The 71,791-nt window shown below is 36.4% G+C and overlaps 6 protein-coding genes and 1 non-coding gene across 7 annotated transcripts; 4 read left to right on the top strand and 3 right to left on the bottom strand.

Annotated features, from left to right (window-relative positions):
• Window positions 1–3,145: 3,145 nt before the first annotated feature.
• LOC144999649 (uncharacterized) lies at window positions 3,146–3,863 on the top strand. The gene is made up of 3 exons (XM_078958773.1): window positions 3,146–3,281; window positions 3,371–3,638; window positions 3,762–3,863. Exons 1-3 carry the CDS (start codon window positions 3,261–3,263, stop codon window positions 3,857–3,859), a joined length of 387 nt encoding a protein of 128 aa, XP_078814899.1. The 5' UTR covers window positions 3,146–3,260; the 3' UTR covers window positions 3,860–3,863.
• Window positions 3,864–4,041: 178 nt separating this feature from the next.
• LOC145002961 (uncharacterized) lies at window positions 4,042–13,614 on the top strand. Its single transcript, XM_078962139.1, has 17 exons — window positions 4,042–4,083; window positions 4,156–4,184; window positions 4,336–4,471; window positions 4,553–4,749; window positions 4,840–4,960; window positions 5,034–5,213; window positions 5,299–5,367; window positions 5,445–5,526; window positions 8,755–8,916; window positions 9,006–9,263; window positions 9,360–9,741; window positions 9,923–10,201; window positions 10,290–10,852; window positions 10,969–11,366; window positions 11,639–12,188; window positions 12,427–12,804; window positions 13,178–13,614. The coding sequence occupies exons 1-17, from the start codon at window positions 4,042–4,044 to the stop codon at window positions 13,612–13,614; spliced, it is 4,263 nt and encodes a 1,420-aa protein (XP_078818265.1).
• A 22,728-nt stretch (window positions 13,615–36,342) lies between these two features.
• LOC145000933 (AT-hook motif nuclear-localized protein 5-like) lies at window positions 36,343–38,781 on the top strand. The gene is made up of 6 exons (XM_078960235.1): window positions 36,343–36,471; window positions 36,705–37,330; window positions 37,646–37,713; window positions 37,848–37,979; window positions 38,276–38,437; window positions 38,498–38,781. Exons 2-6 carry the CDS (start codon window positions 36,793–36,795, stop codon window positions 38,606–38,608), a joined length of 1,011 nt encoding a protein of 336 aa, XP_078816361.1. The 5' UTR covers window positions 36,343–36,471; window positions 36,705–36,792; the 3' UTR covers window positions 38,609–38,781.
• A 1,323-nt stretch (window positions 38,782–40,104) lies between these two features.
• LOC145000780 (glutathione peroxidase 1) lies at window positions 40,105–41,915 on the bottom strand. Its single transcript, XM_078960057.1, has 6 exons — window positions 41,727–41,915; window positions 41,103–41,179; window positions 40,891–40,952; window positions 40,664–40,782; window positions 40,376–40,543; window positions 40,105–40,280 (listed from the first exon to the last, which is right to left on the bottom strand). Exons 1-6 carry the CDS (start codon window positions 41,778–41,780, stop codon window positions 40,248–40,250), a joined length of 513 nt encoding a protein of 170 aa, XP_078816183.1. The 5' UTR covers window positions 41,781–41,915; the 3' UTR covers window positions 40,105–40,247.
• Window positions 41,916–50,200: 8,285 nt separating this feature from the next.
• On the bottom strand, window positions 50,201–52,085 carry LOC145000557 (putative phospholipid hydroperoxide glutathione peroxidase). The gene is made up of 6 exons (XM_078959794.1): window positions 51,812–52,085; window positions 51,298–51,374; window positions 51,154–51,215; window positions 50,952–51,070; window positions 50,503–50,670; window positions 50,201–50,405 (listed from the first exon to the last, which is right to left on the bottom strand). Exons 1-6 carry the CDS (start codon window positions 51,854–51,856, stop codon window positions 50,373–50,375), a joined length of 504 nt encoding a protein of 167 aa, XP_078815920.1. The 5' UTR covers window positions 51,857–52,085; the 3' UTR covers window positions 50,201–50,372.
• A 7,549-nt stretch (window positions 52,086–59,634) lies between these two features.
• LOC145003597 (small nucleolar RNA R71) lies at window positions 59,635–59,741 on the bottom strand. The gene has a single exon (XR_013662051.1). It is a non-coding gene; the product is annotated as a small nucleolar RNA R71 (small nucleolar RNA).
• Window positions 59,742–60,929: 1,188 nt separating this feature from the next.
• LOC145002962 (uncharacterized) lies at window positions 60,930–61,388 on the top strand. The gene has a single exon (XM_078962140.1). It carries the CDS (start codon window positions 60,930–60,932, stop codon window positions 61,386–61,388), a length of 459 nt encoding a protein of 152 aa, XP_078818266.1.
• Window positions 61,389–71,791: the final 10,403 nt, after the last annotated feature.

Consider the following 71,791-nt stretch of genomic DNA (forward strand, 5'->3'; position numbering starts at 1 on the left):
TCATTCATTATTTTTTGGAAATTTGTTATGGTGCTCAACAATCTTAACATATTTTTATTAATTAGTAATGGTTAATTGGTTAACCGGATAACCGAACCGAAAAAACCGATTAACCTGGTTTTTCGGTTTAGGTTTAGGTCCAAGAAATAAACGAACTGATAGTCTCGATTAATCTTCCGAAATATGTTTTCAGTTCGGTTAACAATCCATGAACAACCTTATTTTTTTTAGTAGTTGTTTATAAATTTTAATTCATAACTAAACATGTTTTTAGTTTCTTTTTTAGAGTTGGCTAACAGTGTGATATGATGTTCTAAAAATGTGTATGATATTAATGTTGAAGAATGATGCAATAGACGGTTTATTAATCAAACAAGCAAATGAAGCAAAAAATATCAATTTTTATTTTTTTAATCCGCAAAATCATGAATCCAATTAGAACAAGCTTAGATCAACAATATTACAAACAAATCTCTAAGGAAAAGCAACTGAAACTGACCATTGCCTACTTTTGGGTTGTCGTCTTCAAAAATATCACAAAGCAAAGCTCTCCCCGGTTAATGAGAAAAAATATGCTTCTTTTAGATTGATTAATTGTAGAGAGAAATTAGATATTTAGATAGTAATTTTACTCGACTTAATTAAGGTAATAATCTCATTATGGAGCGTTCTTGATTTGTACTCCTAGTTTTATCGCTAGATATTGTAATATAAAAATTGTCTTTTCTTTCCTAAAAAGAAGAAAGAAAAGGAACCAATCGTTTGAGAATTGAGATAACTAAAAAACCCATTGAAAACTCTTTTAGGGGTTTCCAATGCATCATTGATGTTATTTAGTTTCAGCTCCCTTTATATTGGACTTATATCACATTTCAAGAAATCTTTTATCAACTGTTTGTTATGCTTCTTTATGTAAACTCTGGACCCATTTTGTTGTTTGCTTGCTAAAGCTTTCATAAAGTTGGAAGCTTTCTCATTGGCTGTTGACCATTTGTGGTGCCATTTGTGGCTCATTTCATCTCATGTCTCATTTCAACTTCATAGATGTAATCATGTAAGGAACATATATCTTTTTATAATTTATTTATTTTTATACTAATTTATACATAATCAATCAAATAATATATTTTTTTTTAATGGAATCTAAACTACTTCTTAATTACTCATAATTCTACAGACTTCAACAATCGACCTCAAAAATTAAGGAAAACATTTGATGATGTTTGGCTAAAAACCTTTGGATCAATCAAAATATATTTTATCCGGACTTCAAACTTAAAATGGCTTGACAAAAAAATAAAAATATTTTACCCCCAAAATTAAATAAAAATACATACATTTATAAGGATTAAGGAATATAAACATCATTTCATACTTACATAAAAATTAGTTTCTTGGTTTTCTTTTTTCGTAGTGGGTCCAGTTGGTGAACTGCTTGACCTACAAATGCATTTAGGGGTCTCTGAAATCTGCATCATATAATTCCAACCCCCATCACATGCACACAAACAACTTTTGTGTACCAAACTCGAAAAAAGATAGGCAAACTATTGGGGTATGTGGTCCCTTTAGAAGGACCAAAAATAGCTTCTTTAGTTTTGTTTGTTTAAATCAATGTGACTTTAAATTCGAATTCCATAGTTGTATTTGGTAAATAATTAGAATATGATTCGGTGACTTAATTGCGATTTTGTGACATGAAATAATTAGAATATGAAAAAGTGCATAATATAATGTTTGAATCATTTTTGTTATTGGAGATGTGTAATTAGTCATCCAGTTTGATAAATTCTTATCCTAATTCTAATAAATAAGTAGAACTCTGCCACGTGTCAATCTATAAGACCTTCAAAATAGAGTTTTCCCGCTCATTTTATTCATCTATATTTACGTAAATGCCATACAATCCAAAATCAATAATTCCGGAAAAATCTGCAAACAAATATGTTAATCAATCTTCAGATTCGAAAAACACGCATTAATTTTGAAAGTTTGTTTATTTTGATTGCAAATTAAATCCCTAAAAATCTGCAATATTTATCTTTTTCAAACGTAATCTTCTTAATTCTTATTCTTATTTATTCAAACGTAAATAGCATTCATACGGTTATTTTCTTTTTACCATTCTGCTCCATAGTAATATTTGCAAACGTATTTTTCTTCATTCTTCTTGATTCTGCAACGCTTCAAAAATTATAATATCAGGTTAGTGTATTAAAATATCAGCATTACTAATATTTCTAACCTCTTAATTGTCTGATTTACCAGTTTCTATCATTTTTCATTTTATTAGTGATGTTCTTCTTCTTCCTTTTGCTAATTCTTCTTAATCATGTTCTTCTTCTACCTTTTCAGTTTAAAAGACGTAAATGTTAATGAAAATGATTACAAAATACGAAATTAGTAATAAAAATGAGAACTTTATTTTCTTTAAAAAAAACTGTTCTTCAAAGCTTTAACTATTACAATATGTTTTTTTTTGTTTTGCTGTTTCATTTACTTTGATTTGCTGTTAATTTAAAAGGTTGCTAATTTTCGCCCCAATTCCAAAATCAAATAACAGATCCTTCGTATGATTCATTTAATAACCAAGGCTTCTTTTATTTCAAAATGACCATATTGCCCCTAACTTGATAAGTATTTCATATATCGCAATTAACAATTAAGACAAATCAATCAATCAATCAATTTGTATAATAAAAATGCGAAATTCTTAGCTTTCTTCCCCAATTCGCATTCTACTGTAAAATTCACATTCTTCATTCACCCTCTTTCTTCGCATGTTCCAGTCATTTTTTTTTTTTAGTTCATTCGCATTTGAGTTGTTTGTCTCACCAAATACGAAATGAATATTAACCATAATCACCTTCGCATCTTTAACCCCAATCCATACAACCTCATATGCGAAACCCAATTTTGATTTGTATTACCAAATGCGAACATTTTTGCTTTTACACGTGAACTGCATTTGACTCCAATATGCGAACATCTTTAACCCCAATCCATACAACCTCAAAGCTTTAACTATTACAATATGTTTTTTTTGTTTTGCTGTTTCATTTACTTTGATCTGCTGTTAATTTAAAAGGTTGCTAATTTTCCTTACAATTCTATAATGATTAAATTTATTGCAGAAAATGGAAATAGGAAATAAGGTTTACCTAAATAACATTGACCAGATAGATGAAAAATCGCATATCAAGGTTCGGGTGCTTAAAATTTGGAACTTTGTCAGAAATAATAAAGTTTGTTCCATTGAAATGATCATCATGGATGAGGAGGTTTGTTGTATTTGATATATTTTTTATTCTTCATTCAATATTAGACATGTTTCATGAACATAATAATTTTTATTTTATTTTTTAAACAGGGTACACAATACCAAGCTCGTGTCTTCAATCAGAATTTCTCCAGATTTCGTCATCTTTTAAAGGAAGATGAAAGTTATATAGTTATAAAACCCAATATGGCTGCTGTTACTAATGGTTTTAGTTATACAGGTCATAAACAGACCTTAACTTTGGATTGGAAAAGCATCCTAAAAAAATGTGATGATTTCTCGGGTCCGGTCAATGGATTTATGTTTGTTGACTTTAATTCTATCATAGAACAAACATGCCCAAAAGACACATTCTTTGGTTAGTCATAAAATATTAATAAAATCATTTTTTATCATTTGTTTTTTTGGTTATACATTTTATTATTTAAATATTACGAATTTAATCCTAAACTTTTATTTTTTTGTGGTATCTGTTGTGTAGATGTTATTGGACATATCGTGTCATTTAGGCCTCTTGAAACTTCAAATCCAGTACCATCCAAGCATTATATAAAAGTCACTCTTAGCAACCTAGAGTGAGATTATATTGTATTATTTATTTATTATTTATTATCTTTAATTAATCACAAATTAATATTAATATACTATTTTATGGTTTATTTAGTTCTGTACATCTGAAGGTTACTATTTTTGGAAGTCAAGCATATCAAATTTCAGAATACCTAAAAAATAACTCGACTGTTAATTTTGTTGTTATCGTGATGCAGTTTTTGAAGCTAAACATTTGGAATGGTTTGTATTCAGTCTTTATATATAGATGTTTATAATTACTGTTTTTATATAAATTTTAATAATTGGATATACATTTTTTACAGGTCTTGGTGAAGCTAAAAGTCATTTTGAAGTAACGAAATTGTTCATAAATTCTGACATTTATGAAATAAATGAGTTTAAAAATAAGTTAGTTTCCAATTGTTTTTTATTTTTTTATAATGTATTTTAACTTAAAAAAAACACAAAACCTAATATTCATGAATCTAAATTAAACATTACAGGTTGAAATGTCATGACAATTTCGGTATAACTGAAAAAAGCATAACTACACTTCAAAGCTACTCTTCTTCATATACAGATGACTTTAAGGGCAATTTTCCATTAAAAACAATCTGTGAGATCACCGAACCAATTAAGGTATATTGCATTATTTTATATGTTTTACATTTTATTTTTGCATAATTTATTTTAATAATTTTTACATTTTATATGATACAGGAAATGAAGTTTTTATTAGTTGCTTCCATTGTTAATATAAGGCAGAATCTACCATGGTATTATGAAACATGCAAAAAATGTGGAAAAAAAGTTATCCCTGTTCCCAAAACCAATCATTCGTATACCAACCCTGAGGGAATTTCTGAAACTATGGTTGTCGAGTGTACAAATGCACAATGCAAAAAATCTGAATTTCAGTCAGTTATAAAGTATAGACATATTTATTTCTATTAATTTTGTCAATCTTAAAACAACACTAACAATGACATAATTATTTTTTGTTTTAGGTATATAATTCCAATTAACGTACAAGATTGTACTGGAACCATTGGATTGACTCTTTTTGATAGGGAAGCAATGAGGTTGTTAAATATAAGTGCCTACGAGTTGAAAAAGATACATGATGCGGTATATTATTCATACCTTTAAAATCAGAAAACATTTACTTAATTTTTTTAATTTATTAAAATATATCTTACAGGCCGGAGACAGTGATGCCCTATTTCCAATGCAACTTAATGTGTTGAAAAACCGCAAGTTTGGTTTTGTTGTAGATATTACAGAATACAATGTCAACAACTATAATAACATCTACACAGTTCTCAGAGTTACAGAAGATATGTCCATTGTTTGTGAATTGGAAAGTAAAATAGAACTTATGGTATGTAATTTTTTATTGTTGAAAATTTACAATTCTTTAATGTTAAAGTACATAACGATTAACATATTTCCATTTTATTTTTTAGAGTAATCAATCTGTCGCCTTAAATCAAGTTGCTTTGGAATCCGATGATGTTGTACAGCCTGTTCAAAAGGTTTTTCATTTTATTTTATAAACTTTTAATTATATTAGTTATTTTTTTTAGGAATCAAACATTTTTTTTTAAATTAGGATGTGATCTCACAAACAGACGAAAGTTTTACACCCTCAACAGTTGATAAGTCAACCGCAACAAGTCCTTGCAAAATATCAGGTGATTTGAAGCGCAACCTCCAAGAAATTTATGATGTTGATTCTGGATATGATTTAAGTTCAACTAAGGCTAAAAGAAAGTCAACCGCAGAGGAAACTCCACTCTTGATTCCAAAAATTGAAAAGTGAGTGTCTATCGGTTATAAGACACATTTAACATATTTTGATCATTTGTTTTGGTTATAAAGATATTTTAATTGCTTGGTATGATTTTTATTTTGGGGTATTTAGGATGTCAAATATTATTGGTTTGAATATTTTTGGATACTTTTATTGTTTTAAATTGGACAAGTTAGTTGATTTTGGTTATAACTCAAATAAAATATATTGTCCCTAACTTGATAAGTATTTCATATATCGCAATTAACAATTAAGACAAATCAATCAATCAATCAATTTGTATAATAAAAATGCGAAATTCTTAGCTTTCTTCCCCAATTCGCATTCTACTGTAAAATTCACATTCTTCATTCACCCTCTTTCTTCGCATGTTCCAGTAATTTTTTTTTTTAGTTCATTTGCATTTGAGTTGTTTGTCTCACCAAATGCGAAATTAATATTAACCATAATCACCTTCGCATCTTTAACCCCAATCCATACAACCTCATATGCGAAACCCAATTTTGATTTCTATTACCAAATGCGAACATTTTTGCTTTTACACGTGAACTGCATTTGACTCCAATATTGAACAAATCACATTTCACAGTCCTTCTTGACTTCGCATTTTTCTTCACGAATCGTCCCTCAATCAATAACCCAATTAACCCAATTGCTAATCGAAAATCAAAACTTATCTGTTTTCATATGCGAACCCAACTGATTGGCTTTTCAAAATCAAATTCGCAACTCCAAATCGTTCGATTATTCGCCCCAATTCCAAAATCAAATAACAGATCCTTCGTATGATTCATTTAATAACCAAGGCTTCTTTTACTTCAAAATGACCATATTGCCCCTAACTTGATAAGTATTTCATATATCGCAATTAACAATTAAAACAAATCAATCAATCAATCAATTTGTATAATAAAAATGCGAAATTCTTAGCTTTCTTCCCCAATTCACATTCTACTGTAAAATTCACATTCTTCATTCACCCTCTTTCTTCGCATGTTCCAGTCATTTTTTTTTTAGTTCATTCGCATTTGAGTTGTTTGTCTCACCAAATACGAAATGAATATTAACCATAATCACCTTCGTATCTTTAACCCCAATCCATACAACCTCATATGCGAAACCCAATTTTGATTTGTATTACGAAATGCGAACATTTTTGCTTTTACACGTGAACTGCATTTGACTCCAATATTGAACAAATCACATTTCACAGTCCTTCTTGACTTCGCATTTTTCTTCACGAATCGTCCCTCAATCAATAAACCAATTAACCCAATTGCTAATCCAAAATCAAAACTTATCTGTTTTATATGCGAACCCAACTAATTGGCTTTTCAAAATCAAATTCGCAACTCCAAATGGTTCGATTATTCGCCCCAATTCCAAAATCAAATAACAGATCCTTCGTATGATTCATTTAATAACCAATGCTTCTTTTACTTCAAAATGACCATATTTCCCCTAACTTGATAAGTATTTCATATGTCGCAATTAACAATTAAGACAAATCAATCAATCAATCAATTTGTATAATAAAAATGCGAAATTCTTAGCTTTCTTCCCCAATTCGCATTCTACTGTAAAATTCACATTCTTCATTCACCCACTTTCTTCGCATGTTCCAGTCATTTTTTTTTTTAGTTCATTCGCATTTGAGTTGTTTGTCTCACCAAATACGAAATGAATATTAACCATAATCACCTTCGCATCTTTAACCCCAATCCATACAACCTCATATGCGAAACCTAATTTTGACTTGTATTACCAAATGCGAACATTTTTGCTTTTACACGTGAACTGCATTTGACTCCAATAATGAATATTAACCATAATCACCTTCGCATCTTTATGTTGATTATTTTAAACATGGAACATTTATGTCTATTATTTAGAATAACTATTATTTTTGTCATGATAAATATGTTATTTTTAATAAATAATCAATAACCAATTGTAAACAAAATTTATATCTTTGATTCTCTAAAATTAATTCATACATTTTTGTAATGGTTGCAGCATATTTACTTATCTTCTGTAAATAACCTATATTCAACCAACTATTTCCTAATATTCTATACTCCTTTTTTAGATGAAATTTGAATATTAAACTAATTTTTAGTTGTAATCTTTTAAATTCCAAAAAATCAGGAAGAAAATTATATCTAATAAAGATCCAACAACAATAAAATCATATAATCGTAATCTTTTTCCAATATTCAAGCATATAACTTTAACTCAAAACGTGAAATCCAAAATTTTGAAACACCTCATTCGTCTTCTTAATGTTCAATTGTTTCTGCGATTTTTTTTTTCATGAAGCTTACATCAAACTGCTCGTTAAAGTTGTAATCCTCATTCCAGTTCTACCTGCAAGATTTCCATATCCATATGTCAGGTTAGTATTATCAGTTTAGATCACTTTGTTTTCTCTATGAATTTATGGTTGAAATTTACAACAATAATCAATATGCTGTAATAGATGCTTTTCTAATTGTAAAAATATAATCTTGAATAGATACATAAGATCAATAAGCAATTTATAATCATCACGATTATCGTGTATCACACAATTTTACCTTCATTGATTCCATGGAGATCTAGGGTTTTAACCCCTGATATCATCCGAACCCACGATTGGTTGAAATTGGGGAAACAGTAAATTTAAATCGAATAAACCCTAGGTTGGAAATGAGGATGATGAGTCATGATGCTAACATTTTAATAAACAAATTAATAAATGTAACTTTTTAAATACATTTACTTTATTATCATTATTTATTTAATTCTAACTAACTTCAATTGTATTATATAAACATATTATGTACATAATTTCACATTTCATTTCCTAACCTATGTCTTCTTATGCAGAAAACAACAGTAACATGTACCACATGCAGGCCAAAGAGAAAAGAAGACAAAGAAAAATATATTTGGAAAATAAAAGATCGAAGAAAATAAAAACAATACCAAACGTTCCAAGTATATCATTACAGCATCTCTTCAAAAAAACCATTAACTATAACCGTATTAGTATTTTATATTCCATCTTTTACTGTTATATAGTTGAATACATATATTTACAAGTTTTATAAGTTATTTCTATTTGCAGATCAATCAACCAACATTGTTCGTCAAACTCAAAATGTCAATTCATTTACAACACCTGCAAAGCATAACACAACCATACAATACTGTCCTTCCTTTACAGATGTTAGAACTCCATTTTCTAACATTACAAATGTTATAAATCCGTTATCTAACATTACGAATGGTAATTATTTATGGTTTTTAAAATATACTATTATCCATTATGTAAATATTTATTTATTTAGTTAACTATTTTATTTTTATTTTATTCAGATAACATTGGTTTCGATAAATATATCACTTCCAAATTAGCAAAGAAAAGACAGTACCATGTACTTTCAAATGATATGACATCAAAAAATGCATCTACAGTAACAACTTCTTCATCATCAATCAAGTTAAATCCAGGATGTCATAAATTAAAAACGAAGACAAGACATTTATCCCCTATCCCATTGATTGATTTGACAGAAGATATAGAAAATATACATCAAGTGAACAATGAAAATCGTATAGTTGGTATCTCAAATGGTAATGAAAAAATAAAATCCATTTTACATTTCAGATACTATGTTCTATATAATTATAAAATTCATTGATATTTTATTCAACGCTTTTATTTTACAGAAAATTTTGATCATGGTGATCAAGATGTTGTATGTCAAACATGTCGTGCAAAGTTATGGAGAAATGAATCCATTAGAGGTAAAGAAAATGGGAACACGGATTATTCATTATGTTGTGGTTACGAAAAAGTTCAACTTCCAGACTTAAAGAATGCACCCCCTACTTATGAAAGAATGTTTCGAAATATGGATTCAAAAAGCAAACACTTCATGAAAAACATTCGACGTTACAATTCAATGTTTTCTTTCACGTCGATGGGTGGTAAAATTGACTCTTCAATCAATAGAGGAAACGCTCCTTACATTTTCAGATTGGGTGGTCAAAATTATCATAGTATTGGAAGTCTTTTGCCAGCAAAAGGATCGGAACCAAAATTCTCTCAGTTATACATTTATGACACTGACAACGAAATTACAAATAGACAAAGATGTTTCGGTATTTTCTCAAACTTCTTATTCATAATCTATTTATATATATATATATATATATATATATATATATATATATATATATATATATTATGTATGTATTACTAATATTATGTATAAATTTATTTATTTTAGTGGTGACAAAGATCAATCAACATCAACTGATAGTGATATTGTTAAAGATATTAAGGTGATGTTGGATTCAAATAATGTCTTGGTTAGATCTTATAGAATGGTAAGAGATACTTTTCAAAAAAATCCAGAAGTTGATATGAAATTACGACTTATCGGGAGAAGGGAGCAAGATGGAAGAACATATAACCTACCGACTGCTTCTGAGGTTGCTGCTTTAATAATTGGTGACATTTTGGATTCAATCGAAAAGAGGGATATCGTCGTTCAAACAAAAAAATGGTTGTCTACAACGTATCAGTGAATTGCATCCTTCGTACCTTCCTCTCCAATATCCATTGCTATTTCCATATGGGGATGATGGTTATAGTGTTGACATTCTTCATAGAGGTGTGTCATTTACGACCAACAGCAAGCGTGCGAAATGTACAATGAGAGAATATTTCGCTTATAGGATTCAAGACAGAGATCATTCGTTCTCTCTCATACTTAATTCAAGAAGGTTGTTTCAACAATTTCTGGTAGATGCCTATACTATGATGGAAACGGAGAGAATGTACTACATACGTAGGCAACAACATGTTCTTAGATGTGATTCTTATGAAAATTTACGTAACCAAAAAGCTCAAGGAACGACTGATATCTCGAATGTCGGCCAACGTGTCATATTACCTTCATCCTTTACCGGAGGTGCACGTTATATGCTGCAAAACTATTTGGATGCCATGTCACTATGTAAATGGTTTGGATATCCTGATTTCTTCATAACCTTTACGTGTAATCCCAAATGGCCTGAGATTAAAAGGTTTCTTAAGGATACTTCACTTCAACCAGAAGACAGACCTGATATACTATGTAGGTTGTTTAAGATCAAGCTTGATGCATTCATTAAAGACTTAAGGGAGAATCAAATTTTCGGCAAAGTTCAAGCATGTAATTAAAACTATATTTTTAATTTTTTTATAAAACATTGATCTTATTATTATATTTTAAATATGTTTTGATATCTAATCACATTCTCTTTTATTTTTTGTCAAATTCTTTTACAGATGTTTATACCATTGAATTTCAAAAAAGAGGTTTGCCGCATAGTCATATATGTCTATTCATGCATTCTGACAACAAGCTACCAACTGTTGAACTTATCGATCCAATAATTTCAGCAGAGATACCAGACAGAATTGAAGATCCTGAATTGTATTCACTTGTAAATGAGTTTATGATTCATGGTCCATGTGGAGCTGAAAATATGAATTGTCCATGCATGGTGGATAAAAAGTGCTCTAAAAACTTTCCAAAACAATTCATTAATCATTCGTCTGTTGATCAGAATGGTTTTCCGTTATATAGGCGAAGAAACGATGGTCATTTTGTAGAAAAATCAGGTGTAAGGTTGGATAATAGAAATGTTGTTCCATACAACAAATATCTATTGAAAAGATATCAGGCACATATTAATATTGAATGGTGCAATCAGGGATCTTCTATAAAGTATTTGTTTAAATACATAAATAAGGGTCCTGATAGAGAGCTACAGTTGTTGTTGTACCAACCAACAATGAATGTGAAAATAATGATGTGGTCGATGAAATAGCTGAATATTACGATTGTAGATATTTATCAGCATGTGAAACATCATGGCGAATTTTTAGATATGATGTTCATTGCAGATATCCTTCTGTTGTTAGACTACCTTTTCATCTTCCTAAACAACAATAGATTGTATATGGCGAAGATGATGATATTGATGATGTTCTTGACAAACCTTCTGTTGCCGCTTCAAAGTTCACAGCTTGGATGGAGTGTAATGCAATCGACAGTGAAGCACGAAAACTCACATATGTTGAATTCCCTACAAAGTTTGTTTGGATATTAAATGGTCGGTTTTGGAAGCGAAGGAAAGTAGGAAAAGCCATCGGTAGAATTCATTCAGTTTCACCTAAACTAGGTGAAGCATATTTCTTAAGGATTCTTTTAAATAAAGTAAAAGGACCAACATCATTTGATGAAATTCGCACGGTAAATGGAGAAACACATTCTTCTTTTAGAGATGCCTGTTATGCACTCGGGCTATTAGATGATGACAAGGAATACATTGATGCAATTAAAGAAGCAAGTCATTCTGGATCTGGTTTTTATCTACGCTTTTTATTTGCTACATTGTTGATGTGTAATACTATGTTTAAACCAGAGATCGTTTGGGAAAATACATGGGAATATTTGGCAGATGGAATTCTATATAGCCAACGACGAAGATTTAAGTCAGCAGGTATTACATTTTTTCTTATTTTTTTAAATTAATTTATTTTTATTTTTCAACACCCATTAAATAATTAGTAATGAAATTATTAAATATCAACCACGTATTTTATTAATTATTTAATATTTTCGTGCGGAATTGTCTCTCGGAGTAGATGAACTTAAGAACTTAACTTTGTTCGAAATACAACAAATTTTACTTCGAAACAACTCTACTCTCAAAAACTTCAAAAACATGCCATACCCAGATGTTGAATCCGTTTCTTCTTCAAACAATCGACTTATCACCGAGGAACTAGATTACGACATTCCCGTGATAAAGAATGACTATGATCGTATGTTTCTTGCATTAACAAATGAGCAACGGAACATTTTCCTAAACATCAAGAGTGCTATTCAACAAAATAAAGGAGGTGTCTTCTTTGTTTACGGGTATGGTGGAACGGGTAAAACTTTTTTATGGAAAACAATATCTGCAGCAATTAGATCTGAAGGAAATATTGTATTAAATGTTGCTTCAAGTGGTATTGCTTCCTTATTATTGCCCGGTGGTAGAACAGCACACTCTCGATTTATAATTCCATTTGAGCTTACAGAGGATTCTTTTTGTAACATAAATCCAGACGGTGAGTTGGCAAGCTTAATAAGGAAAACCTCTTTGATAATTTGGGATGAAGCACCTATGGTCCATAAGCATGCATTTGAAGCTTTAGATCGAACTTTGAAGGATTTATTAAGGTGCGTAAATTCAACCATCTCAAATATTCCATTTGGAGGGAAAGTTATTGTCTTTGGAGGAGATTTTAGACAAATTCTACCTGTTGTGCCGGGTGGCAATAGACAGAACATTGTAAATGCTTCTTTGAGTTCTTCATATTTATGGGAACATTGCAAAGTCCATAGATTAACAAAAAAACATGAGGCTAACTGTTGGAAGGGATCAATCAGATATAGGAAAAATAAGAGATTTTGCAAATTGGTTGTTGGATATATGAGAAGGAAAACTTGGTGGTCCGAACGACGGTGAAACGATTATCGATATTCCGGATGATATTCTCATTATTGATTCACATGATCCTATAGGTTCCTTAATTGAGTTTGTATATCCTTCAATTTTAGAGTACTATAGCGATATAAATTATTTCAAAGAAAGAGCGATACTTGCTCCAAAAAATGAAGTTGTCCAGGAAATAAACGACCGTTTACTTAAGAAGTTTCCAGGAGATCAAGTTGAATATTTAAGTTCAAACTGCATATGTGAATCCGAATTTCTCCATGATCAATTTGATGCAAATCTATACTCTCCTGATGTATTAAATGGACTCAAAGTATCCGGTTTACCAAATCATAAATTACTTTTAAAAATTGGTGTTCCAGTAATGTTACTGAGAAATATTGATCAAAAAAACGGCTTATGTAATGGCACAAGACTATAGGTGTTATCATTGGGCAAACGTGTTATTGAGGCACGTATAATAACTGGAACTAATATTGGAAATCGGACTTTTATTCCAAGAATGTCTTTAACTCCATCAGAAAAAAAGATTCCCTTCAAATTCACAAGAAGACAGTTTCCTTTGGCTGTATGTTTTGCAATGACTATTAACAAAAGTCAAGGACAATCGTTGTCAAAGGTTGGTGTGTTTCTGAAAGATCCAGTTTTTTCACATGGACAATTGTATGTTGCCTTATCTAGAGTTCAGAGTAGAGAGGGATTAAAATTATTAATTTTAGATAAAGATGGCAAACTCACAAATAAAACTTCCAATGTTGTTTATAAGGAAGTTTTTCGAAATTTGTAGCCAACTTTTTTGTAACGTCGTTTTATTCAATTTTAGGAAATCACACTTAATCCATCATATTATTGTATTTTTTTATAATTACGTATTGTTGTATTTTATGTTAATTTCATTACACACATTAGTATTGTATCATCTGCATATGTCCAATTAGAATGATGAATAAAAAAAAATAGTTTTCAAAAATCTTCATTCCTAATTAAATACTTCTCATTTAGTTAGTAATTAAATAATTACCAATAAAAAAAATTATTTAAATATTCAATATTACAATTTACAAGTTATCAGAATTATTGATATAATATTTTATTAAATAATTAATTTTTAAATTCAATTCAAAAACAGCACTCGTGGGTTCCACGGGTTTTAACCTAGTAGTTTAATAAATCAATAGACTTTTTTTGAATAGTTAACAAATATATTTATTATTTTACTTCTAAATCTATATATTTTTTTGGTGAGACTTAAACTTTCAACATGTAGTTGTGGGGAACCTAATCAACTCCCGATTCTTTAATAGATGAAATAACACGATTCTTTAACAGTTTTTCTTCTCTATCTCTCGTTATCTCGGGCTACCGGCTACAACGTTCCAAAAGTCAACATATTTGAATGTCTTCCCGTTATTTTCCTAACAAAATTTCTAGCATCACGTTGAAAACGTCTTCACCAATCTGTTCATTTTTGCGTTAATTTTATAGGTTGTTGTACAACCCGTTGAACTTTGTAACCATGGGTGTGTTCTGTGACATCCCCAAATTCACGGCTAGAAAAGACCAACTTGCTTATGTTTTATATTAAAAATCAGCGTATCATTTTAAAGAAAAGTATTGTGGAATTTGTTTCCAAAAAAATATGATAAATATATTATCAAAGCATTTTCGAATAAATGTATTTTGCTCATATTAAAAATTTGGGATGTCATCGTAAATACTAAAACATAAACATAAACAAACTTTACATTTATTTACACTAGCGATCTACATCTTCTTTAAATCTCTCAGTGTAAAGTAGTTTCGTATCGATACATGTGATACAAATAAACTGAGTGGGTCAGCTTAAGAAATCTGGTGAGTACATAGGGTTTTCAACCTACAATAATATAATTATTATGTTTAATCATCAAACAATCAACTCAATTACCCATCCCCATTATCTTCTTTATTTCTTAAGAACCTACACTAAGAATCATATATCCTTTACTTTTTATTCCTAAGGAATAGGCACGAAGTCCATTATTGTGTATGGCACAGCTGCCAATGTTTTCTATTAGGCACAACTGCCAATATAATCCTTTACGCACAACTTACAGGATTATGATATTCTCTATTAGGCACAACTGCCAATATTATTTTTTAGGCGTAACTGCCAGGATTATTATGTTCTCTATTAGGCTCAGTTGCCGATATTATCCTTTAGGCGCAACTACCAGGATATTTAGAGTACATTTGGTGAACACGTAGTTCAAAAATACCTGGTGAACACTTAGTTCAAAAATACTTAATGAACACCTAGTTCAAAAACACCTACTGAACATTTAGTTCAAAAATACCTAATGAACACCTAGTTGGGAATCACCGGTTGCTGTAATAACCCCGAGGGCTTCTGATACTCCACCTTTACTTTGGAACAAGTAAGGCATTTGCTGACATAGGTGGCAATTTATGCCTTCATTTTAGGCCACCAATAATGTTGTTTGATATCCAAGTACATCTTGCCCGAACCGGGATGGATGGAGTATCGTGTTTTGTGAGCTTCATTCATGACTACCTCCCTAAATCCTCCGAGTTTAGGGACCCAAATACGGTTCATGAAGTAGTATACTCCATCCTCTTTTACCTCTAGATCCTTCTCCATTCCGCGTAATGCTTCGCCTGCTCTGTTTTCCGTCTTCATGGCCTCTGACTGGGCTACCCCAATCTGAGTGGTTAGGTGAGATTGGATGGTTATTGAGAGAGTTTTCGCACGACGATTAGAGTACTCCTTCTGGATCAATGCATCAGCTACCACGTTGGGCTTGCCCGGGTGGTACTTGATTTCGCACTCGTAATCGTTTAGTAATTCAACCCATCTTCGTTGCCTCATATTCAACTCTTTCTAGTTCAAGATATGCTGGAGACTTTTGTGGTCCGTGAAGATGGTGCACCTCGTACCATAAAGTTAATGCCTCCAAATCTTCAGAGCAAAGACCACCACTCCCAATTCCAGATCATGGGTTGTATAATTCACTTCGTGTGTCTTTAGTTGGCGGGATGCGTAAGCTATCACCCTTCCACGCTGCATGAGAACGCAACCTAATCCCTGATTTGACGTGGTCACAGTAGACCACGAAATCTTCCGTTCCCTCTGGTAGAGATAGTACCGGGGCAGTACAGAGGGCTTGCTTCAGGGTTCGGAATGCAACTTATTGTTTGTCCCCCCATTTGAATGGTACGCCCTTTTGTGTAAGTGAGGTAAGTGGATTGGCGATCTTAGAGAAGTTTTGAATGAACCTCCTATAGTAGCCTGCTAAGCCTAAGAATTGGCGAATTTATGTGGGTGTTGTCGGGACTGCCCATCCTTCGACGACTTTGACCTTAGAGGGATCCACATGAATTCCCTCCTGGCTAACAACATGACCTAGGAAGTTCACACTACGGAGCCAGAACTCACACTTGGAGAGTTTTGCGTATAGCTTTTCCGCTCGCAGAGTTTCTAAGATTTGTCGGAGATGTTGGCCATGCTCTTCCTTGCTTCGGGAATAGACGAGAGTGTCGTCAATGAAGACAATGACAAAGTTGTCGAGGAATGGTCGACAGATTCGGTTCATCAGGTCCATAAATGCGGTAGGGGCATTTTTTAGACCGAAGGGCATTACGACAAATTCATAATGTCCGTAACGAGTTCGGAAAGCTGTTTTGGGAATATCTTCTTCTCGGACCTTAAGCTAATGGTACCCGGACCGTAGATCGATCTTAGAGAAGTAACTAGCCCCTTGGAGTTGGTCAAATAGATCGTCGATTCGTGGGAGTGGGTAGCGATTCTTGACAGTGAGTTTGTTTAGCTCCCTGTAATCGATACACATCCTAAAAGATTTGTCCTTCTTTTTTACAAAGAGGACCGGAGCTCCCCATGGCGAGTAACTAGGTCGGATGAATCCCTTGCCCAGGAGTTCGCTGAGTTGACAGGACAATTCCTGCATTTCAGCAGGAGTTAGCCGGTAAGGCGATTTAGCGAGAGGGGTTGCTCCTGGAACGAGGTCAATCCGGAACTCAACTTGTCTCTCTGGGGGTACTCCAGGAAGATCTTCAGGAAATACGTTTGGGAATTCACGTGCTACTGGAATGTCTTGAATGTTAGTCTCTTCCTTGGTTTTAGCCACTATGTGATCCAGAAATGTCAAATCGTTCTTTCGTAGATGTTTCTGTGCCTGGACGCACGAGATAAGATGAAGGCTCGTGCTCGGTTTGTCTCCATAAATAACCAGGGTTTCGTGATTGGGAAGGCGAACACGAACGACCTTCTCGTGACACATAATTTCAGCATGTTAGAGGCTTAACCAGTCCATGCCAATAATCACATCGAAACTCCTAATGAACATAGGCATTAAGTCTATTCGAAAGACGTGTTGGTTCAGGGTTAGGGTACATCCGATGTAGATTTCCCCTGTGGATTCGGTTTTCCCATTGGCCATTTCCACCGTAAAGGTTTCATTGAACTTCTGGGGTTGTTGTTTTAACAAATGTTTAAACTTATTGCTCACAAAACTTCACTCCGCTCCGGTGTCAAATAGGATGCATGCATATGTGTAGTTTAGGGGAAACGTACCGGTAACAACAGCGGGATCCTGAATCGCCTCCTCCTGACCCATAGTCAGCACTCTTCCGGTTCTTCCATTTCCGGGATTGTTGTTGCTGCGGCAGTTTCGACGGAAATGCCCAGTCCTTCCACAACCATAGCAGGTGTGGCTAGGTCCTGCATTGTTACCGCTGGTGTTGGTGTTGTTATTGCGGTTGTTGTTGTTGCTTCCATGTTGTTGATTTTGAGGAGGATAAGTACTGCAGTACTTTGCCGTGTGCCCCTTCCGATTGCAACTGGTGCACTGCATCTCTCTGCATTCCCCATTTTGATGGAGACCACACTTGTTGCACTTGGGAAGATTACCAGAATAAGGTCTAGGAGCACTTGGTGCACCTGAGGTTGGAGCATGTGGTGTAGCTGGAACTTTAGCGGTGGCAGCATTAACCGCCACTGTCTGCTGCTTCTTGGAAGTCTCGGAGCCTTGATGCCCCTTTCTTTTGTTGTTCTTCCCCTTCTTTCCATCACTTTCCTTCTTGGCCTCAGTCTCCGCTGGCTTCTCACCCTTCTTGTTGTTGTGGTCATACAGCTTCTTCGCCAATCTCTTAGCACTGTCGAAAGTTTCGGGATTTGCAGTTATCACGTTTCCTTGGATCGGAGAGGTTAGTCCCCAGATGAATCGCTCGATCTTCTTTCCTTCTGAGGTGATCATGCCTGGACATAACAGAGATAATTCACTAAATCTTGATATGTAGGCATCGATATCAGTATTCCGTACAGTGAGGTTCCACAACTCTTGCTCCATTTTCTGAATCTCACCACGAGGGCAGTATTCAGCCATCAGCATTTCTTTCATTTCTGCCCACGGCATGGAGTTGGCTACGGGGAGTGTCATGGCTTCCACGTGTCCGTTCCACCAGGTGAGTGCTTGGTTAACAAAAGTGCATGCTGCAAACTTCACCTTCATCTCCTCAGGACAATCGCATACCTCGAATACCGATTCCACCTTCTCGATCCATCGTTTCAGAGTGATCACCCCTCCAGTACCGTTAAAGGTTCGTGGTTTGGCGTTTGTGAAGTCCTTGTAGGTACATGTTTTGGTGGGTCCTTGATTTGTTCCGTTCTTCGAACTCCCGACCCCTTGCCCGTTGACTCCTCCATTGTTCCCTTGATGAATTTGTGCTATTGCTGCGGTGACCGCAGCAGACACAGCTGCCTGGAATGTGGCTGAGTCAACTTCGGGTGGGGTTGGTCCAGGGTTTTGCGAGTAGGTCAGTGAGGCATCTTTCTGTCATGAAACGGAAAGATGTTGAGTGTACGTGGTTTCTGTGAGGTTGTGATCCTACTGACTAGGTGCATGGTACGAACTTAAGTACTTTTACCATTTAGCATACAATCATAGATTTGCAACACATAGCAATTTGTAATGTCATAATAAAACACGTAAAAGATTACTAATGTTATCCGCATTTGATACATGAAAATTTTGCTCTTGAGAGCATACATGAGTGATACTAGTTCGACAACATAATGGCTCTATGAGTAGTGTAGTCACTTAAACATAGAGTCGAGGTACATAGCATAGATCTTAATGACCTAGTAAGATAAGTCTATCCCTAACACTTCATGGTACGTCCTAGTATAGTGGCGGGATCATATGCCGAAGTGTTGAGCCAACAACTGAGCCATCTCAGTCATGTCTCCAATGACCTTATCCCTCTCAATGTCAGCTTGCACTGCACGTGCTTCCATGGTGAACAGTTGTTGCCGCAGGGCGGCAATCTCAGCTTCGGGAGAGCGATTCTCCCTTGCGGGGTTCACTGGTGGGGCGGGGTGGTCCTGCTGCACCTCGCTTACAGGAGATGCGGCACGATCTTTGCTCGGGTCTTGTTCTTCCTCCATGTCATCATCGGTCTCCTCGAACTCGTAGTCGGTGTCCGTGTACTCGTTAGGTCCGACGTCGTGTGCTTCCTCTTGATTCTCTTCTGGTTCATCTTCAAGCATCCCGTGAGCCACTAGGACTTGATGAAACTGAATGCCCTGCTGCTCTCCTTCCATGAAGACTGGGAGAAGGTATACGAATAAGCTATCGTTATCCTATGACTCTACCACTATTGCATATACCGAAGTGTTGAGCCAACAACTGAGCCATCTCAGTCATGTCTCCAATGACCTTATCCCTCTCAATGTCAGCTTGCACTGCACGTGCTTCCATGGTGAACAGTTGTTGCCGCAGGGCGGCAATCTCAGCTTCGGGAGAGCGATTCTCCCTTGCGGGGTTCACTGGTGGGGCGGGGTGGTCCTGCTGCACCTCGCTTACAGGAGATGCGGCACGATCTTTGCTCGGGTCTTGTTCTTCCTCCATGTCATCATCGGTCTCCTCGAACTCGTAGTCGGTGTCCGTGTACTCGTTAGGTCCGACGTCGTGTGCTTCCTCTTGATTCCCTTCTGGTTCATCTTCAAGCATCCCGTGAGCCACTAGGACTTGATGAAACTGAATGCCCTGCTGCTCTCCTTCCATGAAGACTGGGAGAAGGTATACGAATAAGCTATCGTTATCCTATGACTCTACCACTATTGCATATACTAAACATATGTTCTCTTTTTGATGCTAAAGGGGTATATTTTTAGGTTCCCTAGCTATCACGATTTCTTCAAGACATGTGATGGTTGTATCTTGGAGGGAATGTAGTTGATCAGGCTACATCCGCTCCTTGATACAACTAAGAACAGTCCTGGATTAATCGAGATACTAGCATTATCTTGTTTGATTCGATGTTAGGTTCTTTGCTCCTAATACAAGAAAGGGAGTTTTATTGTTATTTTTACTTGTTTTGTTCAGAGTTGTGTTAGTCCCTCTTTTGGTTTATAGTTGCATATCAATGTGTGGTTACATATGCTAGTTCACTATAAACAGAGCTCTGATACCAACCTGTCACACCCCCGAACCAGACGGCGGAAACGTCCGAGGGCTATTGTGACTCAATTGAATACCATCACAATGAATATACATGAATCATAACATCATTCGTCACCATGCATTGAAATATTACAACCATCAGTGTTTACATTCAGTACATTGTTTTTAAACATAACAATTCCAAAACATAAACCGTTCGATATTAATTAAACAAAACATCATGATGTCACTGGATACATTTTCTTCTATTTACCTGTTACCTGAGAATACAAGTATTTTGGAAAAACATCAACATATGAAATGTTGGTGAGTTCATAAGTATGGTTTGATAAGAAATGATTTGTATGATTTTGAAAACCACAAAAAATCCGATATTTTCTGGAAAAAAATGTTGTATATAAGAAAGAGTGTGAAGATCCGTAAGTATGCTTGTTGATTATTATAAACGTGAATAATTTTAAGACTTTGTATATATCACATAGTTAAGAGTATTGAATTCCCCAGGGAAAACCCGATGTTTTCCCAATACATCAAATTACATGGCTTAGTTAGTATCATTCCGATACGACGTTGTTTTCTATAATTCTAGGTGACGTTGAATTAATTATGGGTTGTGAGTCGTTACAATCACGCATTAATGAAAATGACTAGTTTACAACTATACAACGATCCCTTAGGCGTCGTCCGTACTACTCACTTAATCCAACCACCCTGACTTCTCATAGCCCCACAACCGAGGAGAAAAGAGGGTGCGAAGCCCCCGTTATTTCCATAAGTCGTTCAAGGCTATCGTGAATGCGAAACGCACTTGGCCGAACCGCATTTAACTTCTCGACTTTGCTAGCAGTACCAAAGGACCCTTGGGGCCCAACAACACAATATAGCTATTGAAAGTCCTTTTACACGGAATTAGGTCATATATGGCCCAATAACATGTAAGCGCGTTCCCTTCAGGCCTAAAGATCATGTCATTGGGCTAGCTAGGCCCAACAAGCACGATTTGAAACTTTCGAGCCCAAAGACGGTGTATTGACTTCTCGTAAATTTCCGCGTGTATATTGAAGTCTCATTGTTTATTGATTTTTGATTCGTTATTGATTCGAGACCGAATCAATTCGTTTGGTAACGATTTTGGTGTTGAATGTGTATTTATTATTACGTTTCGCCGGTAGACGTAATACTCGTATTTTTATTTTAAGGGGTCTATTGTTTTAAGAATGTGAGTTTATCTTCTTAAGCCCTTTCGTGGATAAATTTACACTTTTAACCCTTTGTGTATAAAGAATTTTCGGTTTAGTCCGTAAACTATTTTTCTTGACACTTTAGTATCAAAATTTATTGGAAAGACATTTTTAGCACAAATTTACTTGATAAACAGCTAAAGTCCTTCAAAAACGAAATTTTCTTGGTTGAAACCTCTATTTTTGCAACTTTTACAATTTTGACCCAAAATGGAAAATTTTTGCATCTTTAGTCCCTTTTTAATTTGAAAAGCATTTTTGACCCTTGAAATGGATTTGGTACACTAGTAATCCTCTGTTTTACAAAAATGTGCAGTTTCAGCCCCTCTATTTCCAAATTTTCGCAATGTAGGGCTTATTGGGCCGAAAAACCCATTTTTAGCCCATTAGGTTTAAAATTCACATTTTAAGCCCCTCCAAAGTGTTTATATTCAGAAAATTATTTTAAAAACTGTTTGGACTTGTTTCAACCTCCAGAAATTTTGTTTTGTCGTTTTGGGCCCTTTAGTTTTGTATTTTTGACATTTTGAGCCCAAAAATGGGTTTTTTTGTGTACAAAAATGTTCATACTAACCAACTAAATCATTTTTATTTACTTGATTAGTGTAAAATAGTATAAGTTATGTTTATTTCATCCTTCATTTTGTATATCTTGGTTTTTAGGTTTTGTTAGCTAACATAAACATCACATAACACATAAAAATCATACATACATGCATAAAATCACACAAGACATACATGAACTATTAGATCTACACATTTGCTTGTATTCTCCCCCACAAAAACTTATAAAAACAGAAAATAAGGGGTATGAAGCTCACCTTTGGGTGTGGTTTCGGTTTTTGGAAGAAAATGAGAAGAAATTTGGCCTTAGCACCCTTCCTTGGAAGATTTCGAACTTGGATGCTTCTTAGGTGCTAGATCATGAGTTTGAATGAATTAAGAGGTGATTTTTGTATGAAATGAAGTAGCTAGCTTAAGGATCTAAGAGATTTCTTACCTTAGATGATGATTTTTGTGTAAAATCCCCTTGATCCCTTCTTAGATTTCGAATTATGGTTGAGTTATGAGAGTATTTCCTTAAGAGAAAAATGAGTGAAATGTGTGTGTGTGTGTGCTTGGACTCGGCCGAGAGCAAGAGAGACAGGTAGAAAAAGGAGTAGCTAGACTTGGAAGTATGTGAGTGCATGGATGTTTGGGTCTTCATGCATGGATGTCCCTTTAACAATTGTGAGGTGTCACTTACAAGGTCAACTCTCCTCTTCTTTTGGGCTTGGGCCGAGAATGGGGAGGGTGAGAGGAGGTTCTTGGGCTTTTTGCCCTTAAGCCCATGTTATAGCTAGGTTGGATGATTTTTAGCCCTAAAAAAATATAAATGTGATTTTTATGACTTATTGGGCTAGATTAGGTTAATTATGGTCCAAAATGGTTCATATAATTAATCTATTTCCTTCTAGGCCCAATATGGCCCAAAATATTGAATTAAATGGAAATGGGTCCAATTAGAGCCTATTTAAGAGTTCTAAGCCCAAGATAGCCAAATTGGAAGCTTATTGGTCCATTGGGCCCAATAAAGAAGTCCTAGTCCAAAATGGACTTAAACAAGAACTTCTACGGTTTCCAATTGCTCAATGACTATTTGAATTGCTTGCATGGGGTGTTTGATTGAAATTTTTGCTGACATAGAGTATGCATCATACATGCCCTTATGTTTTTGATTCATAAATTGGTTTAAGTGTTGGTTACAAGGCACAAAAACTCCTAATTGTGACATATACTCTGCTAGATGACTAGATCATCTTAAACATCGAGACCTCTCATCAATATTTATTTCATCACACATCATTTAATTCATCTACCCATGTTTTACCCAACATATTTGTAGATATAATACATATACCGTTTAAATCAATTAAAACATGTATAAAATTGTTCATCCAACATAGATAGCAAGTATACAGATAATATGCACACATAGCACGTAATTTATATTAAATACTTTATATTTATGTGTAAGATGAAAGTAACTATGCACTCACATAAGTAGCGTGATTGGATAGAATCTAACTAGAAACGGTCAACGGTTCGTCGTTGTCAGGTTCGGGAGGGGAAAACGACTTTAGCAACTGAGAGAGAGAGAGAGAGAGAGGAAAGAGGTTTTGGTATAAGGAAGCTTAGGGTCGAAATGGATATTTTAGGCTTATTTTGGCTCTCTCACATCGTGATCCATACATTCTCACGTCGTGAGCTCGATCCTGCTCACCTCGTAGACCCACCATTTGCGTTTATAGCTCCAAAAGGTGTTCGGATGACTTCTCACATCATGAGAATGATATGCTCACGTCGTGAGCTTCCAAGAGTCAACCCGTAGACTTCCTAGGTGTTTTCTAGGCTCGATTAGTGTCCGTTTGACACCTAAGATCGTGAGAATTAATGCTCACGTCGTGAGTCTAATCATATTAGGGTTTCTGACACGTGTCATGGTCTTAGACAGCTGCATCTTCAGAAGGTCATAACGTTTGCATACGAGCTCCGTTTTTTTACGTTCTTTATATCAACGTGTAGGTGAAGACATACTATAAAACTTTCATTTAGACCCTTAAGGATAAAAAGTATTTTATCGTAAACTCACTTTTTACGATTCCTAGTGTCGTTCCGGTTTTGTAGCGAAACTTCGACAGGCCATAACTGATTCATTATAACTCTGATTTCAACGTTCATTATATGTACAGAAACATTGTGAAATATACTAAAACTTAGTTAAGATCATCAAGGATTTCTCTAAGATTGCGGTTCCTCTCACCAGATTGACCCGGAAGGGCGTTACTTTTGTATGGGGGCCTGAGCAACATGCATCATTCGAGACTCTTCACCAGAGATTGTGCGAAGCTCCTGTGTTAGCCCTTTCGGAGGGAGTGGAGGACTTCATAGTCTAATGTGATGTGTCTATTACAGAGATGGATGTAGTGCTGATGCAGAGGGGTCACGTGATAGCATATGCATCGAGGCAGCTGAAGCCTCATGAGACGAGGTATCCCACCCATGATTTGGATTTAGGGGCAGTGGTGTTCGCCCTCAAGATTTGGTGCCACTATCTCTATGGTGTTCGGTGTACCATATACACATAACATAAGATCCTGAAATACCTGATGGACCAGCCGGACCTGAATATGAGACAGAGGAGATAGGTGGATGTAGTGAAGGACTATGACTGTGAAATATTATGCCACCCAGGCAAGGCTAATGTGGTAGCCGATGCCTTGAACCGCAAAGGCGAGAGTGCTTTGATCCAGGATGTGTGTATGAGGATGACGGTGATAACTCCAGTCTTAGATACCATTTGATAGGCTGAGGTTGAGGCTGTGAGACTGGAGAACCGCAAGAGAGAGCATGTGATTAGGCAAGTTTTCATGTTTGTGACAGACAATCGTGAGCTTATGACTTTCCATGGGCGGATTTGTGTACCCTATAGAGGTGGAGCTCGATGTGTATTGGTGGAGGTGGCACATATATCGAGATTCTTGATCCACCCAGGGGCCACTAAGATGTACTTGGACCTGAAGAGAGACTATTGGTGGCCCTGTATGAAGAGGGATGTGGCATGGGTTGTAGAGAGGTGTTTGACATGTCACCGAGTCAAGGCGGAACACCAGCGACCATATGGTCTATTGTATCCTCTGGAGATTCCCTAGCGGAAGTGTGAACAGATTTCTATGGACTTTATCACTAAGTTACCGAGGACTACGCGTGGAGTTGATGCGATTTGGGTGATTGTAGACTAGCTGACGAAGAGCGCTCACTTCCTCGCTAGCAGTGAGAGTTCTTCCGCAGAGAGACTGGTCAAGATTTATTTGAGAGAGGTGGTAGCTTGGTATGGAGTGCCAACCACGATAGTGTCAGATCAAGACGTGCGCTTTACTTTCCGGTTTTGGAAGAAATTTCATGAGGAGTTGGGTACCTGATTACATTTCAGTACTGCATACCATCCACAGACAGACGGGCAGAGCAAGCGGACGATTCAGACGCTTGAGGACATGCTTTATGCATGTGTTATGGACTTCGGAGGAAGTTGGGACACTTATTTTCCCTTGGCTGAGTTTTCTTACAACAACAACCATCATTCAAGTATTGGTATGCCTCCTTTTGAGCTTCTTTATAGGAGGAGGTGTCAGACTCCCATTTTTTGGGGAGAGGTAGGGCAGCGAGTGATGGGTGGCACTGAGATAGTGCCGAAGACGACTGAGCATATTCAACAGGTTAGAGATTATGAAATGTTGTACTCCAGAGATTATGATCAACCCCCTTTTAGTGTATTTAGTGGTGAAGTGTCATAAAAATCCAGTCTTGAACGTTGGAATCAAGTCATGCATGAGATATGAGCTTTTTGAGATAAGAGAGTGGATCTTTTATGTGTTTGTGACCATATCACCCATGAAAAGGTTTAAAGTCACATAATTTATGGGGTAAGAGCTATTAATGAGTCCAGATCTGTGATATGATCCAAGGTCTTAACTTCCATAGCTACCTCGATATAACTCCGATTCCAATAAACCTCATACTCATGAAAAGGTGTCTAAATTCCCTACGCTTCTAGCAACTCGTCGAAACCTCAAGACTTTCTCATGCCTAGGTTGCAACCTACAAACCTTAATCTCAGACGATCCGAAACACTTGAATTAGATTTCAACCTCGAAATTGCTCCTTATCAACACATAGATCGAATCCAATAACCCGAGAAGCACCACCGAAAGGACCTCATATCATACAACAATCTCTTCCAAAGGCACCTGATCCCAATAGGAACTCCCGACCCTAAAGGACACACCCATCTGCCATTGCGGTACTTGATTTGACTCTCACGAACTTGAAAACTCTAGTGGTTTGTATCCCTTCCAAACCACCCTTGAAAAATATCATGCTAATCGTCCATCGATTAACAGACTCTAAGAACACTCTACCAACTTTGATTCTTTAATCGATCCCGGTTGAACTCAAGAGGAACGGAAAGGTCATAGCCCACTAAGGACCCACCGCCTAAACAACTATCAGAACTCATTGGAAAGAATGAACTTCAAAAATCTAACCTCAAACACAAGAAAAAGACCATGCTCGCTTGTAAGTATCCTCTAACATCTATAGAAATAAGCCCCAGCTTCCTCTCAAATTTCCCCTTCAACACTGAGCACCACGTCAGCTCCTGACCCAATAGATGAACCTCTAAAGGTTACTGATTGCATACAAAAAACATCTCACCGACTTCCTTCTCACAATAACTATCTCGGCTCATGACACACAAATCACAAAGCTCGCTCTACCCCAAGTGAATACTACAACCCCATCCGAAATCATCTCATCTCCGACCTCTGTTGTCTCCCACCTACTGGTTCCACGCGACTCGCAAGTATTCCCATACCAACGAAACTGACCCACTTTGGTCTAAGACATCAGATGAAGATCAATACCCCTCAAAATGAAACCCATATACAAATCTGGAATCTCACCTCGATTACTCAATACACGAATTGACTCAAACTCAACTCGAGAGTCTGATTCAAACAATGTTCTAAATAACGTAAGACGTGGTTTAGCGGCAATGTAAAAGTTAAGTCATGACAAGCCTTGGTGAGCAATGACGTTTTTTATGGCGTGACTATATTATATACATTAAAAGATATAAATCATATAATTATTGAATTTTATCAAATATATGAAGTTTTTAGAAGTGTTATATTAGTATCTAATAGAAAAAATTTAACAAAAACTCATTTATTTTAGGTCCGATAAAAAACAAAAGAAAAACAAAACCCACGCCTTGAAAAAACTTGCACCATAATGCGATAAGGTGCGGATTGACACGTTATTTGGGTGCCACGCTTCACAAACCCACCTTGTACGTTTTTGTAATGGCTACACTACGACTCGCGCCATGGATGCCTTGAGGTGCGCCACGACGCGCTTTTTAGAACCATGGGAACCACTCACTTCCAATCTTATAGTCAACCCGAGCCTACGATTCGCGAATTTGTACACACACCATCTATCCAATTCCTTCTAGTTACGATAATCCATCCTCAACCCGGGATACAACAATCCTCGACTGACACAAAGACCCCAGTCTCACCCCTGGTATGGCAACCAGGTTCCCGAAGACTCAAGTGGTAAGGCTACCCTAACCTAAGAACTCCTTTGCATCATAATTTGACTATTGAATACTACATTTTCACGCAGAACAATATTCACTCTTATTGACTATTGAGTGTTACAGTTCTCCCCGTAGGCTTACGACACCCTCTCACTAACCAATGAGTATTACGGCTCCCTGCAGTATCACAACACTCTCCCACTAACCAGTGAATACTACGGCTCCTCGCAGTATCACGACACTCTCTCGCTGACTAATGAGTACTACGGCTCCCCGCATGATCACGACACTCTCTTGATGATTAACGAATAATACAACTCCCCGTAGTACCACGATACTCTTTCCCACCGACTCATGAATGCTACGGCTCCCTATAGTCATACAACACTATCTTGTTCATTGACTGACCATGGGCTCACTCCATGGTTTCTCCATATAATCCCAAGCGATTACTCTCACCCGAATCTACTTGCTCTCTTTTGACCTCGTAATCTCATCATCAAGACATCACTACACTGAGTTCACCAACTCATGCTCCGCAGCTCAACCTAGATAGGTGCTTACACCCACCCAACTTATGCACCACCACTCCATGATGTAAATTCTTGAAGGCAAGGCACTTTTCTTAGCACAGATACACCCTTATATAGTTCCACACTCTCGACACTTAACTGATGGGTTCCCACCGGAACAAAATCTCTTGGTACTCCAATCGCCATCTCACACTCGAATCTCAACATGACCAAAAATTAGGACATCTTACTCGGGTACCTCGGTACACCCTCACAACATCTGACATTGTCTTTCGTCAACCACCAATCTTCCACACGCAACTCAAAACCTCAAAATACTCCCATCTCCCAAGTGGAAATACAGAGGAATCGTCAATGAATGAATACACGTTGACGAAAATTCGAAGCTCCATCCTCTATTGATCACCACCCATAGGAAACTACTCATACCGACTCTGAAATTGGTTGACAAATCAATTGCTGCCTCTTCTGGAGTATATATCACAATCTATACCTATACCCACAAACCTTAGTTATTGCACCCTGAACTCAGCGACCCAACCATCTCGAACTCAACCTTTGCAAACTTGAAAAATTCCCTAGCTCCAATAAATTCTATGACCAATGGCCACCTGCCGTGGATTCACTATTTCTTTCTTAAGCACATACTCATACATCATCTCGCCTTGCACCTTGTCTCATCCACAAATAACTGAGGTCTCATGTGTCCGCACCGCATATCTCCATAACTAGTTCTCTACCCGCACTTGAACGAATCGTTGATCCTCCCAATAGAATACCCAGTTCACCCCTACTCAGGGTTAGAACCATCACCAATTGGCATAACAACAATCTACTCCATAATGTTTTACCAGGTACATCACACTTGACTCTGGGAACATACCACGTAATCACTTAATGATTTTCCCAATGGAAACCAAACAACTCTAAATATCCTGCAACTCTGACAAAAATCTCGGAACCCTCCCAACGTGACTGCCTCCAGTCATCTCGAAGCCTTAGACCAACACACCGGCGGATACCCCAACTGTTTCAAATACACCTGAACCTCAATTTCAAAATAATACACTATCACACACCTCGTCACTGATTCCTCGACCAGCCTCCCATCGTGGGAATCATCATAAAAGCAAGAGACCTCACTCTTACAGTTGATAAACAATGTAGACAACGAGGGCCACCGCCCTGATATACTCCTCTTTATCACCTGGAGCTGCTGCTAAAAGTATGCCTCCCTCAGTAAGGCACCTCCTTGTTCTCTTCCATCTTAGTCCCACTAATGACTCTTTCATGGTATGAAAATACCTCGCAGCAAACATACTACCTAAATACTCTGACGAAAAGGTTTCAACCCTATGCTACCCCACGGGGTTTACCTCCAAACTCTAAAACCGGAAACTCGTTATCTCCTTTGCTTCTCCCAGACAAGAGGACAACGCAACTCTTTTCACAAAAAGTGACGTCTCATCTACCGGTTGATTGCTCAACTTAGACCGTGATCCCCCAATAAGCATCATCTTTACTCATCCCTAAGTATTGCGACTCCAACTGGCATCTCACCAAAAAATCTCTCATAAACTAACTCGATTTCCTTCTCAAGGTATGCTCCATTGAAACTCGTTCGACAGGGCCCTCTGGCCCCACAATCTATCACATCTGATCTTAGTCTAATCAATCATAATGGGATAACTGGTAAAACCACAAGCACTAACTACCACAAATCATGGTACTCGAACCATGTGATCTCCTCTCAATCTGCTACGAATCATGGTACCCAAACCATGTTATCTCCTCTCAATCTGTTACGGATCATGGTATCTGAACCATGTTATCTCCTTTCAATTTGCTATTTAGAACCTCTAGAATTCTCCTTGTTTCGAGTACGGGTCCTCTACTTTCAGTAGTACGGGCCCATACTACCTGCAACATCTACCGATACTTTCCACACGGATCGTCCCAGATTTCCTAAGTAGCTGCTCAACCTTCTCGATCACCAATCCCATAAAACCTGGTCGCCCCCAGTGAGTACTCTCCTCTATCAGCGTACTCATCTGACTAAGGTCACTCCCTAGGCTCTTCCTAGGTTCTCACACTTCTCTGCCATCAGTTGCTGAAGAACTCCTTATGACACCATCCATCTACCTCCTGAATTTCATCATATTCATTTAGTAGTTGATTCCCATCATCAAGTGTTCCACAAAGCACGAAGCAAGCAACATTCGGGCATCGAATAATCTCTTCCGATACATAAAACCACTATAGGTTACGACTCCACTTGCTCTACTCACACTCAAAAGGTATCACTAAAATCAAGTAACTCTACCCCTCGTAGGTATCTAAATACTCTCTCAATAGGCTCCTCTAATGCTCATCTAGGTATCTCTCCTAGATAACTCCTCTACTTAAAGCTCTCTCTCTCTAAAGATTCCTGCTGGATACTCTTACTCCGCACATACTCAAAACACATCACAGATAGCAACATTCCTAGGCTAAGGCATCACAAATCAGGAAACTCTAGCCATAAAATATGAAACACTTAGCCTATCTTCTAGCATGCATCACTAACATCTCAATAATAACTCATAACACAAATAAGTAAGGGTATTTGGGGAAATCAACGTTCGGGCTCTGGCTGATTGTACATATTGCTCCTTCTTATTTTTCTCTTAAAAACTCTTGCTCATTTTAGAAAAATAATTTCTTTTGAAAATTTCTCTCAAATCCCCAGTTTGAGTCCAAACATAACCGAAGGTGCATCTGAATCCCTCAAACCAAGGCTCTAATACCAACTTGTAAAACCAAAAATTTTCAAACAAAAATTTCATTTTAAATCACATAATTCTCATAATACATTTCACAAAAATCTCATTTATTTAATTTACAAATCGCAACTCTATAATGGTTTGATTAATAATCCAGGATCCTCAAAACATAACTCTTTCACTGGTGTGTACAATCAAGTCGGTGCCTTCCCGCGATCTTGAGAAAAACCTGAAACACATATCGCATAACATGGTAAGCATTAAGCTTAGTGAGCTCCCTAAAATACCACACACAACTCATTAGCCACTCGAGGCTATAACACAGTAAGACCCTTCGGTCAATGTGTCTCAGTGGGAACCTCCAATCCCATAACTCGAGTGGACCCTCCGATCCTAACTCAGTAACCACAGAATAATACACATCATAAATCATATAAACATAATGTAGGATATCTCAATACTCATTATAAACACATAAGACATCTCAGTCACACAAAGATACCACTCATGGTAAGTATAGCGATAAAACTTACCTCGGATGATGAACAACCACTATAAATGCTGCTGCTACGCACTGACCTCTAACTCTAAGCCAAACCCACAATTAACCCAATTAGGAACTAAGTCCAAGCTCTTACTCATTAGGTCTAAAGGTAGTCCACTAACCATCACATCCATAAAGTAAAACCCATTGGGCCCACCAAGGCCCAATAATAAATGGGCTCTCCCGAGGCCTAACTCCCAAATCCAAATAGCAAGCCCAACTTAAGGTCCCAAAGCACACACACACATACACACACACAGATATATATATATATATATATATATATATATATATATATATATATATATATATATATATATATATATATATATATATATATATATATATATAACCCTCTGGTCCAAAAACTCTATTGCAACAAGCCCAAACTCTAGGTCCAACACTCAAGTCCCAAAAATGAGACTTAGCCCAAAAGTCTACAGTGAGGTTATGTTGGGCGTACCTCCCTTGGTACGCTCAACGTACTCACGAATCCATATTGGCCATCAGGGACACTGGGGTAGTACGCGGGGCATACTGGAATTACGCTAAGCCTACTCCCCAGATTCACTATTTCTACTCATTTGGTCTTAATCAGTTAAGACTTTGACTCAAATCATAGATCTGGATTCCCTAATAGCCCTTACTCTATAAAGTCAGTGACTTTAAGCCTTTGCATGGCTGATATGGTCACAAACACCCAAAACACCCACTCTTTTAAATCAAAATGCTCATAACTCATGCATGGCTTGATTCCAATGTGAAAGGCTTGATTTTTATGACACAACACCACTATATACACTAAAATAGGGTTGGTCATAGGCTCTGGAGCTCAATATCTTATAAAGTCTCCAACTTTGGGACCAAAACCTTAAAATACTCTAATATGAAGCTTAAAACAAAAGAGTGAGAAAGCTTGGAGCTTTATACCTCATGATGAAGCTCCCAACTCAAATATGCTCAGATCCAAGGCATGGACTTCAACTCCTTCTTCTCCAAAGATCCTTCTTTACTCCAAGAACACACAAAATCACTGAAGGCTCTCAAATAGACACACACAAGCTTAAGAATGAGGATTAGGGTTTAAGAGGGTTTATTAACTGAGGATGGTAGCTAGGAATGAGGCCATCTCATTCCTTATATAGGGACACCCCTCAATTAGGGTTTCTCATTCTGAGCCTCATACGCCCATCATACTATCTGGTACGCCCAACGTACTAGGTGACCCCGCTTAAAAGTCTCGCACATGAGTATGCTAAGCGTACACATACGTACGCCCAGCGTACTCAGCTGCCACCTTTCTCAAACGAGGGGCTGATCCTGCCAAAACTTCAAACTTCCATAGCTTCCTTGATATAACTCTGATTCCAATGAACCTCATACTCACGGAAAGGTGTTGAGATGCCCTACGATTCTAGCAACTCGTCGAAACCCCGAGACTTCCTCTTGCCCGGGTTACAGCCCACAAACCCTAATCTCAGACGATCCGAAACAAGATGTTACACCGGGCCATTCCAACTGGAAGGTTGTGGGTCAGTGGTAATCCAACCAGGAGGTTATAAACCCAATATCTGTTTGGTTATATGTTTTGTGTGGTGGTACCTTGGGGAACTCACTAAGCTTTGGCTTACAATTTTAGTTTATTGTTTCAGGTACTTTTGAAGCAATGTTTTTGTAAACAATTATTGTCTTGGGGTTGTTTTGGAAAAATGAAAATTTTGCTTTGATTTTTAGGATGTTACAGTTGAAATGAAGATGGGGGGGGGGAGAGAGAGAGAGAGAGAGAGAGAGAGAGAGAGAGAGAGAGAGAGAGAGAGAGAGAGAGAGAGAGAGAGAGAGAGAAAGAAAGAGATCTGTTTGTGTCATCGCATAAGTTCTCCACCACACGGTGTTGTGTTATTGTATGGGTACGGTGTTAGGCGGCAAGGATGTTATTCCGGTTAGAATCAGACCGAACCGAACCGAACCCGAATAAAGCGAAAACCGAATAAGGGTAATTTCCTAAACAGAAAACCGGTCCGATTAACCAATACCCGAATAACCCAAATAACATGTACAATATAATTAAGGACCTAATATAACCGAAAAGAACCGAATAAATCTATTAGGATTCTATAACCCGAATAATAGAATACCAATACTTTTATACATCAACATAAAACATTCAAAGACTAACATAAGACAATAACACATTAAAAGACTAGCAATTACATAGTAGATAATATAATGAGAATTAATTTTTTACTTGAATTTCTTGAGTCGGAGTCTAATTTGTCATGACTAGACATAGTATAAATTTGTGAATCCTTAGAGATAATAGGAATGGTCGATTTTTGAAGGTCTGAAACAAGAGGAATGATTGACATAAGTGATTTCGAGTTTGGAAATAGTTGAGAAGATTGGTTGATTTTGAAAAAACGAGAACATGTGTAGGGTTTTTTCCCCTTGTGTTATGACCGATTAGAATAGAAGTATGAATAATGATTTTGATTTTTGTCGATCAGTGAAGAGGGACGAGGACAACTTATTTGATCTGCGTATTTAGAACCGAATAAACTTTTATTTGCATAACCCGAAAACCGAATAAGCATACTATCGATACCCGAAACCCGAATTGAATTGCTTATTCAAGCTTTATTTGATTCGGTTTGGGTTTCTGGACCAAATTCTCATCTCTTTTAGGCGGTAATAACGTCATGCGGTTTGACCACATGGGCAATCAACCAAGTTAAACGTGTGCATCCGGACCCTCTTTAGCAGGTTTTAAATTGGAGTTGCAAAATCGTGTACTATCTAATAATTTCTTTTAGAACATTAACGGACAACAAACATAAGTTCTACGTTTAAAGGTATTTTAAATAGGCAAAAGAGGACTACGTGTAGGGTATTCTGTCCTACAATTGTACTAGCTTCCTCACCTTACATCCTTTTGCCCATGACTCACATTTGAACCCACCAGCATTTACTCTTCACACCCTCAACAACCCCATCCCTTTATCCGTTTTATGAAAATTCCTTTTCGATATTTTTTTAATATGGTGATATTTTTATATTTCGTTGACTCATTTATTATCTCATAAAACATAAAAAAATGCTGAATTTGGGTATCTTATATGTAATGAAGTCACATCAATAATTTATAAAAGAGAGCTTGTGCAAACGAAATGTACAAAAAAATATTATAGACTTGTCAATCAAAGATAACCAATTGTTACAAGTACATCATGGATTTAACACTAATCAACACCTATAACTTAGAAAACAAGAAAAATGGAAATCACAATGTTTATGGCATACAACCATGTTCATATGATATAACAATTCCATAAAGTTTATGGAAATGTTATTGAGTTTGTAATCCATGATATTTGTTTTTTCATTGTAATTTTAACTATAAAGATATTTTATACAAACATGTACAAGTGCAATTTTATTTTTATCAACATGACTCATGCTATCATAATCTATTATAAGTTTTATTAATAAAAAAATTAACAAAATGGATGTGGATCCTATTAGAAATAATCTCATTTTGAACAAATATAAAAAAAATATCAAATATTATTTAATGAACTTTGCAAGTTGTTTTTTATTTAAATAATTCCTTCATGAATGATCATCGATACAAAAACATTTTAAAGGTAAATGAAATTCATTTCGTAAAGTATGATGTCCTCTTATAAAAAAATAAACTTAGTAAAATTTATTTTTATGAAATAAACATACATTTTATGATATATAAAAAGTTAATTTTATAAAATTTAAATTTACGAAATAAACATACATTTTATATATGTGTTTATATATGTGTTGAAGATTAATTATTTCGACACACTTTAATTTATTAGTGATTAACACAAATCTATAACGTAAAAGTACAATTATATTTTCTTCATAACAAATATATGAAACCATTCATAATAATGATAGAACTTTTTCAATTGATGTCATGTTATCATCATAATAACAAAACAATTTTTTTAACAAAGATCTATAATAAAGTTTAAAGAGTATTAAAAGTATGAAAAACTTTATTTATTAAAATCCCAACTTTACAAAGAATTTTAAAAAAATTACACAATTTTTTTTTATTTTACATATTTTATTTAACATAATAAACTTTGAAAATCTTAAGTAATGAATTTCTTATTAACTTGAATACTTAATATGTATTTTCTAATAAAAAATAAAATATAAAAAGAGTTTATACTAACCACATAATTGTTAATTTGAAGAAAAAAAAATAAATATAAAACTTATCCTAAAGTAAGGTTTGACTATGGTAATACATGAGATGACCTTTTTGCAATTCATTGCTTTATTTCTTGCTTTTCTTTTCTTTTTAATTCTTATAAAAAAAAGGTTTTGTCATTTGTAGTTGTTTCCAAGTACTATATCATTCAAAAGACCTCAAACCCGTTTCACTTTTGTCTTTACCCTCCTTCATCTTTCTCTTTCCCAAAACTCCTTTTCCTTTTATCATTTCATCTGCAATTTCAAATCTAGGGTTTTTTTCATTCTCATTCTCACCTTCACAAACACCTCAACACCTCTCCCTCTTGACATCGTACACAGGTTCGTGTGTGCTAATTACTTCTCTGTTTCTACATTCTGTCAATTTTAGCACCCTGTTTTTCTGTTTTGAGCTCATAGAGCTTGAATCGTTTGTAAAGCCCTTCACTTTCTGGGTTAAAATTGATTTCTCGAGAATCCCATGTAAAACCCTTGAGAAATTTTCGTTTTTCGTTTGTGGGTTGCTGTTTAAATTCGTTGTTTTTGCTTGTTTCGTGCTCAATTTTGGTTTTTAGGTCGGATTTTTCTGAAAATTTTAGAGGTGTCTGTGGACAATTTTTTGTTTATCTTCTGTGGGTGGGTGTTAGATTTGGGAGTAAATGCATGGACGGAAGGGACGGAATCCCTTCGTTTTATCTCAATAGAGGGTTTCGTGGGTCGGGTTCTAATGCCGGGTCGGGTAATCAAGGTGGAGGGTTCCATGCCCCTCCACCTGGTTTCAAAACTCAATTAAACCCTACTTTATCTCCACATAACCATACCCAAATCAGGGTAGCTCCTCCTTCAATGGGTCCTTCATTCCATTTGGAACACAACCCACCTCCTAGTTTCCCTCATAGCCTTAACATCGGCGGCAGCGGCGGCGGCGGTGGTGGTGGTGGCGGCAGTGGTGGGCCTGATGACGGTGGTGTTGCAGTCTCGATCCCCATTCCCACCCCTGGAAGTGGAAGCGGGAGTGACTCTGTTATGAAGAAAAAACGAGGGAGACCAAGAAAGTATGCTCCCGATGCCTCCAATACGGCGTTGGCACTACTAAAGCCTGTACCTCCGGCCACTTCGCCGGATCAAAACACACCGGGGACACAGAAGAAGAGAGGGAGGCCTCCTGGTAGTGGAAGGAAGCAGCAGCTTGCAAATTGTGGTATGTCGTACATTTTTTGACTTTTGAATCCTATCAATAAAAATTGAGTATGAATTGTTAAAGTTTGCTTATATTTATGATTATAGAATCTTTTAATAACATAGTGGTTAAAAAGTTTTTGATTTTTTAGTGTTTTATAATTTTATATTACCTATTAGTGTTTTATAATTTTTTTATATAAATATATTACAAAATTCACTTGATATAAACTTCTAAGGTTTTGTTTCTTTTGAACTAGTTTTTCTTTCTTTAACAAAGAACAACTTAATAGAACTTTATCAATTTTATTATATTGTCATTGTTTTCTTGTTGCAGGCGAATGGATGCATAATTCGGCTGGATCGGCTTTCACGCCTCACATCATCCACATATCAATAGGAGAAGTACGCATATAATCTTTATAACAAAACACTCTATAATTATTAAAATAAACAAATATTTTTTTTGCTAGATACATTTTAAAGAATATTGTTCAACTATTAATTAAATACTTGAAACACCCAATTTTATGTTGAAGGATGTTGCGGAAAAGATATTATCATTTGCACAACAAAGGCAAAGGGCTCTATGCATCTTGTCGGGCAACGGCTCCGTTTCCACCGTCACATTACGCCAACTTACATCTTCTGGTGGCACCGTGACTTATGAGGTTGGGCCGCTCAATCAATCTCAACCCTCGGATCAAATTCATCCGATAACTGTAATTTGTAAAGTCTAACCGTTTTGTAACCACCTGCAAATGTGTGTGATTTGTAGGTTGTTACAAAACGGTTAGAGGTGGTTACAAAACGGTTACACGTTTTGTAACAACTTGTAACCACCTACAAATCACAAACATGGGATGAATTTTGGGTTCTTCTTAGAACCCAAGACTCATGAATCATATATAAATAAACTAATGATTATTAATTTATTTTATTTTATTTTCATATGATCGGTTTTTAGGGTCGTTTTGAGATATTATGCTTATCGGGTTCATATCTGCTGGCGGAAACTGGTAGCCCCCGCAACCGGACTGGCGGTCTTAGTATTTCTCTTTGTAACTCCGAAGGTCAAGTGATTGGCGGTGCAATTGGCGGCAAACTTACCGCCTCCACCTTGGTTCAGGTACCGATTTTGTACATTCTCTTGTTTGGTTAACCGGAATCTTACGTTTGTTGGCGGCAGGTGGTGGTTTGTAGTTTCGTGTATGGTGGTGGAGATAATTCGAAGGCAAAAGCCGCCATTGAGCCGCCGCTATCGGGTGATGAAAAGAGCCCCGGAGTTCAACTCAACTAGAAGTGTCGACATCTCTCTTCATGTTCATGTTCTCATGTTCGTGTATCATATGTAGATGAGTGGCGATGGGTTCTCTGTTAATTTGTAACAAAAAAAGTCTGACATCTTTATGGTTTATTTTAGTTGTAGAACTTTTTTATTTTTTATTTTTATCAGTAATCTTGAGTTGCACATTTCCCCATCTGTAGCTAGCTAGGATCATTTGGTGAACTGGGATCTAAAAGTTTCTGGATTAATTTTATTTTTCTTAGGGTTTTCGTGGATTTTTTTTTGCAAATTTTATAATGTTTCGTGAATTGCAACGATAATAGAATAGGAGTTAATGTTATGATGTTACATATACGGATATAACTTTTTTTTATTGTTTATAAAAGAATAAGAGATTAATGTGCGAATTATACTTGCAAATAGGCGATGTACCTAACAATTTATGTACCATGGAAGAAAACATGACAACATTATAAACGTGTTTGTTATGTATTGTATTTTATATAGTGATTTTGAGAATCAATTAATTTAGGTTGCCATTGTTTTTCAAAACAATTTATTAATTTATTGGCTTTTGCGATTGTTTTCAAATCAATTTATTAATTTATTGGTTTTTGAAAAACAAATCAATCAAAAAATATATATATTTTTAAGTACTTTTCACTTTTCAGAATGATTTTTCATCAGCTTTAAAAATAAAATTCAAAAAGCATATAATGACTTATTTGAACTTATTGGTTTTTTCCATCAAAAATTAATTCAATTACTTTCTAAAAAACAGTTTTTGCCTCCATTACACCTCAATAAAAACTTTTGTCTGAAAGCACTTTTATAGTTAAAAAACAATTTCAAACACCCCCTTAAAAAGATATGTAAAGAATACAAAACAAGGATTTAGAAGAGTTTAATTAGTTATTATTGTTGTATGTAAAGAATATTAACAACAATCGTTCTTCACTTGAGAACGACATACTCATGTGCTGTATGGAAACACAATCGAATTGAGAACATTGGCCAAAAATTCGAAGGATTATTATTATTTTGGGTCCGTATATGCTTGGGATTTAAACTAAGATCTCTTATTCAGACACCTTGTTAGCCAAATGGGCTAACCCCAACTTGTGTGACTCAAGATTACTCAGCAAGCTTTATTGTAATCGTTGAATCTCTCGTAAATATTTACCATGAAGCATAAACACTACTTGTGAAAGTTTATCGATGATGTTTTTTGTTAAAAAAAAGCAGTGTCATGAGTTTAAACTCGCAATTTTTTGTGACAAATGTGGTTATTTTGTTAGAATCCTAGAACAAAAATTTGTGACACACTACCACTTAATATGGGGTTTAAAGGTAGAAAGTTTGTACATCCGACCAAGGGAAGAGAGACTTCTTCCATAGATGAAAGATGATCTTCGGTATATAAATTGTGAGACCACAATTGTCCATACATGCAAGAGTAAAGGAAAAATCGGATACAAGCAAAAAAAGGATGGGAAAAATAAAGCAAGTAAGAAAAAAAAAACCAAATAAAGTTTCTTGAATTACATAGTCTTAAAACGTTTGAATCTAAAACAATACAACATATAATTAAACATTGGCATATGCGATTATTCAACACAAGATTCCGCATCCACTTGTGGAATCTTGAAATCTATAGGAGACCCAAGTGTTTCTGAATGTCTCTCTGAAAAAAACAACAACATAAAGACACCGTAAGTCAAACAAATTCATGAAAAAGCAATGAAATCGGTCTATTAGAAGGGTATTTTCGTCTTTTACCTCGACTGTAAAAGGAGAAGTTGTGGGGTAGTATCGATCAACAGGCTGCCCGTTTTTATCAACCAAAAACTTGGCAAAGTTCCATTGAACATCTCCTCCAAGAATTCCATAGAAGCCAGTTTTCAAGAACCCATACACTGGTGCAGCATTGTCACCATTTACATCAATCTGTATAAAGATTCCACATTTTAATCAAATTTTGAAGATTTAATCGTGTTCTTGAGAATATTTCTTGTTTGAAACACGATTAAAAAGGTGTATACAGATATTAGGTAGTTTGAATTTTACCTTGTCAAAGATCGGAAATTCTGATTTGAATCTAGTGCAAACAAAGTCAGCAATCTCTTCATTTGTTCCTGGTTCTTGTGCTCCAAATTGATTGCATGGAAATGCCAAAATTTCAAAACCTAAATTCACCAAACAAGTAATTAATAATAATATTCATTCGAAACAAGTATATCGTTTATACAATATGCAAAAAAAAAAAAAAACACTATTTTTCTAAAGTTACAAACCTTTCTCCTTGTACTTCAAATAGATCTGATTCAATTCAGCGTAGTTGTCATTTGTAAGCCCACTAACACAAAGAATCAAAAACACCCATAAACAAAAAACTTGATTGTAAATGTAAGCTACTTTAGGAGACCTAATTACAAATTCAATATAAAGTACAACAAAAGATGTTAAGATACGACATAACAAAGAGAATAATGAAGAATGCTTTTACCATTTGGATGCAACATTAACAATGAGTAAAACCTTTCCCTTGTAAACGCTGAGGTCGACATCATTACCCTTGGCATCCTGCATAAAATTGAAGATTAAATCACCGAAAAACAGAAAATAACTACTAAACACAATAAAAGTTTATGAGATCCAACCCAAATAAGATCAAGAAAATCTACAAGGGAGTGAAAGTATGTGTTTGACTAAACTGAAGCACCCATAACGAATTTGTTTCCTAAACGCATACACACAGTTGCAGAAGAAGAATCAAGCTGAGCGTTGACTTTAGTGTGTCAATCTTTCTACTTTTCAAATTCGAAATTAACATGGATCATGAGAATTTTGACAAAAAATGTCTGACTAGATATTACCCAACAACAGACGATACAAGAAGCACAAACTTGGAAAGAGATTAGTAGCTAAACCCATACGATTTTTACATGTAAAGAGACAGAGGTTTGACATAAAAACCGAAACTTTGAGTACATATGGGGGCATGGACATGACCATGGTCACGTTTTATGATGTTTGACCAGTTGATTCATCTTATAATCGTCAAACTAACAGTATATGAAAATCGACATCTGGGTTCTTGAGAGATAGAAAGAGTTTAGCAAGATTTAACCTTGACTGTGAAATCGTAGAGGGTTTTCTTTTCGGAAGCGGGTTGGGTCGCCATGGATGGCTGCTTGATGGTGTTTGAGAGGTATAATGCGTTGAAACGTAAAGAAAGACAAGAAAGAAACGGGATTTCTTGGCGAATTAATAGTTGACAGATGAGCGTATGAATGCGATTATTCGCATTGGTGGCTTCAATTCCAAAATGGACACCTATATTTTGAGACTTCTCATTATTTTAAAATATACTAAATGCAACTTTTATTCTATATAAAATATAAAATGTTAGGGTACAAAGGTAGGATGTTTAAAAAAGTTAAAAAAAAAAAAAAAAAAAAACGAGCATCCAACTAAAGTCATTGTATAAAAAACACTAACCACGAATAACTTTTGTTCAAATCCAATCTAATGGTAACCAGTTCTTGTGGGTGAAAAAATAACTTTGATTAAAAATTGTTGTGTTGAACTAACAATTAACAATTAATGACATGGGATAAAAGTGGGTGATATGGCATTTATATTTGTCTTCTTTAAATTATATTAGGGCTGCAAGGTAAAGGGACAACTACTTTTTCTTATCATATGTTTCTTCTCGTGCTTCATCTTCTTTTTTGGGTCTTGTGATGGTTTCATCTTCTACTAAATCCAAAATATTCACCTCAAGGTCAAACATTTCAAAGAAAAATAAGGTTTTTGATGATGCTTACCCGGGTTCCCATCATGTATTTGGACTTCAACCACTAAGAGGAATCCTGGAAAAAAATTTAGGTTTGTCCCAACCAATGAGTGAGTTATCATACCTTTCTCCTCCATATTTGGTTAATTATGCCATTTTCCTTATTTGGTTGGTTATTTGTTTTAATTTTGTTGCATATAAAGGATCCAAACAAACCAAATTGTACTATTTGGAAATGGGTTCATGTATGAAGGACCAATAAACAAGAATAAAAAAGATGAAGCAAAAGCATAAGTAGATTACATTGAAATGGGGATATCAATTTTGGAAAACGATTTCAATGAGCACAAAGAGAAGGGAATAAGGAATCTATAAGTTTTACAAAGGAATTAGCACAAATAAGTAGGAAATTGTGGATTCGAAAGTGTTTGATAATCATGCTTGCAATTATGTTTTTATTGAAATTAATGATTTAGTATATATGTGTAAGCATATGCAATGTACTTGTCTTAGTATGTATGCGAAGTTGTAGTATGACTTTGAAATTAACAGTGTTTTAATGAAATAGAAATTTTACCGCCTGTTCTTCAATGTTAACCTACTCATCAACCACTTGTTCTTCAATGCAAACCTCATCATCACCCACTTGGAGTAACATCCCAATACCTATGATGAAATGATATAAATTTTTTCCATAAAATAAGTTACATTTCAACGCTAACCTCCACATCAACTCCTTGTTCTTCAGTCGCCTGTTCTTCAACCCCAACCTCCTCATCACCCACATGTTCCTCAGCTACTTGTGCATCAGTAAAGAAAAAAAGTTATCAGTGTCCAAATCTTAATAAAGTAACAATGTAAGTGGAAACCTTGTTTCAACAATGGACATTGTCTCTTGTTGTGTCCTTCTTGATGATAATTACCACATTTTGGAATGCCCCCCCTTCTTGGTGCCGACATGGTTAGAAGACATGTATCCGAACACATGTCAACTCCATTAATTAGATTCATTGTATATCTATAGCAGCTTCCAAACATGTTTGTTATTATGACATCCCTGTTTTCACGGCCAGAAAATACCGATTTGTTTATGCTTATTTAAAAATCAGAATACCCTTTTCAAAAAATAGTATTGTGGAATTTGTTCCCAGAAAACATGATAAAGATGTTATCAAACCACTTCCGAAGAAATGTATATATATATATATATATATATATATATATATATATATATATTTTTTTATTTAAAACATTGGGATGATGTAACACCCCGATTCTCAGGTATTGAATTAATATAAGAATTTTCTTGTTTTCAAGGTCTACTCGACGAGTTGGTTTTCCTACTCGTCGAGTAGCAGTGGGTTGGTCCACATGTTTTAGTAAACTACTTGCTGAGTCCAATAAGGGACTCGACGAGTAGGAGCTGGTAGATGAAACCCTAAATTCTGGGGATCTTGTCACACCCCAAAACCGAGAATGGTGGAAACGTTATGGGGAGGAGGACATCATGTATTGTATCACAACAATGCAAAGTAGTAAACAAGCAACAACATCATCCATTGCATTAATAGTATAACTGTAATTACATTTGAGTTCTTTCATAGTATAGTTCTACAAAATGAATATTCAAAAATAAAAGACGAGTCTCGATCGCTCCGTCTTCACAGAACCTGGTAGTCGTACCTGTCTATCCGTGTCCTGGGAATACAAGTTATTTTGAAAGCGAGTATCAGCAATAGTGTTGGTGAATTCATAAGTATTTATGTGACTTTGATTTGTAAAGTTGTAAAGAAAGACCTGTAAATATTTGAAGGAAAGTTTGTACCAACGAACATGTTTGTAAGTAATTGTAAACGTTTGAAAACCCTAGAAAACCCCATATTTTCTACTAGTATAAAATGTAGCCTTATACCAAGACCTGACTGTTTTGAATGTTTGCTTCAGAAATCCAATATTTGTTTATAAGTGGGTAGTAGTTTAAAAGACCCAAAAATGAACTACCATGATGTTTTTCATGTCTAAAATAGTAGATTAGTGTACATATATAATCGCTAAGGTATATGATAACCCTGTAAATCAACGTGGTTTTAATACCCCATGTGAGTTTTATAACCATGCTAATGACCGAGACTGCCTGTAACAACGTTTTTCAGGCGTTGGAATGTTATGATATTTGTCACCCCAGACCTGTCGTTCTAACTGTAGCTAACAGTTTAGGTGCGTGATTGTCAATCACGTATAGATCTATACACAAGTATCACGCTCCCCCTACAAGGGATTATGGTATATAATACATGACTTAATAATGCATACTCGAAAGTACGTGAAATGTCTCACAACCTAGTATAAAACAGATTTACGTATGAAAATGTCCATTTGTTCTTGTATATGAAAATATCTCTTTGATATGGTACTCGTAGTATGTAGAATTTCATGAATATCTAGTACACTATCTTATGTAATCGTATCTCTTGAAATTGTATGTCTTGAAATTGTATGCTTTGTAATTGTATGTAATCGTATCTCTTCATATAGTATGTAATGTATTTGTATAGACTCATGAATAGACTGACTCTTGTGTGATCCCTGGTACTTGGAATGGTAAGTAGTATCTCCTAACTATACCTATTATAGTTTCTAGTATTATACGTGTATAACCGAAATATGCCTTTGCTATTCGAAGGTACTGAATCAACTGACGAGAACTTTTATGTCTATATATGTACATATGATTATATATAATTAATATTTAGACGACATTCAGACGAATAACCGATGCCCTAAGGCCACATCCCAACGAGGAAAAGGAAATAAAGCGAGCTAGCCGTCCTAAGTCCTTTAAATATTACTTATATAACTATACGTATATAGGCATGCATTTGACAATATAAAAATATAAAAGAAGTTTTTTAAAACCTTTGAAAAGTTTAATAAATAAGAATGATGACTTGATGTCATTTTATAAAATGATTTGAAAGCAGTTTGTTTGATAAGAACAATTTTAAATATAGGAAAACCTTTGTTAGAAACATGGTTCCAACAGCGTTTGAAAGGAAACATAAAGTATGTAAGACAGTTTGATAAAAAGCTTTTAACATGTAAAAATGTTCGTTGTAAACTATTATAGTTTTTCCAAAAGTTTGTTTCGTTTGTATAGTAACCCTAGTGAAATGCTCACTCGTTATGTAGAGTGTAATTTTTGTAGTGACATAACTGAACACATATACTCAAAGTATAGATAAAGTGTTAGATTCGTATATATAAAACAACATATAAATCTTAAAAAGACAAGATGTTATCGTGATATATTTTGCGTACGAAAGTTTCCATGTAGTAGTTATGAACCTCATATGATTTACTTGATAAAAAGAGTATATAATGAAACTCTAGATTACACACGGTAATAATCGTGTGTTTACTTGTATTCCCCCCCCCCCCCCTAAAATGTATAAAAACCATTGATAACACATTTAAAAATTTAGATTATAGGGGTATGAACTCACTCGTTTGGTTTGAAGAGAGAGAGAGGCTAGAATTGAGCAGAATTTCGACCGCGGAAAGCTGCGTCTTCGGGGATCTCGGTAGCGTATATCTTTCTTCGGGGCTCGGGTACGGAAACCGAGGGTGTCGGGATGGTCTCTGGAGCTCTAGGGTGTGTGAAAGTGAGAGAGGATATAAGAGATATGTGTCAAAACCCGTAGCTCAAACCCTCTATTTATAGTGCTGGAGGATCGCGTACGCGGGGCGTACCACCGGAGTACGCTGGGCGTACTTCGGTTATGCGGGGCGTAAAAATGCGTCACGGCTTACGACTCCGGTCTAGCTAGCGTAGAGCACTCGAGCCGATGGGACTTGACACTGGGTATAGTACGCTGGGCGTAATCTTGGATTACGCTGGGCGTAATCCAATCTCTCATCTTCTAAATTCCGTAACTTTCGCGTACGTGATCCGTTTTTCGCGTTCTTTATATCCACGCGTAGGTGAGATTATGCTCTACAACTTTCATTTAGACTCCGTCGGCTAGTTTTGAATTTATTTTTAATGATATATTTTTAAATAGGCCGGGACTGCTAAGGTCCGTTAAAAATTCATAGTTTCTTTATTCGACGTCGGTTTTCGTTTGTCTTTTTATCATTTTACTCCTATTGTGGAGATCTTCAACTTTCGTTTAGGTTGTGTCGGCTAAAAATCACTCGATCTTTATTTCGAGTTTTTAGCTGTCTACCGCTGTTACGAAACTTTGAAAATTTGTAACTTCTTCATACGAAGTCCGTTTTGGGCGTTCTTTTTATGCATGATCATGGTTTAACGTAATGTACGACTTTCATTTAGATACCTAAGGCTAAAAATTATTGTATCGAAACTTTGCGTTTTACGTCCATCAGCGTTGTCGGTTTTTGCCGCGAATCTTAGATTGGTCATAACTTCTTCGTTATAACTCGGATTTTAGTGTTCTTTATATGCACGACAACCTTGATACAATTCATACTACTTTATTTAACCCAAATAATATTTTAGGAAAGTTATATTTTGGCCTAAATTTGACTGGTGTTACGTTATATTGTCTCAAAATGTCGGGTTGTCATAGATCTGCACCCTATTTAAGGATCACTTAATCTCCCTAGCCTCTCTTATTGCATCCCTCGAATTCAGAAACCCTAATTTGTGCTTTCCCTCTAATTTTTTGTGCTTCTCATCTTGAAAGAAGATCCTTGGAGTAAAAGGCTTGGAGTTCAAGAGGTGTGAAGCAAGGGGCTGTTGTAGATCCAGAATCTTCTCTGTCTTGGCATCGTTTTGAAGGTAACAGGTTGTTACCTTGACTCCCCTTTGGTTAGATCTCTTCATTTATGGGTTTAGATCCCTTTTTTGGGGTTTTGGAGTGGATATCCGATTTGGGTCAAGATCTAAGGTTGTAATCTCAGATCCGGACTCCTTTTCTTGTCTTCGCATCTTCAGAAATATCGAGCCATGCTTGTACCAATGCTAAAACTTCTTCGGGTTCCCATGCTTTGGCCTCCGTCTTTTCTGTAACGCCCCGATTCTCAAGTATTAATTTATGGTTTTAATTTTCATAATTCAAGGTCTACTCGACGAGTTGGATGCCTGAATCGTCGAGTAGCAGCAGGTTGGGCCATGTGTTTAAGTAACCTACTCGCCGAGTCCAAGATAAGACTCGACGAGTAGGAGCTGGAGGATGAAACCCTAATTTATGGGGTTTTGCACACTATTTAAAGGATCATAAGCCTCCTTCATCCCTCTTGCACCTTCTTGAGAGTCTAGCAAACCCTAATTCGTATGTGTGCTTCATTCTTGTGTGTTTCAAGTTTTGGAAGGTGGATATTAGTGAGAAGAGCTTGGAGAGAAAGTGGCTAGAAGCAAGGAACATGTGGGGATCTGAAATCTACCTCAGATAGCATCTTTTGGAAGGTATCAAGTCATTTCCTTGACCTTATTTCATTCTAGATCTTATTAGGTTAAAGATTTGGGCTTTTCTAGCATATTAAGAAGCTATTCTTGGGTATGAGCTAAGACATGAAGTTGTAACTTCAGATCTGAACTCTCTTTGGTCTATAAGTCCATAAAGCTTTCAGCTTTAGCAAGTATGAACCCCTACTTAAATGTAAAACCCCATTGCAAGCTTGGTTTGTCATTATAAGACTATAGAGCCTTACATGCACGTAAAGTTTGCAACTTTACATGATAAACATGCCTTGGGAAGCTGGATCTGCAATATGGAACCTTAAGATGGCTTAATAAGCATTTGTTTGGATATGGACTGAAGGGACTCGACGAGTTGGATGGTCAACTCGGCGAGTTCGATGAAGATTGTCGTGAACTCGGCGACTCAGTAGGGTGACTTGGCGAGTCATATAGGGTTTTCCCGATTTTGGACACGCATGAACTCGACGAGTTGTAGGGAAACTCGACGAGTCGATGACTGCACTCGACGAGTCCGGTCAACATGGACTGTTGACCTTGACCGTTGACTTTGACTTTGACTAAGGGTTGACTATTTGACTTTTGGAGCATTTTGGGAAGTTGGAAATTTATGAGTATGGTTCCATGGTGATTATAAGTGGAGGAGTTTGTGGCGGTGATCCGAGAGTTTGAGCTTATCTTTCGAGTCGGCAGTGCGATGTGAGTTATCCTCATTATATTCAAGGGTCTAAGGTACCAAGGCCGACCCTTTTCGGATTGTTATCCTGATATGTTATGTTGTTATGATCAGTTAGATTAGTATCCTAGTAGATCGAATGTTATATGTTGTTATGATCTATTAGATCGGTATCCTGGTAGATCGGATGTTATATGCTGTTATGATATGTTAGATCGGTATCCTGGTAGATAGGATGTTATATGTTGCTATGATCTGTTAGATCAGTATCCTGGTAGATCGGATGGTATATGTTGTTATGATCTGTTAGATCGGTATCCTAGTAGATAGGATGTTATATGCTGCTATGATCTGTTAGATCGGTTTTCTGACTATAAATTGTGATGTGAATATATATTATATGTGCACATGGTTGTTTGATTGGGGGTTGGGTTGAAGCGGTCCTGCTTTGTGCTGAAGGCCAACATACCCATTGAGTGGTCCGGATAGGCTGAAGGTCCTATGAGGCGGACCAGTCATGTCGAAGGCTTGGGAGCGGTCCAGATAGGCTGTAGGGCCTGCGAGGCGGTCCAGTCAGACTGAAGGCTCATTATGCATGCTGTTTTGTATTTATTGATACGATATGATTATGGTTATAGGAGGTTGGTATTTTGGGGGTAGATCACTAAGTCTTCGAGTTTACAATTTCAGTTTATTGTTTCAGGTTCAGCAGATGACCGCGGGAAGGTGAAGGCGTGACCGTACACTTCCTCGATTTATGATTATGATTTCTGGAAACTCTGGTGTTTAAACTATTTTGAAAACAAATTTTAATAATTGAATGACTTTAAATGATTTAAAAAGTTTTCAATTTGCTCGAATTTTATGGATGTTACCTTCTCTTTTCTTTTACTTTGTGCTTTAGTGGGTTGGTTTCTCGAATGATTTCAGGTTCGGAGTCAGAAATGGGTGCTTGAGTCTTTCTGGCGAATTCGGGTTGAGTCAAAAAATCAAACGGATTACCCTCGGGTTCGTTTTGTGGATGTGAGTATTGTTATCGGAATTGATGAGGATCATATGGTAGCAAACTGTCATAGCGATAAACCGGGAATAAATCGGTTGATCATACAAAGGTCTAAAGATTATGGTGTTTCTAATGAGTGTTTTTTATTGTTTGGGTCGTCGGAAAAAGACATGTTGAAAGTTTTGATAAAAAGAATATTGAGAGATAGAAAATTTGTATTAAGATGTGGTAAATTATAGGTTGTAAGGTTTTATTTATATGAAAAAACATAATCGAATTTTAAATATTTGACCGTTCAAAGGTTGGAAATAAGAAAAGTAAGACGGAGTGTACGGCGGATTACTATCATATACAACAAGACCGCATTATAAACTACATTCTGAGACAAAACCACATTAGAAACCACAGTCTGAGGGCGGTAGGGCGGTGTTCCTCATTGCCACCCTCACAAACCGCAAGGGAGACCGTTGCCGCTCCCTTTGTTCTAAAGATAATTTAAAGTTTCAATATTTATGAAGTACAAATATTAGTTATTTATATACTAAAATGATATGAAGTTGATAAATGAATAACCAAATCCAACATGTCTAGACAATTAAGTGACCGGTTAAATCGACAATTCAAGAGATCTAACGACGTAACTAAAACTTGATTAATATATTTTGGGACGCAGACTTCACACTTGATTTTATACATGTAGAAGGTCATTTCAATGATATAAAATTTGGTTTACATATCACATCACACAAGATGTCCAAACTTAAAAATTACATCATAAGAAAACGTTCAAAACATTAACGATAACAAAGTGCTCATTTATTAAGAAAATGGCAAAAGCACACATTATAGAGCAAGCACTTAAGCAACACCAAGCAACTTCTTTATATCCTTCTGCAATACCCAAAAAAACAAACAAAAACTCATCAATTAAGCTTTATGCGCATCAATTTTAGACAAATTACCTTATGAAAAAAACTCTTATACGTACCTCAATGCTTAGAGGAGCAGTGGTGGGAGCATAACGATCAACAACCTTTCCTTCTTTGTCAACTAGAAACTTTGTGAAGTTCCACTTAATACTGTCACCAAGAAGTCCTCCTTTGCTTGACCTCAAGAAGGTGTACAAAGGTTCTGAAGTTTTTCCATTCACATCAACCTACAATGGGAAGTAAGGTAAGCTTGTCAAACAGGATGTGACATGACAGAATAGGATGTACTGCATCTGATGTATATTCGACTGGGACTGATATCAATGAGACAAAGACTGTAATTTTTGTCCCGTCGAGAGATGAGTCTTTGTCACACGGTGTTCCACCTTTTCGATGGTCTCATCGACATTAGTCATGGTCACGGACTAATGCACATCAACACAGTACAATTGTATCATCTGAAATGACAAATTCAGATAAAGTGTAATGCTTTTTAGTTTTTACCAACCTTTCCAAAGACAGGATACTCGGCTTTGAATCGAGTGCAAACGAAATCCTGGATTTCTTCATTACTCCCTGGTTCTTGCCCATTAAACTGATTGCATGGAAATGCAAGAATCTCAAAACCTATGAAGATTCAACTTACTTGAGTTGCAAGAAACAATTATAAACTGTCATAAGAAATTCAAACGAGATCAAGAAAAACAAACCTTGGTCCTTGTACTTCTGATACAAGGTTGTCAGCTCAGGGTAATTAGAATTCGTTAAACCACTGCAACACAAAAACGATAAATCGATAATTAAAATATGAGCTCATCAAAAAGATCGATCTTTCTTCAAAATTTATAGCTTACCATTGTGATGCGACATTAACAATCAGCAAGACTTTTCCTCTGAAAGTGCTAAGATCCACATCTTGTCCCTTTGCGTTCTGATAAAAAAAAAAGAACCAAAATTGTCAAACACAAAGATTAAAAAAGACGATATTCATAAGAAAGTTTATAACTTTGTTCAATCTTTCTGAAATCGATGGAACATATTCGAAAATCGTTGCTTCAATTGGAAGCTTTCATACAATCATCAATGAACATGCATACTTTCGGTATAAGTGATTCAAGAAACCATCTTTCATAATACCCATAAAAGAAAACACAACTAACAAAATCAAGATCAGATTTTTTACATCAAAACGCGCTCACCCACATCGTAATCGATAAAGATCATTTCAAAACCCTAAAAATTAAGATAAAATGAAGCAACAAACCACGGATAACAAGATCGCAATCAAAATTTTGACAACCACAACGAGAAATGAATGTCTAATCAATCGAAACCACTTAAAAACCCCTAAATTTGAAGATATCAAACCTTAACGGTGAAGTCGTAAACTGATTGCTTCGATTGAGTGGCCATTGAGCTGAAATTTACCACTGGCGTTCTTTTGGTACTGCAGAATCTGGTGGAAAACCACGATCTTTTTGAACCTATTGGAAGAGAGATCGAAGAAACAGAATCTGGTGGAAAACCACGTTCTTGAATTGAAGACTAGAATTCTTTGGGTGACAAGATTATTGAACACACGAGCTGATGAACACGACATTGGGGTGTGTTGATATATATATACAACACGTATCTGGTGATGGCGGTCGAATAATGAAAAAAGGTTAAAACATAAAAACGAGTCGTTTGATTCGTTTTCATGTTTTTATTATTTTTGTGTGGAAATCGGACTAGATGCGTGGCCGTTTTTGGTTGTGATGACGTGGCGGCGGTAGCGGCCGGAAGGCATGGTGGTTATTGGACGGTGGAGATTTTGGTGTGGAATGATCCAACGGTCTGAATCGTTACTCTGTGTGAAAGGAGTGATACTCCGAATGAAACTTTGATCAAATCAAATGACCCTTAAGGTTTAATGTATTACAGTTTTAGTCCTTATGTTCAGCTTTAAAAACTTTTTTGTAGGTGAAAATATTTTTCTGTGTACTATTATATTACAAATTTTAAATATTTCGATTGATCTCGTTTCAACCAAATTGCTTAGTCATTTACTAGAATGTATTATAATGTGATTTTTTATTTTTTATGTAAAATATTAAGTAAAAGCAGTATAGTGAACAAAAGTAAATCTATAAGGGAGTTCTATCTAATTTTGCGGTATCAAAACCGGATTTGGATTAAGGCAGCCGTTCCACGTTACCTTCTCAGCATCCATTTCTAGAAGCATTTCAAATATGTTAAAACTAAATATGCTGTGGTTTTTGTTTTTGTTTTTGTTTTTTTTTTTTTTTAAATGGCACAAAGAAATTATTAGTGCAAATGTTATTTTTTGAATTTTGCATACCGAATTATTTTTATTTTAAACTGAAAATCGTAGGTTTAATGTTGACGTATTTATTTTAATTAGTAACACAAAAAACATTATATTTTTAATTATTTTTTATTTTGATACTGTATTTTTCAATATTTGTTTTAAAAAATATATATGTTTTTTTAATTATTTATTTATTTTTATTTTGACAGGTTTGAAATTGCATTTTCAAAGCTAGCATGATAAATAGGGTTCGTTTGGAGTAGGGATGTCAAAAACCCCCTGTGGGGCTCCGATCCCGTACGGGACTAAATTTTTAAAAAAACCGGGGGTGGGAGCGGGAGCGGGGGGCAAAATTAAACCCCGCTTATTTTCGGGATCGGGGTCGGAAGTTGGTATTTCCGTCTCGTACTCCCGCGGGGCTCCGGTTGAATATTTATGTAAAAAAAAAATATTTAATATAAAATATATATACAAAATAGATTTTCTAATTTTAGGTTTAGGTTAGGTTTTAGTTTCCCGTTTACAATTAATGAATATTGAAGAGGTAGTGAATTGATCATATAATTTTGGACATGTAAGTATTTTATATTTGTAATATTGGATTTGTTATATTTTATATTTATAAGATTGTTAGAAGTATCATTTTGTAATGTTGGATTTTAATTTTTTAGTTTCTAAAAGATTAGGTTTTAAACTTTTAAAGTTGTTAAAAATAGTCTTTTTAGCCTAAACCAAAGTAATTGTGTAGCAAAAAAAATCGAATTTTAAGCGTATAAACCGGGGGAACGGGGGCGGGACCGGGAGCGATGGAGGTAACCGGGGGCGGGACCAGGGGCTATGTAAACGGGGGAGCCGGGGGCGGGAACGGGAGTGGAGGCACCAACTGATTTCGGGGACGGGAGCGGGGCAGGTATTTCCGCTCCCATTTGGTCCTGTTTACATCCCTAGTTTGAAGGAACCTAGTAAAATGGTTAAAATTTACAAATTTGAAAAATATGATACATGATTTTGAAAAAAAAAAATAATAATACAATGTCAAAATAATAATTAAAAAAGTAATATATATATATATATATATATATATATATATATATATATATATATATATATATATATATATATATATATATATATATATATATATATATATTTGTCATTTTCTAGTTTTTTTGGAATGACTGAATTTTATAAAATAAAGTTAAAAAAAAAAAAAAAAACGAACAAAAAAAGAAAAGGCCTTAACAAAAGGCTAAAGCCAAAACCAAACAATTACATCATAATGTTTAAAATGAGATTTTAAAGTCATAAATTCCACTTAATAGAAAATTTATGTTTCTATGCACTAACCAATTAAAAGAAAAACAACAATATTATCAAATAACCTATCTTATATAGGTTTCGTTTGGTCAAACACACACTTATTTCTAAAGTTTCATATAGACCACCAATTAATGTAGATAATAATTTCAAGTATAGCCTTCTTATTCATATTTAAATGAAAGTACTCTGAGAAGAAATATATCCCATCCACCGATTGATCTTTGGAATTAAAGCTTTAGCAACCATACACTTCAAGAAAAAAAATGATAAACACTCCTACATGATCCATGAAAATAGGAAAAAGAGAACAGGGAACATCCATACCTCTAGAAATAATATTATCTTTAGTAGGAAGGTGGTTTTGCATATTTCTCCAACTAAAAATATTCACTTTGATCGACACCAATTTATTCCATCTAATTCCACCCAACCCATGTAGTAACATTATGTTATCAATTATTTGATACTTCTTTTTCATATAAAAATCAACATTATTAGCCAGATTCTACACCCAAGAGTCTTTAGAATCCCAGCATTGAACATTAGCTAATAACTCTACCATGGCTGAAAATTGAGAAGATTGAGCATGTCCTCTTAGATCATATCTCAAACACCAATTCCAATTGTTACCTTGAGGCCTATCAGCAACAACACAATTAGAATCAACGTCCAAAGCAGCCAGTTTAGGAAATAACTCGATCGAAGGAACACTTCCAACCCACACTTCCTTCCAAAACATATTATTTCTCTCATCTCCAATAGATATCGCCAAGGTGGAAAAGAGGAATAATATGTTTATCATGTAATTTCAAAATGGAACCCACTATTGACGAACACACCCCTTTTGTAGTTAAACGATCATTCACAGCAAAACCTGCTTGTTGACCATGAATCGACATTATAATGCAAGCCCATAAAGCATCAGGGTTAGTAACAAATCTCCATCTCCACTTTAACAACAAAGCTTCATTAAAAATCATTAAGCTACCAATACCAAGACCAACATTAACTAAAACACGTTTCCACTTAACCCAAGACAACACTTTTTATCAAGATTTGTGATCCAAATTTTTTTAGCTCTAGCCACTTCTAAATAATCTGCAACGTTAACAACCATTTTAAAAAGAGAAAATTAATAAATACCTAAATCACCAAGAATTGAATGAATAAGAGTATACTTCCCACCAATAGACACCATGTTGGATTTCTAACCATTCAACTTAGAAGGAAACTTGTCAAAAATAGGTTGCCAGTTTTTAATAAGAGACATATTCAAGCCCATCGGGACACCAAGATATTTGAAAGGAAAAGAACCATCCTCACACCTAGATAAACTAGCAAACCGATAACCTCATTAGCCAAAACTCTCACTCCAAAGTGTTTTGACTTGTGAAAATTAATCTGGAGACCCGAAACTTCATAAAACATTTCAGAATTAACACCAAATTCTCCACATTTTGTATAGACCATTTCCCTATAAAAATTGTATCATCGGCATAAAAAAGATGAGACAATATGATTTCATTACCTCTCACCTTTAAAGGTTTAAAAATTTTCAACTCCAGCGCATCAGACATGCAACATTCAAAGCTTCCATGACAAGAATAAAGTGAAAACGAGACATAGGATCTCCTTGCCTAAGATCCTGCTCCAAAAAAAATTCTGCAATCAAACTTCCATTAAGCAAAACCGAATACTTATAAGAGATAAGACAAGCATTAACCCAAGAACCCTAATAGGGGCCAAACCCCATAAATTGCAGAATCCTAATCAAAAAAATAGTTTTATATCAAATATTATTATAGAGAAGGCATTTTGGTATAAATATCTAAATATGTGTCTATGTGGTATGGAATTATAATGAAATTATTAATTAAATATTAATAAATCATTTTTATTTTTTATTATGTCTAATTACGTTCTTTTATCTGTTATGAATTTATAACACCGTTTTCAAAGTTCGTTATACAAATTTTTTTTTAATAGAAACTTGATTAAAAATATATTAATTTTAGTTACACTTTTCAAAAAATAAATATTTTATTGTCGACAATTCGACATGGAACCTTCTATTAACGACGTAGGGATAATTAATTAATTATTGCTATAAGGGGAAAAAAGAAAGGTTTGGAGACCATATACTTTTACACTTTTGTTAGAAAGAAAGCTAAAAAGGAATATAATATAACTTTTAAAAAGTTGCTAAATAATTCATAAATTTAATATAGTATTTCATAGACAAATTAGCGCAACAATATATTTGAAATTTATTTTTTCAGATCTTTAACTTATTTTCATATTTTATGAATGAATAAAATCATTTTTATCGTGTCTAATTAGGTTTTTTTTTTGTTTTTTAATAAACGAATGAGTAAGTTTGTAACTTCTTTGACACTTCATCTATGTAAGGTTCCGAAAACGGCAATAGAAATTTTCATTTCAAAGTCTACCAAATCATTCATTAATTGTTGGAAATCAACACCAAGTCATAATATTCAAAACATCATAGTACAGTTATTTCAAATGCGGAAATCATGAGGGGAGGATGTTGTGCCATCACGTCGGGCCCTTCCCTTTTGAACTGGAAGTACCTGAAACCATAAACATAAATTGTAAGCATAAAACTTAGTGAATTCTTCAAAATACCACATACCAAAACGTACAAGTGTCATGGGCTACCCCCACAGTTTTTCTTGCAATGCTGATGGTTAAATCTCAGTCTTACATACAAGTGTCATGAGCTACTTCTACAATGTTGATGGCCAAATCCTGATCTTACATACAAGTGACAGGAGCCAGATCCTAGTCTTTCATACAATTGTCAGGGGTCAGATCCTAGTCTTTTATACAATTCTCATGGGCCAAATCTTGGTATTTCATGCATGCATCACAAAGACAACTAGCATTCCACATAACAAGTAATGGGTCGACATTGGTGCCTCCGACCCATGGATATAGTGAGAAACTTACCTCACCGACAGATAATCAAACTGAATAGCATGCTGCTTCGAAATCAACTCTACTAATCACCTTAATAAATTCAATAACACAATCTCAGCATATAGGTCAAATGTAACGCATGGTTTCTGGTATGTATTTAACCTTCAAAATTATTGAAATTTCCTTGTTGTTAGGTCATAAGTTTTTGTTTATACTTTGCTTTTCTCAAGCTATTAGAGTTCTCGGTTTAGGACCGAAAACACCATGTTTTGGTGTTGATTGGTGATATGTGCATAATTAGTTAATTATTTAGCACATATTATTAATCATTTTTAATTAATTATGTGAACAATGTGGACGAAAGGTACTTAAAATGGTTTGAATTTTGTTTTCAGTCCAGAAGACATGCTTGGAAGTAAAAGGGAGCAAGGGAAAGCAATTGAAGACCAAAGAATGAAAATAAGAGACAAAAGACCACCTACTCGGCGAGTAGACGACTCTACTCGGCGAGTACACGAGGATGTTCCAGAAGATAGCTACGATTCCTGATTCAAGACGGATAACTATGCACCTACTCGGCGAGTTGGTCCTGCTACTCGCTGAGTACACCCTGTTTTGAGATATCTATAAAAACCGAATCTTTATCCAATGGGGCAACATTCCTGGCGATTTTTGAAGGTTAAGCTGCGACTAAGAGCCCTAGAAGACGTTGAGGAACCCTAAGCTTCAATCTTTTGAAGAATTCAAGCAACTAGGTTAATCCTACCACTTAGATTTAGGAATTGAATATGTTTAATCTAGAAAAACTTGTTTTTGTTTCTACTGCAACTATGAACTAAATTCGTTTTTGTTTCTGTTTGGGGAATACCAAGGAGCTCCTATGGTTTAATTATTAGTTTTTGTTTGATTTTTTATTGGTGATCTATTAAATTAAGTTTGTTAAAGAACCTTATGCATTAATCACTACTATTTTCTGTTAATTGGAAGACAATTAGGCTGCATGAACATCTCTTAGTTGTTAACCTCATATGTCTATGTGAACAGTAAACCATATGCTTAGAAGTAATGATTATGAAACTAAGATTAATAAGACAATAGGAAGATTAATGTGTGAGCTTGTTTGAGAAACCATCAAACAAGAGGTTAATTGAATTAGTAACATAAATTGACCACTACAAATCTTATTTAATCCAAATCATTAATCTAGGGAATTAATTAGTTTAAACACTTGATCACCGCTTAAATTAGTTAATTGTCTAAGGGTTAGGAGTAATGAACATGAACCTAACCATTATAATTGGTTACCAATAACAATTAATCTATCATAAATACAAATAACCATAGGAGTGAATTGGTTGAACCTAAATAAAAACATCTTTATCAAATTTTGTGAATTAGTTGTTGCCTTAGTTATTTAGTTAATTTAGTGTGCCTAAGTTTCTAGTCTTGCAAAACTAGAAGAAACCCCTTTTACTTTTATTAATTGTTTTAGTTAAAATTAGTTATTAGTTTAATTTTCCGTTCCCTGAGTTCGACACCTTATTTACTAATCTATACCACTAAAAGACAGGTTCACTGCCTTTGTGTGCTAAATTTATTAATAAAAAAGTAGGGACAAAACAAGTGCATTTTACACACATCAAGTTTTTGGCGCCGTTGCCGGGGAACGGTTCTAAATAATTAATCTAATTCCTAATTTTTTCGATCCTTTGTATGAGTTTACTTGCATAGAGTTCATTTATTGCAATTTAGTAATTAGTAATTAGGTTTTAGCATCTGTTTTAGTTTAATATTAAGTTTAGAATTTTTTCAAAATCTCACTGATACTCGCCGAGTCCAGTCGTACCTACTCGGCGAGTACCAGTTTATTTAGCAGTTAATTTTTAATTTTTTTAGTACATTTTTTTTGTTCTTTTTATGCTTTTATTCTATTTATTTCAGGACTTTCATGACCAGAGGATCAAACACACCACTGGTACCCCCGTTTGAAGATGCCGAATCCGCATTGAAAAGGAACAAAGGAAAGGATGTGGAGAGTTCAAGTACACCAAATAAGTCGCCTTTGTCCAACTTAAAGACCGTTTTTGGGAAAAAGAAGAGCAGTAAATCAGGAGCATCCAGTGCCTCTTTGATAATCGAAGATCCAATTCAAGAAGATATCGGGTACGAGACCGAGGAAGAAGAGGAGCCTACATACGAGCACGAAACCGAGTCCGAGGAAGAGTTAGCTTTCACAATGGCTAACATTGATGAAATCCCAATGGGAGAATGGAAGAAGAGGATGTGCGACGACAATGGCCCGGGACTTGTGCAACCCGCAATTCCCGCGACTACTACCTTCGAGCTAAAGGTTCATATCCTAGCTTCACTCAAAGAAATACCTTTTTATGGGAAAGATCATGAAGATGCCTACAGGCATTTGGATGAAGTCAATGATGTAGCTGATTACTTCAATATTCCAAATGTAACCCGCGAGACTCAACTACTTCGTATGCTTCCGGTAACATTCAAGGGTGCTGCCAAAGACTGGCTCAAGTTACTTCCCCCCGGATCAGTCACTACTTGGGCCAAGATGAAGGAAGAATTCATCAATCACTTTTGCCCACCTTCTAAGATAGCCAAGCTTAAGAAGGCCATTGCAAACTTTGAACAACAAGCTGGAGAGTCGCTATATGAAGCATGGGAGAGGTACAAGAGTTTGCTAAGAAATTGCCCCCACCATGATCTAAACAGCCAGAAAGAAGTCTCCATCTTTTATGATGGAGTCAATGTCACAACTAGGCAGTTACTAGACTTGCAAGGCCCACTTACAAAGAAGCCGCCCCCGGTGATTAAAGAATTGATTGAAGAATTCTCTAAACACTCTAGAGAATACCATAACCCTAGACATGATGTCACTAGGGGAGCCGCTTATGCTGATACTGAAGACTTATCCGCGGTCATGGCTATGCTAAAAACCATGGATAGGAGAATGGATAAAATGGATCAAACGATCCATGCTATTCGGGTGGGTTGTGAAAACTGCAATGGGCCTCACCTCACTAGAGACGGCGGTTTGGATGAGAATGGCAACTAGAAGGCGCAAGCGTGTTACTCGAGTGGAGACCGATATGATGAAGATTGGCGCAAACAAAAGAAAGAGTGGCTCCCTTATGACGAGTACAAAAAATCCAAGGAGGAGAAGTATAGACAAAAAGGGAGAGGGTTCTACCAAAAGGAGGAGTCGGTGCAAGAAAGGAAGCCAAGCTTAGAAGATATGCTCACTAAATTTGTAGCTGCTTCAGAAAAAGGCATAGTGATCATGATGCTGCAATTCAAGAAACAAGAACCATGCTCAGGAACCAGCAAGCATCTATCCACAATATAGAAACACAGCTTGGGCAACTTGCTCAACAACTTAACCAAAGGTCACCGAGCGAACTTCCTAGCAAAACCGAAAATAACCCACGAGGCGCGCACATAAACATTATCACAACAAGAAGTGGGAAGATAATCACTCCCCTGGCACCTATTCGGACTGAAGCACCCAAGGATTCACAGAAGGATGAGGCAGAAAATCCAGCAGAAAACCAAAAGTTACAATCTGACAGTCCTACTTGCCGAGTAGGACCGACGGACTCAGCGAGTACACCATCAAAAACCGTTGAGCAAACTCCTGAAAAGCCTTACCAGCCTCCAATACCATACCCAGCCCGAGCTAAGAAAGAGAAGCAGGTCGTGCTCAATGAAAACTGCTCCACTGCAATGCTAAATAAGCTACCAAAGAAGAAGGGTGATCCGGGGAGTTTGACCTTACCTTGCCAATTTGGCAACTTGGCTGCTATTCATGCCTTAGCTGATTCTGGAGCAAGTGTGAACCTTATGCCATACTCATTCTTTAAGAAGCTGGACCTCCCGGAGCCAAGGCCAATTCGCATGGCAATACATTTGGCGAACAAGACAGTCACCTTCCCAAGAGGTATATGCGAAGACTTACTAGTGAAAGTGGATAAATTTGTCTTTCCTGCTGATTTCATCATTCTAGACATGGAGGCGGATCCACAAGTACCAATCATCCTTGGAAGGCCCTTCTTCAACACGGCCAGCGCTATAGTAGACATGAGAGACTCAAAGCTCACCTTGCGGGTCGGAGACGATTCAGTGACATTCGGGGTGGACCAAGTTATGAAGTGTTCTAGGAGCAGTGACGGCACGACATTCTCAGTAGATATGCTTGACGAACTATTGGAGGAAGACATACCTGAAGATTCCAACAAGTTTACAGCTTTAGATGAAGCATTTGATCCAGAAAAAGATTTAATAGAAATTGAAAGACTGTTGGAAGAAGTAGAGTATGAAGAGCTAATGAAGCAATATGATAGTCCTACTCGCTAAGTAGGACCGATCTACTCGCCGAGTATATCTGAAGAAAAGTCAGAATTCGTGAATGCAGCCACCAACTCGCCGAGTACCTTACCTGCACTCAGGGAGTCCGTCACTCAGAACCAACGAACAGAGCTCAAAACGTTACCAGACCATTTGGAGTATGCTTTTCTGGAAGAAGGCAATCAAAAGCCAGTAATCATAGCCTCTGATTTGTCAAAGTATTTAAAGGAGGAGCTCGTGCAAGTGTTGAAGAAGTGGAAACGGGCCATAGCATGGAGCATCACCGACATCAGAGGAATAAGCCCATCCTATTTCTCTCACAAGATCAATCTAGAAGAAGGAGCAAAGCCGGTGGTACAACACCAAAGAAGGTTGAACCCGAACATGCAAGAAGTAGTCAAGAAGGAAGTGGTCAAACTCTTAGATGCAGGAATCATTTACTCCATTTCTGATAGCCCATGGGTGAGCCCGGTCCAAGTGGTGCCCAAGAAAGGAGGGATGACGGTCATAACCAACGAAAAGAACGAGCTAATCCCGACACGAACGGTAACCGGTTGGAGAGTGTGCATCGATTATCGAAAGCTAAACGATGCCACTCGTAAAGACCATTTTCCCTTACCTTTTATTGATCAAATGTTAGAAAGACTATCGGGCCATAGTTATTATTGCTTTTGTTGGATAAGGTGTCTAAGTCCATAACTATTTCTGGTATGTACTTGACCCGAACCGGCATGGTCCATTTGGGTTGCATGGCACCATGCAATTGGATAGACTAAATGAGAGAAATAACACTTGGAGATTATTAATATATTATAAGTTCTAATATATTAATAATATTATTTGATTAGTTTGATCAAGAATTAATTTAGAATTAATTAAGTGATCAAAAGATAACTAATTAAATATATGGGTTGATTATGTAAATCATCCATATCTTGTATAGTGGGCTAAAAGGCTCCATGGACTATCAAGTTGGGTTCCACCCATAGGATGCTCCATGGATGCTCCATGGGAGTTACAAACCCATGGGTCATGGAAATGAAGAGTCATGACACATTAGGGTTTAACCCTAGATGTGTCAACACTATATAAGTAACATGTTCTCCACCCAAAATCGGCTACACTAAGAATCAAGAGGGCTTGGCCGATTTTGAGAAGTGAGTATTTTCTCATAAGTTCTTCCAAGAGCATTTGGTGTTGTGTGAAGCATTTGAGGCATCACACTTGGGGTGCTAGGCTCACAAGGTTTCAAGGAACACAAACAACAACAAGGTAAGTTATTCTATCTATACTTTATGTTAAAATTGTTCCCCATGTATGCTAGATAGGAATATAACCTTGGAATTCAACTTTGCATGACAATTAGACAAACATAGATCCAAGGTTATTAGGGTTGCATGTACACTTAGGAAGTGTTAGAATGCTCAAAACCCATCAGTGGTATCAGAGCCTAGGCTTGTTTGTTCTTATTTGTGCTTAAAAGTTGAAAACAGAATCGGAAATCTTGCTGTCTGCGAATGGACCCGTCGAGTCTATAGGGGGGACTCGTCGAGTCCATGAGTATCTTCAACCAACTCGGCGAGTCAGTTTATGCACTCGGCGAGTAGGGTCGACTGAGTGCAGAATTTCGATTCAGTTGCTGGAAAATGAATTAGAAACATTACCCTTAACTGTTTTGGTAATTGAAAACTTGTTTTTGGTGGTGTAATGTCTTTGCTAATTCATTTACAACAACTAGTTATCAATATTACAAAGTTTTATGTAATTTTTGATTGTGTTCATATTCATGTTCTTGTTCTTATGATGTTTTAGGTGATCATAGAAATTATTTGTAACCTATTTGGTAGTTTAATTCTTGATCATAATGTGTTTTAATGGAGTCCATAACTTATCCTTAAGTTATGGAAAACCAAGAGTCACACTTGAGTTAAAACCATTAAGAAAACACAAGAGTTAGAAAAATGAAGAGTCTTCATTTTATTACTCTATTAAACTCATAAGTTACAAGAAATGAAAAGTTTTGAAAGTGACAAAACTTGCCCTCAAGTTTTGGAACAAGTAAAGTTAAGTTAAAACTTTAAGTTCCAACCCCTAGAATTTTAAAAGTTAAAATTCAACCCTTATACTTATATTATGATGATTTAATAATTATATATATATGTATAAGAATAAAGTCGTCTTACCGCTAGTACGCCTCATTCACGAAGCCAGTCTATAAGGTGGGTATAAGGTTGTTGCCTATAAAATGGTGACTTAATGGGTGAATATTCTCACCCACCGCTTGCTTGACTGGTGGAGGGTCGCTAGCCGAACGGGTAAGACAAGGACTTATAAATTCTCATTCAAAGTATGATGAATATAATAAAGTAACTAAATGTTTATTAAATTCCCAATCTTAGTTACTTTAGGAAAAATGTGAATAAGGTGCTAATCCATGAAATTACACTTTACACTTTGTCTGAGTCGTTGGTGGAGCGTGTGTGGTTAACCGGCACACTAACTTGGACTTAACAAGGTAGGTAAAGGGTGACTTAAGGTTTATTATAGTATCGGTGGAGCGTGTGTGGTTTACCGGCACATCGATTGAGTGATAAACTTTAAGGGTACCAAGTGATTTGCATGGTTACTTCACACCTCGTTTTGTGATCCTCGGCATCCCAGTCACAAAACCTGGAGGGCACTCCCGAGATTGAAACATGCCTTTGAAAAGTTCATTGGATCTCAAAGAATCTAGAAATTTCTAAAACCAATAAAAACTAAATATTTAATATTTCGGTTTTCGTGGTGGAAATTGGTGAATCGTCATTCACCTACCTTTCAAATATGGTATAGCTTAGATTACGGCATACCTCCTCTAAGTTATATTATATTGTGATTGGATCCTAGCCTTAATATTACATTTGGGTGTTTTATTAAGGACTCTCTTAAATCTAAACTAAACTTGTTCTTCTCTTTCAGATGTCTTCAAACAATGCTTCTGGCTCGAATCCTAATGGCTCCTTTACTCTTATGAGTCTGTGTGGGAAAGTCACCTTTGATGGATCCAACTTCAATAAGTGGATCAGAAACATCAGGATGATTACCCGCTACGAGGACAAAGAATATGTCCTTGACAAGGAGCTTAAGGAAATTGATGAGTCCACTGCAACTCCCCAGGAGATCGCTGACTTTCATACTCATGAAAGAGATGCAACCAAGGTGGCTTGCATCATGTTAGCCACCATGACAGCTGAACTCCAAAAGTCTTATGAAGATTTCTACCCTTATGAAATGCACCAAGATTTGATGGAAAGATACCATCAAAGTGCACGACAAGAGAGGTACGAAGTCATCTGCTCCATGATAACAACCATGATGAAGGACGGAGAGTCCGTCACGAGCCACATGCAGAAAATGCAAAGGTATGTGGATCGTTTGCTGAAGCTCAATGTGAACTTCCCTGAGGAGCTTGCAATAGATATCATTTTGCACTCCTTACCATCGTGCTATGATCAATTCCGCATGACATATCACATGAACAAGGAAGAGGTCACCCTCAGCAAACTTCAGGGACTCCTCAAGACCGCATAAACAGGTCTTAAGGGGAAGTCGGTTGCTATCACTCCTACTCCAGACTCAACTCCGGTCTTGGCAATCGGGCAAAGTCGAGGGAGGAAGAGAAAGAGATCTTCAAAGGGTACCAAGGCTCGGACCCTTGATGGCTCTTCTTCAAGTGGAACCAAGAAAGGTTTCATTACTCCTTCTTCTGACCCAAAAGAGGCTGAATGCTTCTATTGCCATGAAAAAGCTCATTGGAAGCGGAACTGCCCAAAGTACCAGCAAGATGTGAAGGATGAGAAAGTCAAACCCAACCATGCAGGTATTTACACTATCATTTCTAATAACTCACCCCATTCGAAATCTTGGGTCCTTGATACCGGTTGCGGTATTCATATTTGTTGTGACTTGCAGGGACTAGAAAGAAGTGAGAATGTGGAGCAAGGAAGAATAAACTTAATAATGGGGAATAGGAAAGTTACACCTGTCACCAAGATTGGAGTTTATACTTTATCGCTAAGTAGTGGGTTAAATTTAGATTTGAATAAATGTTGTTATTCGCCAAAAATGGCAAGAAATATTATTTCCTTTCATGCATTGTACAAACAAGGTTTCACCTTTTCGTTTGATAATGAAGTTGGTTCGATTAATGCTTTCTTTAATAATGTACTGTATTTTAAAGCATTACCTTGTGATGGTGTGTATGAAGCTGTATCTATTGTAGATAACTTAGGAAATAATGTTTTGTGTATTGATTCTACTAATAATAATAACTTGGATAAAGCATCATTATGGCATTGTCTTCTTGGACATATAAGCAAGAAACGCATAGGCCAACTCCAAAAGGATGGAGTCTTGGAGTCGTTTGACCTAAACTCAAATGATAGTTGCGAATCATGCTTACTTGGAAAAATGACAAAGTCACCCTTCACAGGCTCGTGTGAAAGGGGTGAAGGTTTGTTGGACCTTATACACACGGATGTGTGTGGACCATTCAAACATGCCACAAGAGATGCTAATCGTTATTATTTGACTTTTACTGATGATTACAGTAGATATGGATATGTCTACTTAATCAAGCATAAGTCAGAGACTTTCGAGAAGTTTAAGGAATTTAAATAGGAAGTCGAGAATCAATTGGGCAGGAACATTAAGATGCTTCGATCCGATCGAGGTGGTGAGTATCTTAGTTCAGAGTTCCTCGACTATCTAAAGGAATGTGGGATTGTGTCACAATTGACACCTCCCAGGACACCGCAGTTGAATGGTGTGGCTGAGAGGCGTAATCGAACCTTGTTGGACATGGTTCGTTCCATGATGAGTCGAGCTTTGCTACCAATCTCATTCTGGGGGTATGCCTTAGAGACTGCCGCCCATATCCTTAATCTAGTCCCTACAAAGAAAGTTGCCAAAACTCCTCACGAGATGTGGACTGGTAAAGTACCTAAACTAGACCACATCAAGATTTGGGGATGCGAGGCTTTCGTGATACGCGAGACTCATGATAAGCTCGAACCCCGAAGCGAGAGGTGTATTTTCATCGGCTACCCACAGCAATCCTTTGGTTACCTCTTCTACAGACCTAGTGACAATGTGGTCTTTGTAGCAAGAAGAGGAGTCTTTCGAGAAAGAGAGTTTATAAGCCAAGGAGACAGTGGGAGGCAAGTTGATCTTGAAGAAATTCAAGAGTCAAGTGGTGAAGGAACTTCAAACTCTAGCCCTCAACCTGAGGAGGAAACTCCTGTTGAGCCAATTGACGAATCTGTACCTCTGAGGCGTTCCACGAGAGTTAGGAGTGCACCTGAGCATTACTATGGATTCCATATTACTGCAGAAGGTGAGACACTTATTAGTGATGAGACACTAGTAAGTCAATATGACCCTAACAGCTACGAGGAAGCCATGGCGGGCCCCGAGTCTGCCAAATGGAAAGAGGCCATGGATAGCGAGATACAATCCATGTATGACAATCAAGTTTGGAACTTGGTTGAGAATGTACCAGGTCGAAAGACTGTAGGGTGCAAATGGGTCTTCAAGAAGAAGACCGACATGGATGGTAAAGTACACACTTATAAGGCTAGACTGGTTGCAAAGGGCTTCTCTCAAATTCCTGGAGTGGATTATGATGAGACCTTTTCTCCGGTAGCCAAGATTAAGTCTATTCGGGTTCTGTTAGCCATAGCCGCATTTCATGACTATGAAATTTGGCAAATGGATGTCAAAACCGCTTTCCTTAATGGGAAGTTGGCTGAAGATGTTTACATGAGTCAGCCAGAGGGTTTTGTCAGCAACGAGTACCCTAATAGAGTGTGTAAGCTTGAGAAATCCATTTATGGATTAAAGCAAGCACCTCGCAGATGGAATCTTTGCTTTGATGAAAAGGTCAAGGAATTTGGCTTTTCTAGGAGTGAAGATGAATCTTGTGTATATGTCAAGGCTAGTGGGAGTATAGTTAGCTTTTTGGTATTGTATGTGGATGACATACTACTCATAGGAAACGACATTCCAACCCTGCAGGAAGTAAAGTCCTGGCTTGGAAAGTGTTTCTCTATGAAGGACCTTGGTGAAGCTGCCTATATTTTGGGGATAAGGATCTTGAGAGATCGGAGTAAAAGACTAATTGGACTTAGTCAAAGTACCTACTTGGAGAAGGTTCTGAAGAGATTCAGATTGCAAGACTCCAAGAAAGGAGAGTTGCCCATCCAGAGTAACGCCAAACTGAGTAAGACACAAAGCCCTAGCACTGAGGCTGAGATAGCAGAAATGAGTCGAGTACCTTATGCTTCGGCTGTAGGTTCGATCATGTATGCTATGACGTGTACTCGACCTGATGTAGCCTTTGCTTTGAGCATGGTTAGCAGGTTTCAGGGGAACCCTGGCAAGGCACACTGGACTGCGGTAAAGAATATTCTCAAGTACCTACGAAGGACTAAGGACTGGGTCCTTACCCTCGGTGGGAGTGATGACTTGAGAGTTGTAGGGTATAGTGATGCTAGCTTCCAGACTGATAGGGATAACTTCCGCTCTCAGTCGGGCTGGGTCTTTACCCTAAATGGAGGAGCAATTTCTTGGAAGAGTTCCAAGCAAGAGACAGTGGCAGATTCTACTTGTGAATCAGAGTATATTGCAGCTAGCGAAGCGGCAAAGGAGGCGTTATGGCTGAGGAACTTCATTGGAGACCTTGGAGTTGTACCAGCTATTAAAGAGCCGATGGAAATTTTCTGTGATAGTGAAAGTGCTGTTGCCTTAGCCAAGGAACCAAGGGATCACGGGAGATCCAGACACATCGACAGAAAATACCATTTCATCAGACATCGGATCGAAGAAGGACTCCTCGTGGCAAAGAGGGTATCATCGGATGAGAACCCAGCAGATCCCCTCACGAAGGGACTGACTCGGGTTAAGCATCTCCAGCATGCTCGGAGCATAGGGCTGAAGGATGATATTAGATTTAGTAGTTAGATAACCTCGAAATTTGTAAAGTGTAATTGACATTTGATGATGAATAAAAGTGTTTTATTTATGAGTAAAGTGTTGCTATCTCTTGTCAATCGTTTACTATATTTCTTTTGCATGTTTTGACTTCCAGAATAATTTTGTTTGGTATAACATATTATTCAAACCTCCACAGTCGGTCATATGTCAGAAGTAGGTATGAATCAAGACTGTCATGTTTGGTTGTAGAGGTCTGGGACAAGGCTACAACAATCATGAGTGCTCATAAGTTCTAAGCATTGGACTCAACCCACGCTCACTGGAATCACTTCATGGAATTCTATATCGAGTGATCGTGAGACGGTAATATCATATAAATCTTTAAACCTAGAGATATGATTTGTTACTTACAAGTTGGTTATGCATTGATTGTACGAAAAACGCATTGGTAACTCGATGTTATAAAATCGTGCTCTTGTGTGTAATTCAATGAGTAGTAGAACAAACATATGAGTCGAAGTTTATCTGTTCCTTCTTGGATTATAAGCTGATATCTGGGCCCCTCGATGATTTTGTTTTGACCTATGTACCGGGCCCGGTCAGAACTAAATTGATGTGTTCAATAAAGTTCTTTGTCAAACAAATCGTAAATCGGGAAACAAATGTTGGAAAATAAGTAAGACATTGTTCCATGTATTTGTCCGACTGATATCTAGAACAGAGGATTATATGATCACTTATCTTAAATGGCGTACCATCATCTTCTCAGTTTCGAGAAATCTTGTAAAGAGCTACGATTGCCGATCGGTTCCTGAAGTCATACTTGCAGTAATAGTTATTAGACTTATCCAAGTGGGAGACTGTTGGATAAGGTGTCTAAGTCCATAACTATTTCTGGTATGTACTTGACCCGACCCGGCATGGTCCATTTGGGTTGCATGGCACCATGCAATTGGATAGACTAAATGAGAGAAATAACACTTGGAGATTATTAATATATTATAAGTTGTAATATATTAATAATATTATTTGATTAGTTTGATCAAGAATTAATTTAGAATTAATTAAGTGATCAAAAGATAACTAATTAAATATATGGGTTGATTATGTAAATCATCCATATCTTGTATAGTGGGCTAAAAGGCTCCATGGACTATCAAGTTGGGTTCCACCCATAGGATGCTCCATGGATGCTCCATGGGAGTTACAAACCCATGGGTTATGGAAATGAAGAGTCATGACACATTAGGGTTTAACCCTAGATGTGTCAACACTATATAAGTAACATGTTCTCCACCCAAAATCGGCTACACTAAGAATCAAGAGGGCTTGGCCGATTTTGAGAAGTGAGTATTCTCTCATAAGTTCTTCCAAGAGCATTTGGTGTTGTGTGAAGCATTTGAGGCATCACACTTGGGGTGCTAGGCTCACAAGGTTTCAAGGAACACAAACAACAACAAGGTAAGTTATTCTATCTATACTTTATGTTAAAATTGTTCCCCATGTATGCTAGATAGGAATATAACCTTGGAATTCAACTTTGCATGACAATTAGACAAACATAGATCCAAGGTTATTAGGGTTGCATGTACACTTAGGAAGTGTTAGAATGCTCAAAACCCATCAGCTTTCTAGATGGATTTTTGGGTTATTTTCAAATACCCATAGACCCAATGGACCAAGAAAAGACCACATTCACATGCCCAATGTAACGCCTGTGTTTCCGGGCTTGCCATTTTTAGCAATGTAATGGTCTAGGTTAACCTTTGTAACCCGTTTTGAAATAATAAGATTGTATTATTTGAGTATTATGTGTTTTGTGCTTAATTGCTTAATTATGTGGTTTGATTAATTAAGAATAAAAAGAGTAAATTACACGAATGGTCCCTATGGTTTAGGGTAATTTACACGTTTGGTCCCTAACTTATTTTTTTAATTCGGAAGGTCCCTACTGTTTGCTTTTATTACATGTTTGGTCCCTACTTTGTGTTTTTGTTATGTGCTTGGTCCCTGTCTTTCCTAAAAATATTATTATTTAAATAGGAAAAAATAGTGGGATAAGTAAGGTAAGGTGAGTGGGTGGAATTGTGGGTGTGTTTATCTAAATAAATTAAAAAACCAAGGGAAAAATAATCTTTTTAACTAAGACAGGGACCAAACGCGTAACAAAAACAAACAGTAGGGACCTACCGAGTTAAAAAAATAAGTTAGGGACCAAACGCGCAAATTTCCCTAAACCATAGGGACCATTCGTGTAATTTACTCGAATAAAAATAAGCGTCAAAATTTAAGTGTAAAATAAACTTGATATCTTTAGATAATGTTGTAGTAGTTGAAACAAGGTTTCCGGAGATATAAAGAATGCCGAAATCCGAGTTATAACGAGGAAGTTATGACCTGTCAAAGTTTCGCGACAGAACCGGCAACGCTGATTAACGTAAAAAGTGAAATTTACGTTAGAGCGATACTTAGCCTTAGTGATCTAAACGAGAATAGAAGATCTCGTTGTTAGTATCAAAGCGATAAAAAGTTAGGCGAGAACGGACGTCAAACGAAAAAGTTATGAATTTATAACGAACTTTTCTGTCCCGGCCTATTAAAAATAAATAATAAAAATAAATTCAAAATTAGCCGACGGAGTCTAAACGAAAGTTGTAGAGCATAGTCTCACCTTTCCGTGGATATCAAGAACGTTGAAAACGGAGTTCATATGAAGAAGATATGAATTTCCGAAGTTTATTAATTAATTTGTATTTATTTTTAAATCAAAATTCGGAAGCATTATCCGAAGGTGAGTCACAGGTCTGATCCGACTTACGTGCCGCGTAAGTGAGTACGCCCCGCGTACTCCGAAAGTGTCGACATCGCAGCAAGTGGCTTCGGATACGTAAGCGATGACGTTTCTCGGACCAGTACGCCCCGCGTACGAGAGGCTTCCAGCCTCCTATAAATAGGATGCGAGGGGTCCGGGTTTAATTGCTAATTTCCTCTCGTTTTTGTGCCGAAGCTCTGTGTTTTTACCCCTGAAGCCATCCCGAAGCCCCGGTAATATTCCCGAGTCCCGAGATCCCGAAGATCCCGAGAAGTGCGGTTTCCGAGCCGAAGCTCTGCCCGCGAGAAGTTCGATTTTCGTAGAGATCTTCCAGATCTGCGGAGGATTATTAATTTTGCGAGTCGTAGTGCTGTCCGATCATCTTCTGATCATGTGAGTGTATACTACCTTTCATAAACGCAATAATAATACAAGTATGGTTCGAGGGTATTAAGTTTATTGTCGTTTATACATGTGAATGCGTTGTTACTTTCTCATAACGTATAACTATGAAGTATTTTATACGAGATACGTGTTATGTGTATATTTTGTTGTTATGTGTGTGAATGTATATTCACTTTCTTCTATCTTACAGATTTGATTATTTCTATACGAAATACGTGTTATG

This window comes from Lactuca saligna, chromosome 6 (assembly GCF_052625555.1).
Source record: "Lactuca saligna cultivar CGN05327 chromosome 6, ASM5262555v1, whole genome shotgun sequence".
Classification (NCBI taxonomy): domain Eukaryota; kingdom Viridiplantae; phylum Streptophyta; class Magnoliopsida; order Asterales; family Asteraceae; genus Lactuca; species Lactuca saligna.

What these genes read in the sequence shown, in the direction of transcription:
- LOC144999649 (XM_078958773.1), top strand. Translation starts at nt 3,261, where the DNA reads ATGATCATCATGGATGAGGAG. An exon ending in TGATCATCATGGATGAGGAG is followed by an intron (nt 3,282 to 3,370) that starts GTTTGTTGTATT and finishes TTTTTTAAACAG; the next exon opens with GGTACACAATACCAAGCTCG. An exon ending in CCCAAAAGACACATTCTTTG is followed by an intron (nt 3,639 to 3,761) that starts GTTAGTCATAAA and finishes TCTGTTGTGTAG; the next exon opens with ATGTTATTGGACATATCGTG.
- LOC145000780 (XM_078960057.1), bottom strand. Translation starts at nt 41,780, where the DNA reads ATGGCGACCCAACCCGCTTCCGAAAAGAAAACCCTCTACGATTTCACA. An exon ending in GTTAATGTTGCATCCAAATG is followed by an intron (nt 40,953 to 41,102) that starts GTAAAAGCATTC and finishes TCTTTGTGTTAG; the next exon opens with TGGGCTTACAAATGACAACT. An exon ending in CTTCTCCTTTTACAGTCGAG is followed by an intron (nt 40,281 to 40,375) that starts GTAAAAGACGAA and finishes TGTTTTTTTCAG; the next exon opens with AGAGACATTCAGAAACACTT.
- LOC145002962 (XM_078962140.1), top strand. Translation starts at nt 60,930, where the DNA reads ATGGCAATACATTTGGCGAACAAGACAGTCACCTTCCCAAGAGGTATA.
- LOC145002961 (XM_078962139.1), top strand. Translation starts at nt 4,042, where the DNA reads ATGCAGTTTTTGAAGCTAAACATTTGGAATGGTTTGTATTCA. An exon ending in TTTGGAATGGTTTGTATTCA is followed by an intron (nt 4,084 to 4,155) that starts GTCTTTATATAT and finishes CATTTTTTACAG; the next exon opens with GTCTTGGTGAAGCTAAAAGT. An exon ending in TCGGAACCAAAATTCTCTCA is followed by an intron (nt 9,742 to 9,922) that starts GTTATACATTTA and finishes TATTTATTTTAG; the next exon opens with TGGTGACAAAGATCAATCAA.
- LOC145000557 (XM_078959794.1), bottom strand. Translation starts at nt 51,856, where the DNA reads ATGGCCACTCAATCGAAGCAATCAGTTTACGACTTCACCGTTAAG. An exon ending in GTTAATGTCGCATCACAATG is followed by an intron (nt 51,216 to 51,297) that starts GTAAGCTATAAA and finishes TTTGTGTTGCAG; the next exon opens with TGGTTTAACGAATTCTAATT. An exon ending in AGTATCCTGTCTTTGGAAAG is followed by an intron (nt 50,671 to 50,951) that starts GTTGGTAAAAAC and finishes TTCCCATTGTAG; the next exon opens with GTTGATGTGAATGGAAAAAC.
- LOC145000933 (XM_078960235.1), top strand. Translation starts at nt 36,793, where the DNA reads ATGGACGGAAGGGACGGAATCCCTTCGTTTTATCTCAATAGAGGGTTT. An exon ending in TCCACATATCAATAGGAGAA is followed by an intron (nt 37,714 to 37,847) that starts GTACGCATATAA and finishes TTTATGTTGAAG; the next exon opens with GATGTTGCGGAAAAGATATT. An exon ending in GTGGCACCGTGACTTATGAG is followed by an intron (nt 37,980 to 38,275) that starts GTTGGGCCGCTC and finishes ATCGGTTTTTAG; the next exon opens with GGTCGTTTTGAGATATTATG.